Below are 53,279 nucleotides of genomic sequence, written 5' to 3'. Positions count from 1 at the left end.
CCACTCCCCTCTTTTCCCAGCCCCCGAAACCACTCTAAATCTCCATAACTATAACTGTATGATTGATTTTGGGGTTGCGAAAAAGACATTTGGGATGGTTTTGAGGGAAATGTATTTATGGTGGTTTTGGGTCATAATTAATCCTAATGATTAGGGGTGGCAATATCATCCAAACCCGATGGATAACCATCCACCCGATCCAAATATATGGATGAAAACCCGAACTTAAGCGGATGACGGATGGATGATGGATGGGTTGGGTGACGGATCGGGTCGGATACGGATGATGATACATCCAACCCATCACCCGATCCATCACCTGACCCATCCATCCACCCGTTAAATTTATATATAAAAGAATAAAAATAAATATTTTTTTTAATAAATTAATGTCTATTGTAGTGTTAGGAATTGACATTTGTTTTTAATTTAGTAAAAAGGAACGAGTATTAGAAGGATGTATAAAAGTTTTAATTAATTGATCATTTTTTTTCAAATCTCAATTTAATTATTAATGTGCAAAGTTGTATTTATATATATATTTCACCCGAATTATCACCCGATCCACCCGATTCATCCATGGATGACGGATGGATCGGATGTGGATGAAGGAAAATTAGGTAATGGATGGGTCGGGTGATGGATTGATTTTTGGCGGATGGAGGCGGATGAAGCATCACCCGACCCACATCCGATCCATTGCCATCCCTACTAATGATTGACGAAGTTAGCAATCATTAGTTATTGAGATTATATGGTGAATTTTTGTAAAAATTCAAGGGTATATAATAAATTAAATTTTTTTTAAAGGTATATAGTGAATAAACAAAAAAAACTCAGCGAAAAACCCATTATATTACAATTAGTTATTTGTTAAAAAAGATGGAAAAAATTGTTACCATCACATTATCATGCCGCCAAACTCAACTGTACCCTGAAACTCTTCTTCCCAGTAATCTAGATTCTAGACCACCCCTCAATCTCTCTCCATTTCCCTCATCCTCTTCGCTGCACAATCATCTTCTAAACCTGGAAAACAAAGAGAAAATCCAATTAAGAACATAGGATGATATTATCTCATCTCCCCAAACTTCAAACCCAATTTCTCCTCCCTCTAAAACCCAAAACCCCTAAACCCCATTTCAATCACTACCTCCTCCAATTTCGTCAATCCCCAATTTACTCTCTTTTCTCTTCATTATCCCCAGTTCTCCCTACCCAAAACCCTAAATCCCCAAATTTACTCCCACAACAATCAATTATTGATGATATTGATGATGATGAACAACCCCAGATTGAGATTTCTGTAGATAAGCTGTTTGTGCCCCCAGAAACTGACATTTCTTCATTGATATCAAAGGTTTCGGGTTCGGTTTCGGCTTCGAGTGCTCGAATTTTAAAGGGGTCTAACATTGTGCTTAGCAAGTATGCTAATAATGCTCAGGTGATAAATGCTGAGTTTGTGAAGAGTAGTTCGAAAAATGAGGAGTGCCCTTCTGATGGGTTGCCTGAATTTGCCCTTGTTGGAAGGTCTAATGTGGGTAAATCTTCGCTTCTTAATTCCCTTGTTAGGAGAAAGAAGCTTGCCCTTACTTCTAAGAAGCCTGGTTAGTTGAATTTCTTAGCCTTTTCTAAATTCATTGTTTCCTTAATTTCTGTAATTTATTGCACATTGATATACAGTATTATTTCGTGTGGATGTCAGCTAGCATAGTTGGTTAAAGTCTCGGGGTAATACCCAAGACCTCGAATTGAATCCCTGCTTTGAAAGTTAAGAATTTGTTTAAATTTGTATTGCATTGTTACTCTTATATGGTGAGAAGTAATATGATTGGAAGGGACTCAAAGGAGTACATAGTTGATGTTGTTGTTGCCTTTTATAAATTCAACTACGGACTAATTCGATTGTTTGCTTCGTCTATGATTTATTGCAGAAATGATGAATAAATTGTTGTTGCATTGAGAACTTAGCAGGGATGTGTTGTTTTGGGTTTACTTTACTTGAATAATAGAATCTAATTTAGTCATTGAGTTCTTACCTTATCAGTTCACTTGCTGGGTGATAAAGTCTTGCTTTAGCATTGTTAAGAGTTAAGACCCAGTATTGGTGTGCCTAATACCTATTATATGTAACTTTCAATTATCTTGGGTATATTTGGTGGGCAGCTTAATAAAAGTCTATGGTCGGACCGTCTGAATATTAGGCGATGGTGGTGATTTAATGGAAGATTGTTGCCCAGAGATAGCAGTGTATGTAGCTTTGTTGGTGGCAACTTAAATTCCATCAAGTGCACATCTTTATTGACTATGCTACTTTTTCAATGCAATTTAAAAAGTAGTAATCTGTACCGGAAGTGTTTTTATTGCTTCCTTATGTGTGTAAATCTTTTTTTTTTTTTTTTTTTTTTCGGTGGATAAAACATTCATGTGATTAATGAGCTCAGAGCCTCAAATGTCTAGTACTCAGACCAGCAGCATGATCCCGAGCTTGTTATTTTTATTTCGAGTGTCCATCTGTAAGACTTCTTGTTTGGAGTAATTTTTCCATATAATAGTTATCCTATTAACTCTCTTTTCTTCAAAAAGAGCAAATTTTTTACCCTAGCTAAAACAATTAGATTGATATGTGCAGATTTACTTGAATTATGCTTGCGCTTTAGTTTGTTCTACTTAAGTAAAAGTTAGATTTTGAATGTTTTCACCATTTGTTTTCTTGGACTTTGAAAGTTCATGTGATTCTAATGTTTTTGATCATCATTGTCTACAGGTAAGACTCAATTGATTAACCATTTTCGGATCAATGATAGCTGGTATCTGGTGGATTTGCCTGGATATGGGTATGTGTTGTGTAGATCACTTTCTGGTGATTGTATCACATCAATCTTTTGATCATGGTGTGATATGTGGATATTACATGTATGGCTATTTGTCTATCAATCAAGTTAAAAAATACAATCTGGGAGAATATATTTAAACATTATGGGGCTAGAATGGAGCCAAGAGGGGGTGGGGGGACCTAGCTTTATTTGGTCATGAAATAAAAAAAATGTCCTACTCATGTCTACTTTGTTTTTGGACATTAACTGCCTGCATGATTAACCAATTGATATGTATAATCAATTTTGAAGTTTTTAGTTTATTAGAAGTTGCAAAATTCAATTAAACTTTTGGGAATATCTTCCCAGCTCCACCTCAGTACTCTTGACAGTTTCTATTGTGGAATGCTATCATTTATCTTTTCACTATCATTCCCGGCATAAGCTATCAGTTTGTGCCCTTCCTCCATGGCCACTTTCTCTTTCTAGGAATTCGAATTTTATACTCGGATTTCTAATACTACTAGTGTGTTCATTCTGTTGACGTTTACATGTCTTCAAATTGGTGCTCTGTGTTCTGCTGCCACCAATTGTGCTGGTCAGGGAATTGCCATGCAGTGCTTTCTATGTGTTTAGGATTTTTATGCTTCTTCATATGCCGATGATCATATGCCTGGTGTTTCTCTAGCTAGTCTGATGATTAATCTCACAAAGTTTTACTAAGATGAAGATTCCAAAACCAATGAAAAGTTATGAACATAATCACATATTCCAAATTGATGGTCATTTATTTTGTCCTCCATTACCTGTCATCCTGTTTATATGAAATAATGACAGTTTAAATTGTGCATACTGGTTATCTATTTATAATTTGTGTATTTTGAACAGATTTGCAGCTGCACCCGGGGAAGTCCGAATAGAGTGGGACAAGTTCACTAAGAATTATTTTCTTCAGAGATCAACCTTGGTTTCAGTATTCCTTCTCATTGATGCAAGCATCCCTGCCAAAAAGATTGATCTTGAATATGCGAGTTGGTTGGGTCAAAATAAGGTTGGTCTTCCTAACTTATACTTTAAAATAGAAAAGTAAAGATATTATTTTTATTCTCTCGTAGTGGAAGATACTCCCACAGTTGGTGTTCTATCTTTTCCTGGAATTCTCAAGAAGGATATATTGTCATTATTAGCTTTTCAAGAATGATCTTCTCATGTTCAATGTTCAGCTTGAGGCTCTATGATGAATTCCCTCTGTTTCTATGGTGCTTTACTGTGTTTAGTTTCTTCAAATGTCATTTTAATTTCTTTGATATAAAAAGTAAGGAACATTGCATGTTATTGTTATCAACTTATCATATAAAGACAACTAAGTGTACAGGGCTGAGGCATCTGGATAGTATGGCTTCAACAAGCATCGAATCTCCTGCCACAGTGATTTAAATTATTGAGATGATTAAACTCAAGATAACTTACAGTGTCTTCTTCTATTTCCAGATTCCAATGACAATAGTGTTCACCAAATGTGACAAGAGGAAGAAGAAGAAAAATGGGGGTAAAAGGCCAGAAGAAAATGTACAAGATTTTCAGGAATTGATACGCGAGTTCTTTGAAGCAGCACCTCCTTGGATAATGACCAGCAGTGTCACCAATCAAGGCCGAGATGAAATTTTGTTGCACATGGCACAATTACGGAACTATTGGCTGAAGCACTAAAAATTGAAGATGCATTGTCATTTCATCAATAATTTTTAATGGGCATAGTGCTGAGGCATTGAGCCAGGATCTATGATGGTTAAAACTTGATGATTGTTTAAGCAGCATGGCTTACATGGCTTGGATACACAAGACCAAGTACTTGCCAAAAACTTGTTACCTTCAAGATTATCACTCTGCGGTCACTTATTTTCCACCCAAAGCATGGTCCGATTAATTGAATATGCTGTAACACACCTGCCTTCTCATTCTTGTATTGCATAAGCAACCATCTTTCATCAATTATATAGTTACATAGAAGTAGCTCTGATACCATAGTATTTGCTAATCCTTTAGAAATGTAATTTCTCATTACACTTTTTTTTTTTTTCTCATTCATGATATAGAAATATGAATATCTTATGAAGTTTTTATAGGTTAGTAGGCTACAAATTTTGTACTCTTGCCTTCATTGGGTAACTTTTAGAGGGCCATTTTTGTTGTGAATTGCAATGAGTTTGTGCATGCAAGTATTGCTATGATTCTATGAACAATGTGAAGTACCAAGTACATTGTGTGTAAGGCCTTATGAGTTTAAACCTCTTAATAGGTTTTTTTATTTTTTATTTATTTTTTATTTTTTATGTCAGATTTACTTCAGAATACATAACTAATCAATTGTGATCTTACTCCCTTTTGTTTCACCATTTACTCCCTCCGTCCCCTTTTGATAGTCCCTTATGGACATTTTTTACGGGAATTAATAAACACAAATAAGAATAGTAAAAGTACATTGAAAAAAGAAATTGACATTGGGTATGCAAAAAAGTAGAGAGAGAAAGTAATAAAAGTAAAAGTTAAATTTGCACAAATATTGTTGCAAATTAGAGGGTATTTTGGTTAAATTTTAATATTAATGGTTGTTGAAAAAAGCAAATGGGGTGAACATTTTGGGACTAAAATTTGCCCATAAGGGACTATCAAAAAGGGACGGAGGGAGTATTAATTCTAAGTAGATGAAAAAAATTAAGTGAAAAGTGCAAAGCAAATTTACTTATTTTTGTGCAAATAAATAGATATGATAAATGGTTGTATATTACATACATTCGACATACATTCGACATTTTCATGTGGTATCCAAGGTGAATTAGTTATGGAATTTTGTGAGGTAATTAGTATTAAAAAATTCATTTTTTTTTTAAAATAAATATACTTATATATATCTTGGACACGTTTATCAACGCCCATTTTTTTTTTATTGTAGATTTACATTTATATATAACTTTGATATTTCTAAAGTACTAGTTTGTTTCAAAATAAAAAAAAATAAAAAAAAGTAATAATTGACCACAAGTCAAGAAATGTTTTTTTTTATTATTATTATTTTTTTTCCTTTTATACTCCCTCTGTCCTATTATAGTGCATGTTTTTCTTAATGGATGTCCCAAAATTAAGTGTTCATTTCTATATTTGTTTCATATATAATTACCTACATATTCCCACTCTATACCTCTTAACTCACTAAACTTCCTAAATACCTTAATAACTGGCTTCACAATTACTTTATCATTATTTCCATCTTCACAGTTTTTTATTTTCTTCATTTGTATTAAAAACCTGTAAAATATGAGTATATATATAAAAAAAAAAATCGAATGATGAAGTAAACCATAGCATTATATTACATTAATACATATTAAATCAACCATAGCATTATATTACATAAATAATACATATTCTTGATAAATTAAATTCTTGTGTAACAAGACTAATCATTATACTACGTATTAATAATTAGGTTTAGGGTTAATCATATTTATAAAGGTACTCCAATGTTTTATCAAATCTTTGGAACACCGGACTAATTTAACTTAAGCAATCACATTTATTAAATATAAAAAACTTTATGTATTATTAAAAAAAATGTAAATTAATATCAATCACATTATTTATTTGGATAACCTTTCAAGATTTAAAATGAATATCATTTAACCCATGTTTTACCAAATCATATGTTAGTATTTTTATAGATATTTTGATGTATGTCAAAAAATTTACATATAAAGAGGTTTTTTTATTTTTACTTTTTTTATTTTTTTTTTGAAAGAAGTCCCAAAGGACACTAAATTTCATTAATATAAGCCATACGGCATCTACAATTGACGATGAACGATAATGAAAACGAATTTAACAAAATTAAACAAGAATTAATCGGGGAAGGGCTAAGAATCCAAATACATAAATATAACAATTCGGCATATTCTCGATTCGTTGTCTCATACAACTTTTTGAGTGGATCCGTCGTCGCTTCACAATTTTGTAAGATAGTTAATTCTTGTGCTGATTCCGTAACCCGAATCTGAGCCCTAATCAATAGTAGCTCCGCACAACCGGAGACCAAATTAAGCACAAATAAAACCTTGTCTTTCGAAGGAGTACGAAAAACCTTGTCTTTCGAAGGAGATCGAAAAAACCTTGTCTTTCGAAGGAGATAAACCCTTTCTTTCGAGGGAGACATTATTGTAACGCAAAACAAAAGGCTTAAAAAGAAATAAAGATTGGGGCTTTCCACCGGTGAAATCCGATGGAAGCCCCTTGAAAATTGACAATGGAGACTAGGTTTAGGAGAGAGAAGAGAGAAAAGGAGGCTAGGGTTTTTTTTTTACTTTTTTATTTTTTGTATTCATTTGTACTCTTACAAATTATTGATTAAATTTTTAATTTGGTAGAAGGATACTTGTCCTGTAATTTTATTTATTCTATTATCATCATAAAACTTGTAACTATGCCTTTTCAATTTTTGCTAATTCTGTACTAATCTGGTTTCATATATTCTTGCAAAATTAGAGTAAACATTACAATTGTAGAATTAGAGAGCTTACTGTATATATATGTAATATAATAAATCTAGATTTTTTTTGAGAGAAATAATAAATGTAGATTGCCACCCATGAATTAAACCATGTCTCTCCAACTTAATATCAAGTAACATAATTTCGATTGTTAGTTTAGCAAAAAAATAAGAAAAGTTGATTATAGTAAGTTTAGATATAGTAAAAATTTGTACCTATGGCTATAAGTACACATGTATTAGCATATAAAAAAGTTTTTAAAAACTTTTTTTTTTTTGAAAAAACTATAAAAAAAAATAAAAAAAGTTTATATAAGTTGAGTTAAGAAAAAAAAAAAGTTGAGCAAAAAAAAATAACAAAGTCCAATTTTAAGTTTTACTCGTATAATAAATTTGGATTGCCACACATGTCAACCCATGAATTGCACCATGTCTCTCCAACTTAAAATCAAGTAAAATTATTTCAATGGTTTGTTTTGCTTGTAAGTTCGTTTCTTTTGTCGAAATTAGTCATCAATTTTCATCCAAATCTAGTATGTTATTTGGTGTCTCAATTCAACCTCTGTTTTGCAATGTTATCTCAACTTTGCACCTTTTGTGTTGCATTGCAGATAATTGGAGTATGAAGGCAATCAGGAGAAAGACAACAGTAACCGGTAGGATGAGGACCATGAGGTACCTTCGTAAGGTCACCAGGAGGTTCAAGACTGGTTTCAGAGAAGGTATTGCTTTCATCGTAGCCTCAAAAATTTTCCTACTAAGATCATTTTGTTACATATTTCCTCCCAATGGCTTACTAGCCAAACCAGGTACACTAGCAGCTCCAAGGAAGCAAGTTGCTGCTAGCTCGTAATTTTGGTGTGTTTGAGATTTTGTTGGGTCGACATTTAACTATGGTGTTGTTTATAGATTTTAGTAAAATCGTAGGATGGCCATTTCTGCATTTTTGACACGAGAGTGAGAATGAGGGGTGTTAAAAATTTGTGTATGAACAATTACTGATTAATAAATGCCATTTTTGAATTTGATCATCTTCCCCTTCATTTGGAGAAGGACCATTAAGTATATTACAACTAGTAAAGATGCAGAAATTTCTGCAGGACAGATCTTCGTCAATTTAGGAGTATATTACAGTGACTATTAAACCTAGAGCAAGAAAATCGTAACTTTTCTTGAAGAAAAGATGAATGACTTGAGCACAAAGGCGAGCTCATGGTTCTTGTATGGCAGAGGAGCATGTAAGTACAGCATCTGCTACTGATGTGAAGATATAGTCCTCTCCAATTAACTTGATCAACCCAGATGAATGGAGTTTGTCAACTACGAATTGCACTGGACTGCCTATTACAAGCTGTTGCAAACACGAAAACACGTAGTTCATTAAGATAAGTTCAAACTAGAGCTTTGTGCATGGATCATTAATTTGAAGACATCAAATCAGAACTTTCTGCTGTGTTTGTGTGTATATACCTTCACATTTTTCTTTTCAAGGGTCTTGTATAACTTTTCAAGGGTATGTGTACCACTAGTATCAATATCTGCAACAGCTGCAACCAGTAAAAATACAAAAATCTTCAGAAATACTCCTTAATTGAAAGCCAGGATAAAAGAAGTTCTGGAACAAGATATTCTGAAGTTCTGTCAGATGTTTACATGACATATCAATAATAAGATGTTTGATTTCGGGGAGGTTTTTGTCTGCAAGCTGTTCCTCCTCCTCATTCAGCCATTTCATTATCCTGCATCAGTGGATTAGCTAGTTAATTGGCCCTAAGAAAGTGTTTAAAATGATGACGGAATGTGTAGTTGTGTACCTGTCTCTGATATAGTTAGAGTTGGCGAAGTAAATTGCTGAGTCAATTTTGACAATTAGAACCCCTGGAACCTTTCTTGCCTCAGAAAACTGATGAATGTTCTTATACTCAGAAGAGCCAGGAAGCTTTCCGATTACTGTAGTTTGTGGACGCGTCATCCTGAACATAATCTTGAAGATTGATAGGCAGACCTGATTACAAATTTCTCTTACAGCTGAATAAATTTTCATTTGAGTGAAAATAAAAAATTCTTGATGTATGAATGTATCATTCTTACTGCTATCAGCAGGCCGATCTCCACTGAGTGAAAAATCACACCGAAGAAGGCACCCATACAAGCAACAAAGTCAAACTTGTCAACTTTGCATATTCGTATGATCTCTTTGATGTCAATCAGACCAAGAACAGCAGATATGATGATAGAAGAGAGTATGGCATTTGGGATATACTTGAACAAAGGCGTTATCACCATGAGAGTCAACAGTACTATGAAGCACATCACAATGTTGGAGGCTGCTGTCTGACAACCAGCCATAAAATTCACTGCAGATCGGGCAAACCCTCCTGTACGCGAGCAGATTTAGCTAGGCACTCAATAAAAGAAGGGATAAATTGCTATAAGAGACAATGAACATGATATACTGTAGGTACTAATGCAATACAGAATTTTTACCTGTTTATAGAACTTATTTTGAACTAAAAATTACAATTTTTTTTGGAGGAAATTCTAACCTGTGACTACATAGCTAGATGTCATGGAGCCGACTACATTTGTGGCTCCTAGTGCTACCATTTCTTGATTTCCATCAAGCTCATAGCCTCTTATATCTGCAAATGTTCTCCCGATTGCTAGTGCTTCCTACAGGAACAAAGACCGAAAGACATGCTGACTGTGCAGTAAACTGATTTTGTAATTTGTATATGGAACCTGTTCTACATTTATAGGACCTAAGATAGTATATATGTCGTATATGTATAGGCTGATTAGAGATGCTTACAGCTAGCGCGATTACACCAACAATAGCACCAATTTTGAAGCCTTTAGCAAGATTGGTTCCAGAAAAATATATCTTGTCAACTGATGAAGGGTTAACACCCTTAGGTATATGTCCTACCTGAAAAACAATGAATCAAAAGGGTTGTGTTTCATTTAAATGTACAGAGATGAATGATTCGGGTGTTTAATAAAATTAATTGGTTGATCACTTACAATTTTAACACCATGTTTGTCAGCGCGGCTGATGTATACAATTAATGTGGAGAGGATCAGAGAGACTAGTGGAGCAACTGCTGAAACCCAAAACAATTTTTTGTTCCTCTTTCCCTGAGTAAATACCAATTACTTGTAAAATTGATTGAAAAAGTATGTTAAAAAAGGATGAATTGAACAACTTTAAAAGCCAATAAAATCTTACAATGTATTTGGCAGCAAGAAGGAATGCCACAAATGATACTCCTAGAAGAATTGTTCGCCAATCCCACTGTCAAAATGACCAAGAAGTAGAGAAAATTAGCTCTGTGAATGCAGTAATAAATGATAGCAAGAATTATAAAGAAGTTAGTCTTATTAATTAGACGTACTCCATGTTCAACTACACTCCAAACTGAGTGCATAACAGAGACAATATCTGTCTTTTTAGTAAATTTCTTTATTCCTAGTAAGCCTTTAAGCTGCTGAAGGGCTATAACTATGGCAGCTCCAGCCATGAAACCAACAGTTGCAGCATGAGATAGATAATCCACTAAGAAGCCCAACCTGAAACCGTAAGAAGAACAGGTCAATAATATAGTACTCCTTCCAGCCCTAAAAGATATATGAATTACTCGCATCTGATCTCCTTAATAGTCGTGACCTATATTACAGGGATGCAGGGAGTATGTTGAATTTATCCGAAAACTGTAAGCTGCTGCATCAACAAATACAGCATTTATATAATTAAACAAAGATTATGCATCATGAGAACAAATGCATACCTTAAGAATCCTAGAGCAGCTTGAATGATGCCTGCAAAGAATGTAGCTGTGAAGGCAAGACGTCGATAGTCATCAGCTTCTTTGACAGGATCAAACTCCTTCTGCAGCATAGTCCCCATAATCAGAGACACCACTGCCACAGGTCCAATAGCCAGCTCTCTTGAGCTTCCCATCACAGCATATATCAGAGGAGGAACAAAGCTGCTGTCTGCAGTACAGTATGCAGGATAGCGCGATTATAACTTTTCTTTCCTGATAAATTTTTTCTACAGTATGATTAGCAACAGAAGGCAAGTAGATAACTCACATAAACCATACTGAGGAGCCAAATTTGCGAGCTTTGCGTATGCAATGTCCTGTTTATTAGTCATCAAACAAGAAAAGCTGTCAAAATTTATAGTACAAAACAAGAGTATCTTACAAAGTTATGGAGTACAAGTCATTTTCTAGTGGATAATTGATTCTACCTGAGGAACTTGCATGCTAGCAATAGTGATTCCTGAAAGAAGGTCCCCTCGAAATTTCGAAAAGTTGTATGATTTTGCCCATCCAAGGATAGGGAAAATAGCTTGTAAGATTAGAATGAACCTCTTTAAATGTGACTGATCACCCTTTAAAGAATGATTTCGATTACTCGAAAAGAAGGTTTCTTCAAAGCCATCCTTAAGCTCCTTGAAGAAGTTTTGTTTAGATTGTAATCCCTCCTGTTTCATGTTAGAATGTTTCTCCATTTGAGGATTTTCATGTGATGAAGACACACTTTTAGAGTCTTTAATGTCAAACTCACACATTATTTTTTTCAGAATACACAAAAAAAATTGTTAGATTACATCAATACTTGAAGAAATCTAGGATTTTTATAAGAGGATGGAATAAATTTGTAATAATAATACTTAACTAGCCAATACAAAGTACACTTGTTTATTTATAATGAAATAATCCTATTAGAGTCATCTCATGATTGGAGGCCCTCAACTAGAGGTAGAGACTAATTTTTTAGTGCAGAATTTTAAATTACCAAAATATAGACGTCATGAATTTTAAAAGTTACGCAATTAATAAGAACATTCACATTCGATCATGAAGTTTTATTTTTATTCATGTCATGAAAAATCCACAAATGAGAAAATCTCTTGGATTCCAATCATCCCTACCCATGAATTAATGTTTCTTGTTATCATGTCATGTATAAGCCAAACAATACATGTATGCAAAAAAAACATTTCTTTAGTTATTAATGAGTGTTTTAAAAAAATTTAAAAAATTATATAACAATTTTCCCATTTCAAAAAAAAAAAAAAAAAAAAAAAACTTGCAATACTTAGGGCATGTTTTCTTTAGCTTAATTTCAATTCAATTCCTAATTTCTTTAGTTCAGCTCGGTTCAGTAAATTAGAACAGACCCTTAGACTAAAAATGTGTGAGAGCTTATTGAACAAAACAATTTTGATGAAACAGTGGATTTACTTTCTTACTCTTCTATCCCATCTTTAATTTCAAGTTACGAATTTTGACACCAAACTTCACTTTCAAAATGCTATGAAAGGATTTGTTTTTGGTTATTTATTTAATGGGTGCTATGTAATTCATCTGAAAGTAAGGATGATTAGGTTGAAGTTCTTAAGTAAGATTCTGCTATTTTATTCCCTATTAATTAATAGGGAAAAAAAAAAAATCCTTTTTAGTGAAAGTTTATGATTAAGAGAGAGGTATTAAGGTTGAAAAGCTTAGTAAGCTTGTAAGCCACTTGTGCCTATTTCCTACTTACGCTTCTACCAGAATAACAAACTCCCCAAAAAATGTACACCACATACAAAATATACAATCTTATTATTGTATTTAGATTTATCCTAGTACATTACTCTCTTGGTACCTACATAAATTTATCAATCACTTTGGTTGGCACAACTTTTGTCATTAGTATCTTTAATTTTATATTAATTTAACTTAAAAAAATTTGATATTATGAAAAAATACCGTGTAACTAAATAATCAAACAAAATTAAAGTTTACATAATAATATTTGGTTTTTATATATTTCTAATTAAAATCAAGTTAAAGTTAGTATTTAAAATGTGTAGAAGCTAGAATGATGAACTTATTTTCAAATATAGCGGGGGTATAAAATTTAAAGATTGTATGGAGTAAGTGTTATGGCACAACAAAAATGGGCATGGAAATATGCTTTTGAACACCTACAAGCTATTGGGATAGCACAAATGCACAACTCTTCAACGACCCTTACGTATTTCAACTTTCAAAAATCAATGGTACTGTGCATTTAGACCTATTAGATATCTAACAGTTATCGACATTTTTATTTTTATAATTTGACATGCAAGCAGCTAAAGAAAGCATCTTCTCCTCTTGCCCTTTAAAAAAATAACATTTTTATTACCTTTTCTTCTCGCATTATAATACGAAGACTTTACACAAAGAAATTTTAGTTGTCCTCTATAGGTCTATATACTCAGTCGTTTTCCTGATATATTATGGAACATATATGTTACAAAAGTTCAACTATCAGTATAGTATAATATTAGACACTTGCATTTTAAACAAACAATGCGGCGAAAAAGACCTTTATAGTTATATTGAAATCTATATACTTGCATTATGAATACAAGTCAATTGGCAACCAACCATTTAAAGTCTCCTAGTAGGCTAGTAGACTTTTAAGATTTATAAATGTTTTATTTCCACTTGAAATTAAGTGACCTTATATAATCACGAATTGATAATCAATCCTCTAAGGCTACAACATAAGTGTTAATGTTAACTAGCTTCGTTGATAAAGACTTAAAAATCAGACCTGTGATGCCTTGGAAGGATTTTTGTATGCTTATGACCCAATGACCGCGTTATTGTCCATGGGTATTAAACACCCAAAAATTAATGTTGAATATAGTTATTGGCCGGGTACTTGTCAAACCATCGCGTAGTCGAGCATCAACTTTGTTTCCCTGTAACGTATTAGACCAATACTTGGAATATGTCATACGATGATACGAAGTCTATGACCTACGACTCTACAGTATTATTGTTTAATGCTAGTAAAGAAATACTTCCTATTAATTTGAGATGGCAATAATTGCAAGGAATATTTGCTTAGGAACTTTCCCGGGCAAGATTATGTGAAGATGTTTAAGTACCATTCTATTGGTTGACTTATTCGTAATATATAGCAATAGCAACAAGATTGGATTTAGGTTTTGTTCTTTTCATTGATAATATACTTGTCAATTTATTAAACGTGAATTTAAATTTTCATAATTAAACTGTTAAAAACGAACTTATGAATTTTGTGTGAGAAAATACCTAATAAAACTATGATGGTATGAAAAACTACTTATGGATTTTTGAAGAAATTGATTGGCCAATTGTAAATGGAATTGGGGTGATAGATTGTCGTAATTATAAGTAATACAAGTAATTGACTATTATTTGATTTTCTTGGCAATTATCAAATAAAGATTCAAAACATATTTCCATCAAAACTAAAACTAAGTATATGAAAAAAAATTCTCCTATCTTCAGCTAAGTTCAACTTCAAATACTTTATCATTATTGTTCAAAAAAATAAATAAATAAAATAAAATAAAATAAAAAAATAATCATTAAGATGGCTTATAAGAATAGGCCGTTGCACAAGTTTGCATAAAAATAAAACTACATACATCATTATGCCTTGGAGGATTCTAACACCGTCTCCAATGGTGAGACTGAGTTTCACCATTGGAGAGGGTCTAACGACCTATTGTTAATGGTCGAGGTAGATAGAACACTATAACCTACTCCAACAACTATTGTCAAATAGAGCCTTATAACATTGCATATTCAAGTCTGTCAATTTAAATCCTTTTGATTAACCATGATAAATATTCATTGGCCAAATACAAGCTCATATAAGATAAGAATATGAGTATATGACGATATATAATAAGTTCACCAATTCAAAACTTATGTAGTTACGGGCTACATGTTAGTCACCTACCCGATCCTTTTTGTTAATTTACATGTGACTTTTCATAAGCAAGTCCCCTCTTAGAACATACTTGAAACATGTCAATAATGTCTTAAGAATTGAAAACAATCTATTCAGTGTTTCTCGAATTAAAATGCCACTAGGCCACTATATAACGCAATTTGATCCAATTGTTAATCAATTACTTTACAAAATTTATTCCCCTTACCCGTTCAATTTAACCTGGAATTCTTTTAATTCATTTTTTTCTTTAAAAGAAAGTGATAGAAAGAAAGAAAGAAAGAGTGGAGCTCTTCAACTATGAAAATGCCTGTATGTACTAATTTTATTATGATAGATGGATGAGCACCTAGCATTATTTCCAATAAATTGTTCTGAAGATCTTACCAAATATAATTCTACTCATACATGCATATGTTTATATAATTACATCTAGTGTGTCGCCCGGGCATTGCCCTAGAATGTTACTTTGAGTAATTTCTTCTTCTCTTTTTTTTTTTTTTTTTTAATAAAGTGTAAGTTTTACTAATTTTGAATGTAATGTTGAATATTGAAGAGAATATAAAGAATAATATGTGTCTCTTTGTTTTTGAGTTTTGATGCAATTTTAATTTGTATTCTGCATTTAAATACATTTATGTGGAAAAATAAAACATAAATTATGGATAGTTAAGATGGTAAGGCATGTGGTGCTTATTTCATGAAGTTAAGAGTTCAATTAAACCTCTTTATATGCGTTTTTAATTAACATTGCAATGAATTATTGAGTGGTGACATGGCACGATGCTATGGGATATTGAGTAATGACGTGGCACACGTGGCACATAAACGTTTTTAGAAACGCTTTTTAATATATAATAATATAATAAATATAAAGTATAGGTTGAGTACTTGAGATTCTGCATTTGGTCTTATTTAATGCATTTTTTAGCGTAATGAATAGCTTATTAGTTAGTGATTGTTCCACGGTTAATAAAAATGAACTAGTTTTAGGCCCGGGTAATGCCCCGAATTACCGCATTATTTCCATGATACAAATCTTTATTAATATGTAAATTTATTGAATGACATGTAATATGGTAATAGCTTAGTGGTTATTTAGCACGTTGGAGATTAAACTTGAGATTGAGGGATCAAATTTTGTAAGAGCATTAAATGAGGAGAGCACCACGTGACGAATACGGTATTGTATTATGACATTATTGGCTTATAATATTACACATTTTGAGGTAAAATTAATAAGTAAATAAATAGCCACTAAATCTCTAATTGGCTGTGGATTTAACTTCACTTAATTCCCGTCAAAAAAAAAACTTCACTTAATATATTTTATGTAATAGAAAAATTAGTCTTGACCTTTATTATTAACAATTGATTAGTCAATCCTAGTATCTGTGCTGTCCACTTTTAGCATAACACCGTTATCACGCAATCACCGGTGGAGTAATACGCAAATCTCAATGAATAGCTTAGTTATATTTTTTGAAAAAAAAAAATAAAAAATCTTGAAAATGACTTTATAACTACAGAAATAAAACCTTTAAGATTTCATTTTTATTTTTATTCCATACATTCATTCTTCTAGCATAAAGAATAATGGCTTCATATCACCATGTTTGGCCTGTGAGTGTTACAATCTTACATACCTTCATTGTAATCTTGTTAAGATTATTTTATTTTTATTGCATTGTAAGTTATTCATTATTTTCCAACATTATGTTTTTGGACATGGGTTAAGCAGGAGTTTGAACTAGGATGGAGGGTAGTTGTAGGTTCCATAATCGGATTCGTAGGAGCAGCAATGGGGAGCGCTGGTGGTGTTGGTGGAGGCGGCATCTACGTCCCAATGCTCACTCTAATTCTTGGTTTTGATTCCAAGTCTGCAGCTGCTGTGTCTAAATGTTAGTAACTTTTTAACCCTCTCTTTTGTATGTTAATATGTTACATTGTTACATCATGCATTTGGTGCAATACACCACTTATTATCTTTCCTGTTATACAACAAATGTGCACATTGTGTTATAATGATCCTTACCTTCAAATTTTCTTTTGATGATTGATTGACTTTTGTGTTATTGGTGCACATTGTTTGTTGGTACATATACTCATAATTTGAACGAAAACTGTGTCAAATAATACAGAGTATAACTGAACAAAAATGAGCAATATTTAAGTTCAATTTGGTTATATGTTGAAATCTCTTCGTTTTACCTTTAAATGTGAGATTGTGAGACGCATAATACTTACAGTTGCACCTAACATTACCCACCTTAAAGTCGTATCTTGTTGGGTTACACTTAACAATTAAGGTTGCAGGTATGATAATGGGTGCAGCGGGATCAACGGTATATTACAACTTAAAGCAGAGGCATCCAACATTGGACATGCCCCTCATTGATTATGACCTTGCTCTACTCTTTCAGCCCATGCTTTTGTTAGGAATAAGCATTGGAGTTGCCTTCAATATCGTCTTCGCTGATTGGATGATCACTTTTCTGTTTATCATTTTGTTTATTGGTAATTTACCACATCTTTCTACATACAAGCCTTTAAAGTTTTAAACAAATTATTTACAATTTAACACAGATAAAATAATTTGAACTAGTAATGTGACAAGCTGACAGCTATATGTATTCGAAAGGTACAACTTTTGATTGGCTAGATATAATTGTCAAATGTATACTAGCTCAATTATACGATAAAAAATCAACCAAAGCTAGATTAATTAAGAGGCATTGCTAACCAAAAGTTATTGGAATTTGATGGCAGTTACATCAACGAAAGCTATATTAAGAGGCATAGCTACATGGAAAAAAGAGACATTGATTAAGAAGGTAAAAGATTGAGGGGCCCACAATAATGAAAAAGTGGTTGATTTATTCACGAAAATGCCTCATGAGAAACAAATTTCATTTCTCAATATGACAAACAGGGAATTTTCCAAAGATTAATTAGTTTATTTTCAAGCATTATAGATCTTGCTAGAGCTAGTAACACATATGATGAGAATTGGCAATCTTACAGAGATTAACCAAACATATTTATCGACTTTCAGGAAGCTAACAAGCAGCTGGAATATAAAACCGAACAATCGATAGAGTTATCCGTTCAGATCTCATTGACAGATAGAGATGCAGCAGCTGCTGAAACCACTCAGTTGCTCAAAAGTATGCTTCATTTTTGTAGGACTTTGAACAAAGTTTACATTACCTATTATCTATATAAACTCAGAACATTACTTATTTATCTAATAATGAGAGATATTTGCATAATGTGGTACTTTGTAGATGGTTCTGCTACTGATTCTAAAGGACTCTCTAACGGTGATGCAGCTTCACAACAACAGTGTAAGGTACGTTAATGATTTAAATTACATGTATATCCGATCTGCTGTTGCGACTAGAGAAGGTTAATGGCCTGATGAATGAGCTAGCTATTCCGAACCCATCCGATTAGGAATGGACTACTGGGCTACCTAGCTTGGGGATGGGTTATAGGCCGAAAAGAATAAGACTGTTGATTGTATATACAAGTACTTGGTTAGTAGATTGATTCATAGGGAAATTGATTTTCTCCCAGGTTTCATTGTCATCCAATATACAGTGGGCAGAATTATGTTTGCTTGCCGTTGTTTGGATTGCTTTCTTTGTCCTTCAAATAACAAAGGTGAGTTCCCTTTCTATACAGAAACACGGAGCAATCTAGCTCTATGAAATTGTTATTTACACGGACTGTATGTGTGATATAAAGAACATTAAGAAACGAAGGCAGTGTATTGTTCATATGCGTTGTATTTAACATCAAGATAAAGAATTTTAATCATTTTAAGTTAAAAATGGCAAGTTGCTGAAATCTAAACAATTCGTATGAAGACATATGTCAGGGAATGCTCTATGGAGTACTGGATACTCAACTTGTTGCAGGTACGTAAAACCTCTCAAACTTGTTTCTAGTCATAGTATCAACACATAACATTTTGTAAAGTAGTACGTATATGGTAGCTAGCTACACATGAACTTTTGTAGTCCGTAATCAAATATTAAAATGTTCAGGTGCCAATCGCGTTGTCAGTTACTCTAATTCAAGCAATAGGCTTATACAAAGGAAGGAAAACGATTGCATCCAAGGGAAAAGATATCACAAATTGGAGGGTGTCTCAGTTATTCCAATATTGTTGTTGTGGGATAGCAGCTGGTACGATAGTTGGCACTCTTGGACTAGGTGGAGGATTCATTTTAACACCCTTGTTTCTTGAAATTGGAATCCCTCCTCAGGTATATATTCAATTAACAATTATATATGTAAACTATATATATGCCTTTTTACGTGTAAAAATTGTGTGTAATTATTTCACTAATTTGTAATTGCAGGTGGCTAGTGCAACTTCAACTTTTTCAATGGCTTTTTCATCATCTATGTCAGTTGTACAATACTACCTTCTTAAGCGTTTCCCTGTTCCATATGGTAAGTCGCCCGATCTAAAACTATACTCCGTAACATTTAACACACTGTGTAATTAGTTCTATCGATAAAGTAGTGGAAGGTGATACCAAAATTAAAAACCTCGACATAGACTTGACCTTATTGAGAAATTAGTCTTGACTCGATTCATCTTTTTACATGAACTTATTAAACCTCAATGTAATATTATGTGATACAAAAACAAGTCGAATAGCTCATAAGTATTATATGTGTTCATCTGAATTCATTCAAACGTTCAAGTATAATTATTTGCTATGTCTAGGACTATAAGGTACTCCTCTCTTTATGTACATACTATATAAGTACATGGGTGTTTGAAGCATTACGTACCATCTTTTCTTGTACGCTTTCGCAGCTGCTTATCTAGCTTTGGTCGCCATTGCTGCTGCGCTCACAGGACAGCATGTGGTCAGCAAGCTGATAACATTAATGGGGAGAGCATCAATAATCATCTTTATTTTGGCTGCAACTATTTTACTAAGTGCATTCTGCTTAGGTATGTATAACTTTGATTTCTTCTGCTTTGATCATGAGGCTTCTGTTTTTTTGGGTACACTAATCATGAGGTTTGTAATTTGTATGTATTAACTCATACCGTACCATGTGTTCAATTAAGTCCAATGAAGTTTAACTAAAAAATTGGAAGCTTTTATCAAATAATACAAAAATTACTAAAGTTTAATTACTAGAATTTATTTACTAAAAGTACTAGTTAGATTGATACTCGAACACACAACATTAGTAAGGATTTGGAATAAGAAACTTAATTCGATTTTATTTTTGTTGCAAAAATTATAATTTGTTGTACTATCAATATAACACTACTCGTACCTATTAATTTTACATACAATTCTTGAAGATTTTGAGCTTATACGCAAATATTATTATTCCCTCAAAAAAAAAAAAAAAAAAAAAAAAAAAAAAAAAAAAAAAAATTATTAAATCCGCCATTCTACATGGTGGAATAATTTATTATGTAAAATATGTATATCATGTACAAATTAAATGTACAATAAGTTTGTGAACCAAAAAAAATGTACAAGTACAATAAGTTTATTTTCCCTCGAGTAACAGAAAAGCATGACAAAAAAAGTACAGAGTGCTATTATTATGAAGCTTTTTTTGTATTATTGATTTAATGAAGGGCTTATTTTTCTCCCATCTAATCTTGTAGGAGGAATTGGGATTACTCATATGATTGAAAAGTTGGAGAATCATGAGTACATGGGTTTTGAGAACTTTTGTCCCATAACAAATGGAGTATAGTTGAAAGTTAGAACATTCTTTTTGTATCTTACTATCTCAAATGCTTTAGTTAATTTCTTTATGGATGAAAATTTGCTACACTTATAATATAATTTTAGACCAAAATTTTGTAATTGTCTTAATACTTGTTTGTTTCTATATCCCCCTTGGCTTCCTCTTTGGTATTGATTAAGTACTAAATGTTGCAAGATATTGTGTTAGTTAATATATTAGGAAGTACTCGTCTAATGCAAAATTGATTTTGATAATATATTAGGAAGTACTCGTGTAATGCAAAATTGATTTTGCCCATGTAGTTAAAGCTTTCCTTCCGGTTCCAAGTAATCTTGAAAAATATATTTCTTTTTTAAATAATATTTTTCCAATCACTGAAATTTAGAAGTACAAAAAATAGGAACAAGAAAAAGAAAAACATGTTGTAATAATAAGCAATTTTGATGATACATTTCTTTTATTAAATGACATACATATACCAACTCCGTTAAATGCTATGTGCAACTTCAGAATATATTTTATCTCACAAATAATACCCTAAATTTGTATAAACGAGTAACATTTAACGGAGGTAGTAAACAAAGACAATACTTTAATTATTATACTCGTGCGAAACATTTGTTTTATTGTTTAATGCTACTATGCTAGTAGAGTAATACGCAATACTTCCTACGAACTCGTAAAAAATGTGAGATGGCAATAATTGGAAGGAATATTTTTTGTTTAGGAAGCTACTAGCCAGGTTGAATTTGCGAATAACATAATAATTGAAGCTCTTGAATTTGAAATGCGAGCACGTAATTACGTCATTGTACGAAATAAAATATGGGGTATTGTCGTCATTTAATACTGCAGTGTGGGTAATTTCATTGTGGAAAATAGCAATTTACATTATATATCAAGGGAAAATACAAGACTCTTGTTATAATACCCCCTCCATTCCTTAATTAGATACTTACTTTTCTTTATTATGTGAGCTAGTATTAAGTAATAAATGAAGAAAATAAGCATCTAATTAAGAGACGGAGGGTGTAATAATTTATCAATTATTATAATTTAATGCTAATTTGTGCAATTGTGCTGTCCACTTCTAGCACAACAATCCCTGATACCTGTGGTCGTGATGGGGAGTTATAAGCAAATCCCAATGATTAATTAGTATTTTTTTTTCTTTTTATCTTTTTTTAAAAAAAAAAAAAATGACTTAAATTATCATGAACTAAATTTTTAAAAATTTCATATTTTTTCCTCCGTATCTTATTAGTTGAAGCTCTTGAAGGCCTCTACCTTTCAGATTTGTAGCATTAAGGATAATGGCTTCATATCACCATATTTGGCCTGTGAGTGTTACTACCTTGAGTCCTTGACACCTTTCCTATAATTTTTACTGTATTATTGTATGTTATTCACTACTAATTTACTACTATATTACATGTTTCAATAATGTTTGGACATGGGTTGAGCAGGAGTTTGACTTAGGATGGAGAGTTGTAATAGGTTCCGCTATTGGATTCATTGGAGCAGCAATGGGGAGCGCTGGTGGTGTTGGTGGCGGCGGCATTTACGTTCCAATGCTCACTCTAATTCTTGGTTTTGATCCCAAGTCTGCAGCAGCCATGTCTAAATGTCAGTACTGTATTTTTGTGTTTGTTTCCAATCTTCTTTTATATTAGTATGTTACATTGAAAAAAATGCAATTCTTAGCCTCTTATAACAATATGAGCCATTAATGACTCTAATAACACTTTTCGTTGTTAATTTGTGCTTAGATGGTGTTACTTTCATTAAAGAATCTAATGATACCAACAAAGTTTAAATTCTTATAATATTGTGTTTGTTTCTACTAATTATTATAGAGATAACATTTAAGCAAAATTAATTTTAGAGTCATATACTATATATATACATGTATACATTGTTACATCATCAATCTAGAATCCAAACCTTTTAACTTTTTTTTCGATTGCTGATTGATTTTTGTGTTATTGTGTACTATAACGTGTAAATGTGTAATGCACATAATTCGCAATTTGAAACGAAAAACCTACATTAGTACTTCCTCGTGTCAAGACTGTCAACAAATTTATATACTCCTGATCTGAGGTTGCAGGTATGATAATGGGTGCAGCAGGATCAACAGTGTATTACAACTTAAAGCAGAGGCATCCAACATTGGACATGCCCCTTATTGATTATGACCTTGCTCTGCTCTTTCAGCCCATGCTTTTGTTAGGAATCAGCATTGGAGTTGCTCTCAATATCATCTTCGCTGATTGGATGATCACTTTTCTCTTAATCATTTCGTTTTTGGGTAATTACCATGCACTTTTACAGCACTCTCTTAGAGTCTTAAGACACTTCTACTCCTTTGACTGTATTTCTCATGCGCGTATGACAAATAGCACGTACAATGTACATACAATAACCGCTCTTACAATTTACATGTAGGCATTATAATTTGAAGTAGGGTCTGTTCTCTTCAGTTCAGCTCAATTCAGTTCTTAATTTCCTTCTCTCATAAAATATTCAGTTCAGTTTAGCTCAGCTCAATTCAGTCAATCATAACAGGTCCGTAGTAATTTATATGACAATCATACTCAAAAGGGTATCAGTAATATTGTAATAATACATTAATACTACTTCCATATCCGATTTAGTTGATAAATAAGTGCTAGTTATATATATATTTACAATCATACTTGACAGTTAATTTCAAAACAGTTGAAAATGCTATTCCTAACCAAAAATTGGAACCTGGTGCCAGTTACATCAACCAAAGCTATGTTAAGAGGCAAAGAAACATGGAAGAAAGAGACACTGATCAAGATGGTAATAACATTAAGTTTATATTCAAGCATTTTACTTTTTCGCTAGAACTAATAACACATACTTATATATATACAATGAGGGTTTGTGATCCTAAAGGTTAACCAAACATATTTTTTGATAATCAGGAAGCGGACAAGCTACTGGAATACAAAACCGAGCAACCGATACAATTGTCATCAGTGCAGATCTCATCATTGACAGATAAAGATGCAACAGCTGGTAAAACGACTGGGGTAGAAACAAGTCAGGACACTGATAGAGAAACCACTCAGTTGCTCAAAAGTATGCTTCATTTTCTTCTTTTGCCTCAAGAACAATGATCTTTTACATAATTAACTCTATAATAAACATTCCTAATGTGCACTTTATAGATGCTTCCGAGAGTGATTCTAAAGGACTCTATGATGGTGCTAGTGCTGTGGCTTCTCAACATTATGGGGTATGTTAATGACCTGAGTTAGTTAGTTATGATAGAGTATAAAACATATTCCTGGGCCTCAACCATCAGCTTGTTAGTTGGCTATCTTGAACCCACCTGATTAATGATGGTCTTCTTTGGGATGAATAACTCTTTACTTTTTGAGCGATTCAAAAACAAACAACTACCCAAGACCGGCCCAATTGAAGTGAATACTTCACTAGATTATATTGAAGTGAATACATCGTACTCATAGATTCACAGGGATATTGAATATTGATCTCTTCTCAGGTTTCATTGTCATCCAATGTACAGTGGGCAGAATTATATGTGCTTGCCATTGTTTGGATTGCTTTCTTTATCCTTCAGATAACAAAGGTAACTTTATTATCTCTTCTAAACAGAAATACTGACCACTCTTTGTGAACATTCTCCAAACTACTATGACTCTATGAGTAGTGCTACTTCCGTTTCTTAATGTTCTTTACTGTTGTTACTTACAAGAACATTATTGCATCTTTAACTATTAAAACATCCTATTTCATCCGATTATTAACAGTGAAATTTCATGGTCAAAATTTTCGATTTTAGACAAAAATCTCAAAGTTTGTAGAGCAATAAAAAAACAAAGGTAGTTGCTGATTGCTGAAATCTAACCAATTCAACTTCTATGCAGACATATGTCAGAAAATGCTCTGTGGAGTATTGGATACTGAACTTCTTACAGGTAAAAAATTCCTCAAACTATATATAATGGCTTTTTTATATGGTAGTTATTAAAAACTCATTAGCACATTTTATACCATATGAATTACAAAGTAATTACTCGATTGTTACCAAACTGTTTAGGTGCCAATCGCATTGGCGGCTACTCTGTTTCAAGCAATAGGTTTATACAGGGGAAATAAAGTAATTGCATCCAAGGGTAAAGATATCACAAATTGGAGGGTGTCTAAGTTAGTCCAATTTTGTTGTTGTGGTATAGCAGCTGGCGCGATAGGTGGCACACTAGGACTAGGTGGAGGATTTATCCTAACACCCTTATTTCTTGAAATTGGAATTCCTCCTCAGGTAGTTTTCATAATTATAGGTACACATTACATAATGTACTACTATGTATCTGCCATTTTAGGTGTAATTTCATTAATTTGGTCATTTGTATTGTAGGTTGCTACTGCAACTTCAGCTTTTTCAATGGCTTTCTCATCATCTATGTCAGTTGTACAATACTACCTTCTTAAGCGTTTTCCTGTTCCATATGGTAAGTCTAAAAGTACTATTTATGAGGCAGGAGCATCCAAGATTTCCTTTCGTAACACATTGTGTAACTAGGTCGTCAACTGGTTAAGTATTAGAAGGTGATACCTACTTACCTAGATTAAAAATTAAAATATCTCAGCATGGACTGACTGAAGTGAATATTTATTCTAGTTGATACGAATGCAAGTTGATTAATCATCATTAATTATGATCTTAACCGAATTTATCCTGCCATAGCATAATTTCGAATTGTTGTTGAAGTAAAATTACGTACCATATTTTCTTGTGCTCTTTCGCAGCTGCTTATCTTGCAATGGTCGCCGTCGTTGCTGCGTTCACAGGACAGCATGTGGTCAGCAAGCTAATAACATTAATGGGGAGAGCATCAATCATCATCTTTATCTTGGCTGCAACTATTTTACTTAGCGCATTCTGCCTAGGTAAACCTTTAGTTCCTTCTAGTTTGATCAGGCATGAAATGTGTTTTTACTCTTGTCCTACCAAGATTTAAATGCAGTGGCGAGTCTATTATAAGCTCAATTGAACCAGTAAAATTTTACTCGTAATTTTTGGTACATAAACAAGTTTTTAAAATAAAAACAAAAATTTAAATGAAAATATCCAAGAGTGGTGATTTGCTCACTTGATTTTATTTTCCATCTAATCTTGCAGGTGGTATTGGGATTAATCATATGATTGAAAAGGTTGAGAATCATGAGTATATGGGTTTTGAGAACTTTTGTCACTTATGAAATGGACTATAGTCTTATGGAGAACTTTCTTTTTGTAACCTATTATTATCTCGGCTTTAGTAAATTTAATTTCTATATGGATAAAAAGTTGAAAACTTATACATTAATTTTAGACCAAAACAAAATTGTCTAGAAACTTGTTTGTTTCCACACCCCCTATTGTTAGATAGAGTTAGAGTTGGGTACAATCTTGTTAGCTTGCCTCGTGCTCATCAAGAGGTCGTGCTTGTAACAACTAACAACCCATGAAAAATGCGTCTTATTGAACTTGTGTCAATCTTTAAATCACGGACCTGATGTAAGGCCCGGCTCTCATGCGTTATGTCGTGCTAGGTCATGCAAACAAGCCCCTTGAAAATTTTTACTTTGTATATATTCGTCAAAAAGAGATGGCAAACGCTGGCCTATCATGCTCATGCCGGACTCATGCCGAAAAATGAAAATGATGTTCAGCCTCTCATGACATTCTGGATCTGCGGTGGGCTCGTACTGGATTGGGCCCAATGTCCTACTTTAGAGAGAATGTGACTGTTAATGAATTGGGCTAACAAGTGAGACATGCCTATATAGTGTTAGAATTGTGAATAATGAGAATGATTGATGTAGTGTAAACTTTTGTAAGATGTTGGATGTTACAGTACAACTGTACAAGACATTAAAAGCTAAGTTGACTAGGCAACTGATCCAGTTCGCCATTGGGCTGCATAAAATCAAACATATCAACCACATCAACGAAATTAGGCCTGCATTACTTTTAATCTCAACATTGTTCTAAAGTGACACTTCAAAATTCTTCATAGTTCCTTTTTAATTTTCACAAGAAAGACGACATGTTATCATACTTTTATGATATTGATATAGATAAATTGACAAGGTCCAAATTCTGTAAAATCATCTATGTCGACTACGAGTATGTGATATTTAGAGGTACTCTGTAGTTGGCATAGTGTTATTCTTCTTTCACTCGTTTAGGTAATATACTACCATCGTTCCTGACATGTTGAAGACTTAAAGGTTATCTTTTTTTTTTTTTTGAAGGAAACTTGAATGTAATCTATTTATAAATCATTATCATAACAAAAGATAAAGTTCAATACTCGTATTACCTTTAAATTTTATCGTATTAAATTAAACAATATATCTGACTATATTTTATACCGTAAAATATCACAAGACTGAACGAATTGTAACTTATAATGGGCCAAAGAGCATCTTATTTTGGCAAGTAGTAATATCTTTAATTTTAGAGAATTAAAGGGTCTATGTGAGTATATGGTTAGTCCATGTGGACAACTTAAAGCCCACACTTTTTACATGTTCTTTTACTACCAATTTGTTTTTTTTGAGGGACTTTTACTACCAATTTTTTTTTGTGAAAACCATAAAAATAGGGAATTATTTTGCCCTACAACTGTACCAAAGCTCCACCAAAGCAACTATACCAAGAAAAGAAAAAGGCCTAACCTTCTTTGGATCATTTGTCACTCTCAATAACAGCCCACATAATAACAAGCGAAGATAATCTTGTAGACAATGACTCATATGATCAAAATTTATTTGGAAAGAAGCATCAAAAAGAGGCTTTACTAAATTTTTTGCATATTATTCAATCAACCTTTAAAATCATTATCTTGCTTATATAAATTATTGAAGTCATCAATTGTTTCCAGTGTTTGTATCTATGTTAGTGGTTGAAGCCCATGTGTAATCATTATACTTACTTTTTCGTAACAGAATTACTTCCGTCTGAAATTAATAGTCGTGAAAACACCAAGAAAATGTTTTAGAATTTCGCCTTAAAATTCAAAACGTGTTAATATCATATGCTTATAATGAAGTACACATGTACAACTTTTGAATATACATAAAAAAAAAAGACAATCATGGCTTGTGATTTACTTTCTTAATGTGCCTCAAGGTAATGGCCTAGGGAAGGTTTATTAATTGATCACCATTATTACTGAAAAGAGTTTTTTTTTTCCTATGTAAAACTGTCTCAAATTTGTAATTGTTGAAGGTTGAGACAATATGACAAGCAGTCTAGATGACGAAAATATTTGATTGAAAGGATATACATCATGGCAATAAGAGAAAAAAGAACCAATAAGAGAGGGAAGGTGTGGTGAAAGGGTATCTTTGACTGTGTAATTACATGCATAAGCTTTACTTTGTGGTAGGTTATTTATGATTGAAGAAAAGGGACTAGCAATGGCGGTCCCAAAAGAGTAGAATGAGTTGATTAAGCAAATATGAACAATGATGATTATTGAATTGTCATTTTCATGCATATGCGTAAGCAATAAAGCATTTTGCCCCAATTCGAGGAGTCTAGACCCTTGAGCTCTGGAAAAAGTTTAAACTAGGTGTGGAATTAAAACTTCTTTCTACCCTTATTCCATGAGGTAGGTTAAAAGATTTTGCTAGGGTTGGTTGACTTTGCGAGAGTACAACTTTTGATACGTACTGCATATATACTGTCATGCGCAATTTGATTATAAGGTGTTGAGACAATGTGATTATTATTTTTTTGACAATAAAAGTATGGAATAATCATTTCAGAACATAGCTAGAGTATATTTGGGAAGTGGGAGTGGGAAAAGGATCAACAAGACAAGAAATGTTAGTAAATGCAATAAATTTCTAAGTTTGCATGAAAGATATTTAGGAGATGATTTAAGTTTGGTGTATGTCCTTACAATTGAGAGCTATCCCCCAAGTGTTGTTTGAGGCCATAAAGCAAAGTAGAGAGGTGACGTAGAAGTTTAGAAAAAGTTATTTGTACTTTAATTTGTGTTGCATATGTTTGCTATCTTAGTGGTGAAACTTAAGACAACACAACGTTTTAATATGTAACTAGTGTCTTACCCGGGCGTTGCCCCGGATGTTACTTTGAGTAATTATTTTTTTTTAAATAAAGTATTTGAAGTATTACTAATTTAGAATATAATGTTGAATATTGAGGAGAAAATAAAAATAATATGTATATTTTTGTTTTGAGTTTGGATGCAATTTTGTATTTTGCATTTAAATACATTTATGTGGAAGCATTCAACATATGTTATTGGTAGTTAAGATGGTAAGGCATGTGGTGTTCATTCCATGAGGTTAGGAGATCAAACCTCTTTATATGCGTTTTTAATTAACATTGCCATGAATTATTAAGCGATGATGTGGCGCGATGCCATTGGATATTGAGTAGTGACGTGGCACAAGTGGCACATAAACGTTTTTAGGAACGCTTTTTAATATATAAGTACTAGGTTAGATCCTGTGCCATGCACGGTGATCTTTAGTTATATATATAGTTATATAGTATTGATTGAGAAGTATTACTGTACTCAGTATAATCATAAATTAGTCGAGAAATAATAAATGTATGAAATATGTTAATTTGGTATTTGCAAATTTAATTGTAGCTTGCAATACACAACTAAAACAAAAGTAGGCAAAAAATCTGAGCAATATTTTTTCTTATTGTAAGATTATTTTAAAATTTTGATTTTTGGTATATAATTTATTATTTTTTTTAGATAGATTTGTGAATAAATCTTTTATTTTAAATATAATAATTACTACATGTTAATATGGAATATGTTAAAAAAAATAATATGATTTTTGTAAGTGATTTGTTTCCTTAATTGAAATATTTTTTTTTAGTAAAAAGAAAAAAAAATAACTAAGGACACACCAGGAGATGACACGTGTCATTGCTGGTGTGTCTTTTAGTATATAATTAATATGGAATATGTTAAAAAAAAATAAAATAAATAATATGATTTTCGTAAGTGATTTGTTTCCTTAATTGAATTTTTTTTTTTTTTAGTAAAAAGAAAAAAAATAACTAAGGACACACCAGGAGATGACACGTGTCATTGCTGGTGTGTCTTTTAGTATATAGTATTGATAGATTTAATTTGGTATATATCTGTAATGATGATATTTTAGGCTTGATTATGAGTAATGGAGGCCAAATCCAAAACACATGAATAGTAATTTGATCATTTCACATACAGTTGAAATTAAACTTGAGCAAATAATAGTCAGACCAAACAATTCTATATACATAAATTTTAATATGTAGTATATTGAAAGTTAAATTTTATGTATATATATAAATGTTTCAAAAGGAGTACGTATTCTATAGAAATTATTTCAAGACTCCTCACCATGACCAAACCTAAGAGAGAGAGAATAGAAAAAAAAAAAAAACAAAGAATTAGGCCTAGAATTGAAATATCTTAAGAACCCTACTTGTGGACTTAGTGATTTTCCCCCTTTTTTTAGTCTTATTTATATATTTTTATAAACTTTAGTAATTAAAAAAAGATAATTATTGTTTTCCAACAAAAATTAAAATGAATAAAAAGGGTGAATTTTGTTTTCTTGTTGGGATTAAAGATAGAATTAATCAAAAATTCACAACACTAAGAGTCAAAATGCCCCTAATTTTCTAATTTCATAATGTATTGAAATTACAAATAAACCCAAAAATCTGTATTTTAGCTAATAGTAGAAACAAATAATAAAAGGTAATAGTTTCTTTGTTGTTGGTTTGTAAGTTCTTTTGTCAAAAAAAAATAAATAAATAAATAAAAAATAATAATGATAAAAGGTATATATACCTGCTCATGTAGTCATGTTTGTTTGATCATTGTATAGGTTGCTTGCTTATCCTAGTTAAAGATAATAGCTAAGTTCTGGAACTTTCTTGTCCTCTGTGGAGGCAGTGGAGCATTGGTCAGCATTTTGGAACAAACATTCCTAGAGGACCTCCTCCGTTTTCTTTTAAATACAATACATCTTTTTGACATGTAATTTGAGAAAAAAATTAAGCAATGTAAATAGAAAAGTTAATCAAAATTATTTATATATGCAATACCTAAACTTTCTCGATCTAATCTTAGCGTTCAAATTATTTTGATACAGTCGTTCGTTTACCTACTTTAATCAACTCCTAAACAAGCATGTGAAAAAGATGTGTTACATTCAAAAGAAAATAAATGAAAGAAGTACATAATATAATACAATAATAACAACAATGCAATATGGATCAATCATTAATTTGGACATTGTTGATTAGGTAATTATTTCTTTGGACAAAATAATCATCTCAATTTGATGTTGACTTCTACCAGTCAACTTTTGAGTTTGAAGAGATGCATTTTATAATTATTCCACTAGTTTTTAAGCCCGGGCGATGCCCCGGTTTATTACACAGGGTTGATCATTAATATACATTGTAATTTATAACTCAATTTTTTTGTAATTAAATTTATTGTTCATATTGAATTGTCATTTGCTACATATTAACATTTTGTATATATTCAAAAGAATACATAAAAAATAACTTAGTTTGGTGGTAAAAACACTTAGTTTTAGATTAAGAGGTTGCGTGTTCAAATCTTGTGGAGAGCATTTTTTTATTATAAGTGCATGACGTAGCGTAATGATTAGTTTACGTGACACGTTGACGTTCTTAGGAACACCGGACGTTCTTATAAACGCCTTTTAATAGATTAGTATAGATTTTCTATCAAAATTACTAGTCATTTAATTAATTAACTTTATAGAAAATAAATGATTATATTTTATTTCTAAAATTTGTGTAAACATACAGCATATATAATGAAAATATTGATTGAAAATAATTATTCAATTATAATCTATACTTAATTATTTATTTTTTTTTACCAACATTTCATTATTTGAATTGGACTTCCTAAAATGAAAAAATAAAATAAATATTTTGAAACATATGGGATGATAATATTTTATGGAACTATCAATGTTTTTCATAGAACAGAACTAAGGGCATGTTCACATTTACTTAACTTCAGTTCAGTTCAGCTCCAATCAGTTCAGTTTAGTTCAATTCAGTTCAGCTCCTAATTTTTTCCTCTCATAAAATATTCATTTCAGCTCAGCTCCAATCAGTTCAGTTCAGTTCAGCTTCGTTCAGTGAATGTGAACAGGCCCTAAGTGAGAATAACAAATTAAAGATGTTGAACGAAATGCTGGGGAAATGATCATAATTTGTATTCCTTTTTTATTTTTTTATCATAATTTGTGTTCCTAATTTAATTTATTATCATAATTTTTTTTATTTTTAGGGTAGGAAGATAAATGGTCCCATTATATATGGATGAATTAAACCGTTAAGGATAATCAATAACCAAAGGGACCACATTTTTTTTTATGGAAATTAAAAAAATGAAAAATAATATATGGCAAATCAAATTGAAATGGTCCTAAATTAAATTGTATTGTATGTGGGCATATGCACCAAGTGTACCTACATTAGAGGGAGAAGGGTGGATTTGGGAATGCCTATCATTAGCTTGTGGATCATACCCCTTCTTTCTTAGGACCACCCTTCAATTCGCCTACTTGGTTTTTCTTGATTCAATTTTCATATAAATTTAAGTCATCTCAACTTGTATAATTTTTTTCCTTTTCAAAAAATAAATAATAGAAATAATTGAATAGCTATTAACATATATACTTGTAATTATTATGTAAAGTTATTTTGCATTGGCTTCAAACATCCTTCCAATTACGGAATTCAATTGTTTGATGCGACATTGGAGAGGATCATTCATTTTATTTTGAGCTATATTCGACCATTGAGAACTTTATGTGAAAGGAAATTTTGTAATTTTTTATACTTTTGAAATAGATTATGTGAAGATGGTTATTTTTTTTACATAGTTGTGTTTCTTAGTTTATTTACGCCTCTAATTTAGTGAAGAGGATACTCGAATAATTTATATGTCCTTGACTTCATTTGAAGAAAGGGGTTCATAGAGAAACACGATATCAGAATAACTTTTTAATTGTTGATGCGACATGATAACTTAGAGAATTAAATGACATTGAGAGAACTATGTCGAATGAACTTGGCAAAATGACCTCGTAACTTCGAGATAAGGGGTGTTATAACACTACGAGAGTCTTCTACGTGTTAGAATATGTGGTAGATTGATCATTTCTTATCAAACTCAACCTCATTCTTGGTTAGGAGTTATCGAAGTTGCCGTTTCCTACGCGTTGTCGATCTATGAGTAATAGAAATCCTTTATTTCATTTCGACCTCAACATCTCCCCTTTCTCCTTATATCATCAAAACAAAAGTTAGTTCTTCACTACTCATAAATACACTATAAATAGGTATATATTAGGTCATATTTAGGTCGAGTTAAAAATGGTGATTTCAAACTATTTTAAAGACTAATTAAAAACTACCTTGTTACTTGTGCATATATACAGTTTGACCACCAACAATTACCATCATAGACGCAATATGCACCACCACCAACTACAATCCTTATTATTAGTCTCATAAAGTTATAAAAGATTATAGACATATATTACGGAGTGTAAATAAACAATGTGACAATTAAATTTGAATAGAGACACATAATCCGTAATGGTTATTAGTGTTTCTATCTATATATGGTGAATGGATATGTAATACTACCTCTCATATTTTTAGCTCCCAAAAGCACTAGATACGAATGAAGGACAAGAAAAAAGGCAAAGACATGAGAGTCCCTTAAGTGGGGTTCAACTTTAAAGGTAGCTTCATATGATTATGGGCCTAAGGGAGCCTAGTCCTATTTACCATACTATTCCATGTGACTTAAAAAGTTCAGGTACATGATACAATAATGATAGAATATGTGAGATTCATGATTTTACAAATTATTCGTCAAATCATTATTACAAGTATTAGATTAGTAATTCGTTATTATTGCTACTCATGTGCTTAATGTAATCTAATTACCTAATTAATGGGAAGCCTTTACTAGACAAAATCAATTATTAGGGTGATTAGATTGTGGTGGTGCCAACTTCCACTCATATGACATCAAGTATTGATTTTGACATCTTTTGCACACAATCAAATTTGTCTTGAAACATAATATATCATTCGTGTTTAAGGACAATGTTCATTTAATTTGTAATGTAATGGTGTGGAGTATAAGCTCCAATATCTCCATCATGCATTATTTGAAACATGCATAGGACAAGAAGTACAAATATTCAAGGTCACATACATAATACAAACTTTATCTATCGGGTACCTGGTACATACATTTCAAAGTATGAGAGACGTTAGAATCTTGTTGCAGTGATTGGGTATGAGAAATAAAACTCTCTTAGATCACTATTTTGTCGTCAACAATATAAATAAAGATACAAATATTTCATGTCAAAAAGATGTACTCGTAAAGTGATTCTGTAAACTACAAAGTATATGTATTGTCTAACATGTTTATTTATTTATTTTTAAAATTATTTTCATATAATTACACTGATAATTTTTTAAAACACTTGATCATTGAAATACATATGCTTCTACCAACTGAACTCCTACACTATACAGATTGAAAATTATTATATAAATGTTAAACTAGTTATTATGTTGGTCAAAAGGGACCCTACCTTTAGATTACATGAACTCCCCTTTATTTCCAAAATCCCCATCATTGTATTACAAGTAGTAATATCTAATATGACACTAACAAATTTTGGCAAAACTCTAATTGAAGGATTTACTTTCAAATAAATTCATTTGTCATGACTCATGTGATATTCTTTACCTCAAAATCTATGATGAAAAATACAAGTGGGAAAAAAATATAAGAAAGTTAATTGGTCCAACTAAAATAAGAAATGGCCAACCACGATATGATGGACCCACCTAATAATATATTGTACTACTCTTGCAGCCTTGCCTTAAATGGGATCTCTCAGAACTCAGAAGGCCAAGAAGGAGCCTTTAATGTTAACCCCTCCCACATTGATTTTCTCTTTCCCTTGACTTTTTATTGAGTTAAGTCAAGGCTTTTTTTAAGTTTAGATTCTAAGGGAATATATGTTCTTTGTGTTGTTCTATTCACACATACTTATGGTCGGAATTATCCCCACCTTTCATTCACATATCTTAAATATCCCAAACCAAACCTTACTTTCATACTCTTCCTAGCTAGCTAGCGTATTGTGTCATACTCTTTCTTGGTTGTCATTGAATAAGCTACAATTGTCAATATTTTGTTAGTTATTAGGACTTGTCAATCTCGAACTGGTTATTTAACCGTTCTATAAGAGAAAACATCCTTGCACTTAGCTCGTCGTAGTAGTGATTATTTAGTGGAAGGGGTTGATCCATGGTTATGGTTTGGCCCATGCATGATTAGCTTAGGCTAGATGACGCGATTTAATTGGATTTGTCATTGGCTATGCCTTTGGAGTTAGGCCCTACATGCATAAATGAAAATTTAAGAGCTAACATGATCAATTTGATTGTGATTTTTAATAAATTAAATTATTATAGACAAAATATAGGACACACTTGCGAATATATAATCAGAATCCAATTTGTTATGTATGAAACTCGACTGAGCATATTATTTAATCGGTATGAATGATTTCCATCTTAAAAGTTGGTCCACCCATGAAATGACCCACTTGGTCCAGCATGGCGGCCACCTTAGCTCAATCTCTCTTCAATATTACTGCATGTCATGACACAATTGGCATAGGATCGAGTTACTTGCATTGAAATAAATTAGGGAGTTGAATTCCCTAAAATTCTCTTCACAATCCGTTTGTTAGCCTATCTTAATAACGATTATACTAATGAATTTAGAGTAGTTCAACAACCAAGTAACATCCTAATGTACATAGTAATGCAATCTCGCCCTTCCAAACTTTTGTATTTCTATATAAATGTTCGTTGCCATCCAATATATACCACTGCACCCCAAATGGTTGATAATGGATTGTATATAAAATTTGTGGAGAAATAGTGACAATTTGGTGTGACCTAACATTACCATGAGAGTAAGCAGTCTCTCTCTCTCTTTCTTTTTCCCCATATTTATGTTATAAATTTTTTTGCCACTATTAGCACTTAGGGTCTGTTCTCTTCAGCTTAATTTCAGTTCAATTCAACTCCTAATTTTCTTCTCTTATAAACAATTCAATTCAACTCAATTTAATTCAGTTCAGCAAAATTCAGTTCCGTTCAGTTCAGTAAATGAGAACAAGCCCTTATTACTATCAACCAAATGAGTCGTTAGAATATTTTAAAGGTTGTCATTATGACACATAAGCGAGCGAAAAGAATATATAGTGTTCTACTTGTACGGCCAGCAAGTTGCAAATCAAACTATAATGCTGATTCACATTTTCAACTTTCAAAAAAAAAAACAAAAGGTAGTAACTACCAAAGATATTTGAGCTTCTGGAATTTGAACATTTTGAATGTATATAATAAATTAATACATGTTTGATTCTCTATTCTACTTGCTTTGCATTCGCTTAAGCTAAGGGTTCGTTTGGCATCATTGTGCTTTTCTGTTTTTTGGTTTTTTAAAATCATATGATATATGTCACATAATGAATCAAAAATTAGACAAACTTATTAAAACCATGATAATTATGAAAACTGACAACTGAAAAGTGGAAACACCTTTTTCTAGTTTCCTATTTTTGGTTTTTTGTTTTCAAAAAAACTGGAAACTGAAAACAAAAAACAATGCCAAACAAGCACTAAATAATTGGTGTTCTTTTCAGAAATTTATCCAAAAAATTTATTTTCATCAGTTTATATGAAAAGTTATTAAATACTTAAAACTATTTCGTAGAAGATCTGTGTTTCTCATCATATAATACTCAATTATTTTTTTTTTGGATTGATTTTCACTAATTATTATGTAATCTAACCTATGACCATTTTTTGATGAGCAAAATGGTCAAATAGCCCTAATTTCATTAATACTCCGTTGCTAAACAATGATAATCAACGGCAATTACATCCTCAGTAGTAGTAGGCAACCCCGCCCACTATCTATTCGAATAACCTATAACAATTTGTCATCTATTTAAATGATTTGGCTTACAAAATCAAGGCTAACATACATATAGCAATGTTCACAGTTTCACCTAATTAACTAGGAATATGATGGAACTATTTCCCTCCTATTCCTTGTATATATAAACCGCATTCAATTTCTTTGAAATATTAGACACCGTACGTGGTGGACCATGAAATTTGATGTAGGAGATGATCATTATTTTTTATAGATTTTGCAAACAAACTATGTGGACTGAAACTGCCATGACTTATTCCTATCAAATTAGATATAGTACTATAGTTATTATTTGTCACATAGTAGAAATTTTTTATGTATAATATTTGGAGATTGTTAAAACAATTCTACTTTCTACTTAGGTTGTAGCTGACTGATCGAGTGCATGAAGTTCTATTTTTCATGAAAAGGTTCTATTTTTTTTCTAAAAAAAAAACATTAAACATCGTCGCAAAAGGAAACAGGTACGATCATTACAAAGTAGTTTTTATTTTTATTTTTTATTGTTATTTTTATTTATTTATTTTTTAAAGTTATTGTTGCATTTTATTGTTGCACATTAGACTTATTTAGTCCTGATTTTTACCTCATATTTACATGTGATTGAACATAATTAGCTCTAATTAGCAAAGAAACATAAATTAAAATTTTTTTAAGGTAAATAACATACATGGTTAGGTTTTTTTTTTTTTTGGGGTAATTTTTGAATCTTATATTAATTTAATGGGCTCTCTGCGGTCACCTCGAAAATCATATCTCAGGTTCGACCCTACACCCTAGTGTAAGTAAAATTTTGTGTAAATTTCCCACTTCATGCCCATTAAATCTCATCAACAAATCACATAAATTTATAGTGGATTAACCTTTAATTCGAAAATGCTCTCGTTGGATGTCCCCTAGTATTGTGACATAACCCTAAAATTTCATGTGAGAACGTTAAGGGGGACATACGTACACTACTACACTAGATATGGTCATATAATGCATGTATGGAGTATATAAGAAGAATATAAGATCAGATTAGATATGATGACAAACTAGTGTAATTCTGTCTGTTACGATGATAACGGCGATTTTATTTTTGCAGTGGCACACAACTGGCTATTATCCTACCTTGATTGATGCTATCTCTCTATCTATGACTCTAGCTGTACACCAAGTTTAGGGAGGAAACTCAACCAATAGCCCACATATATTGAAGTCAACTTCTATCTGAATTTTGTTCCACCAACTTCTCTATCGAGATACGGAGTATATTATCCGTTTTTTGTCCCGATATAATAGGTCACATCTGATTCATCCTTAGTTTCATTGTATTTGATTTAAAATCTTCCAAGCTTCATTTGAATGAAAAGCATATTATAGAATTTAAGGTTTTGCGATGATCATTTAATTAAGTTCGTAGTAAAAGATATTATACTGTGTATATGTTCAAATTTTATACACAATAAAATACAATGTTCAATCAATTTATTTTAGAGTCCCCTTGATAATTTTGACGTTGATAGAATTGTACATGAGTCAAAGCACTTAGCAAAGTCAACTAAAATTTTACTTTAGTTGACTTACTCTAAATTGTTTTGTTTGAAAAAGTTAATAGAACGGCGCACGCGTTAAATAAAGGTTACTATTAAACGTATTGAAAGATAATAGTGTCAACTTTACAAGAGAATAGATCATAAAAAATTAGCAATCTCAAGTAAGCTTTTTCCTTGTATCACCACTAAATAAAAAGGAACAATCAACTTTAGTACAATCATAATGTCAAAATTTTCATCCAAGCCTTTTGGAATCATTATATCATCATAAATCTCAAAGAAATAAGTGAAGAAGAAAAAAAAATCTCATAAAAATTAGCCAAAAAAAAAAAAAAAAAACAATTCGAAACACGCTATAAACCTGTCCTCCTAACAAGTCTTGCCTAAAATCTAAGTACTGAAAAATTGCAAATGTACAAGATGTACAGGTCCCCCCACAAAATTGAACAATCTTGTTAACTCACTTCCTTTTTTTCTTTTTCTTTTCTTTTTTTTTTCTTTATTTACTTGGCCACTCCAAGTAAATTATGCCTTTTTTTTTTTTTGTGTGTGTGTCAATTTTTTTTTTTTTTGAAAAAGATGGGCATGAACTTTTCCTCATGTATCTTTTTCTTCCTTTGGAGGTAGAAACTTCATTAGTACCAATAACTTGGTACTACCAAAAATCCTCTACTTATCATCATCATCATCACTATCATATCGACTAATAATACCTAAGAAAAAACTTTAAAAGAAGTTATAAAGAAAACGATTAATGTGATCGATCAAAGGTTGTAAGATGTCTTGATTCAGAATTCCAACATTGTCCAATATCAGCAGCAATTTTCTTAGCATCCATGGATGCACCTAATAATCCACGTTTGGTAAACCCTACCGCGTATAATCCTGATTCACCTTTCCATCCATTAGGGAATGGCCTTCGCGGAAGTCCATCTTGCTCTGAGAACATCTCCCTTTCCTAGATGAGAAAAAAAAAATGGGAACACCATACTTAACTTTTTCATTCATTTTGAACTTTTATTTTTGGTAAATAAAATACAATATTCTTTAGAGCCAAGAAACTAAAAAAATAAATAAAATGGTAGGGAAATGTAACAAAGATAAGGAAATTTATTAATGAAAGAAATATAAAGAAAAAGATGATACCTTTAGCCAATGTGGCACATTGCTTTTGTATCCAGTTGCTAAGATGATTGCATCAAAATTCTCTACACTTCCATCGACAAATTCAACTGCATGGTGCATTAAACGCCTAATGCCCGGACATACCTACATTTACGGAAACAAATATGCAACAACTTAGTAACTTTATTTTGGCATTCATATGTATAGCTATTACTATAAAGAGGGGTGACAAAATCAATTGAACAAGTCGTCTTTCAAAAAATATACTCACATCATGATTTCAATTGCTATATGGGGTATTAAATTTATTATCCGTAGAGAGATGAAAAAGTAAGATATTAAAAAAAGGATCCAATCATAAGTCTTGAGTGTCACTGTACCATTACGAAAACATTAAGAACTAAGATAGCTAGCAGCCTAGCATTTGTAGATTGTAGTAGTATTATTAGTTTATATCATAACATGTCACGGTCCATTGTGTGTGTAATCAAGTTAGTTTAGGTATAAAGAGCCTAATATAATTGTTTTTTATATCATATGATGATTGATGATAGACATTTATAGGCAGATAAAAATCCTCTCAATCCCTCCTACCACTAAAATAAAATGCTAATAATTAGTGTCAAGTTGATATAGAAATTATTAACAATGTTTAATCTAATTCTCAAAAAGGAGCAAAAAATAAACAAAAGGTGAAATGAGATTGAAAGAGGCCTAAATCACACCAAAGGATTTGCTAATGATTTATTAGCTAGTAATGGAAGTGAGTATCATGTCCCACTAAAATTCTATCAAGTAATAGGAGAAGTTATGCCTTTTATGGGCAAAAATCTTACTAGGATCTCTCAACTTTGGAGCTCATGAGAATCAAGAACGAAAGCAAGAGGGAGAAAAAAAAAACACATGAGGGAAAAAAAGTAAGATGTGAAATGATAGTAATAATTATAGAGACATGAAGTACTACAACTATACCTTGATGTCTCCTCTTTTGATCTTGTCAAACGTCCCAACATCTAACACCGGCGTCTTTCCTGTCAAATTTTTGAGCTCGAGGGGACCCGTTTTGGGACGAGCTAAACCTAGTTTTGAGGTGTCGCCAAATATTAACCATGCGATTATTAACAGGAGCCGGTCCACTAGGGTTATTGGTAACCACTTGAGCAACCACATGGATAACCCGAAAGTTGATCTTCCAAACATTTCTCTTGGTAAGAGATGAACCTTCAAAAAGAAATAACACAACTCAATTATTAATCGAGACTTGTAAATTAAATGAACGGATTGAATTAAGAGATACTCAAAAGGTCTGTCATGACTGTCAGGTTCGATTCTTATCTGACTTTTGTGTCTCCCTCTAAACTAATAATAAATCATTAAAAAAAAACTCGAACGGAACAACCATATGTAAAGGTAGAGTTGACTGTTAAAGGAAGATGGGAAGTAAGGCCAAATTCGTGAGTGTAGTACATCCTAGTGCAAGGTGTTTTACAGGCAACAAATGCTTCTTTACAGATGAAAAACCTTTTTTAGGAAGGGTTAAAAAAGATTGGGCCATATATATATGATTATATATTATAAATAAAATTACTTAGTAGTAATATTCTTTTTATTTAGCTAATATGTTTTGAGCCAATGTTGCGCATGCTTGAGCATCCCAAGAAAGTGAAAAAAATAGGAGAATACTACTAATACATCCTTCCAATTTACAAAATTATGAACAGTGCTTGGAACTTGAACTCACTAACTAATTAGACCAAAACTAATTATAACAACCCCATAAAAAAGATTTTATAACATTTTTTAAAACTTAGCTCAAAGCTTTATTGCATGCCCATGACTACTATATACAAGTGCTTTTTTATTTTATTATAAAGTTTTCATAAAGCTTCACTTTTCACTATACTATGAACAAAAGAGCACACACACGCACACACAAAATTCCACAATTATATCATAATATATTGGGGAGGAGGTGAAGTGCTCAAGTTATGATTAAAAATCCATTACCGAAAGATAATCAAATTAAAAGAAAATTTAAAAAGAAAGTAGGCATCAAAACAAATGATTTCGTAATGTTATTTTGTCATTATTTTAAGAAATTAATTTAGAATTAAATCACTTAAATTTCAATTAGTCCTTTCTTTGTCATGGTGGAGAACTACTAAAAGTTGGGTCTAGCTTTGCTAAAAGGCTAAACCAATATTAGGCTTTTTGATCATTCAATAGGTGATCCTAAATATAGGAGGACACTATAACTAAACTTAAAAATACCACCGCCCCCTTTACTTCTTATCTTTTAAGTTAACTCCCTTTTCATAGATATCATGCCAAACACATAGAAAGAAACAAAACATGTGGCAATATCTTACATAATTAACATATACTTATAAATCGCCATTCAGTTGTGAAACTAACTGTCTTTAAATCGATAAATTAAACCTGGATCTGAACGTGTGGCGATGATTTTTTTCAAGGCTATATTGACGCAGTCAGCAGTCTAATTAACCTATTTCAGCTAAACGCGGTCAAATCTTACTTTTTCTAATCTAAATTAATGTGTAAAGAGTTTTCTTGAAAGAAAAAAAAAGATGAAGAACAAAAGATAAAATAAAATTAAAAGTTGATGAATGTAATTAATAAGAATAATTAAGGATAGTACAATAGTATGGTGGTACTTACTGTATCTCGGACCACAATAGAAGGCATAGCATTATGATGGCAAAGGTCCAAACATACTTCCATCCCTGAATTTCCACTTCCAACAACTAACACCCTTTTACCTCTAAACATTTCACCACTTTTGTACGAACTTGTATGTACTACTTGCTTACCAAACTCCTTTAACCCTTCCAACTCCGGCATCACCACCTCCGCATTCTCCCCGGTCGCCACCACCAACCACCGGCACACGTATTCCGTCGTGAACACATCAACACCGCCTTTTTCGTTTGTCCCTCTACCACTAGTAGAGCAAGTAGTGGACGTTCTTACCCTCCAAAACCCTAGTGTTTGATCAAATTCCGCTTTCTCGACCGTCTGATTAAACGAAGGCTTGATATCGAATTTGGTAGCGTAGTCCTCCAAGTACTCAATAAACTGCCTCTTTGTAGGGTACATAGGGAAGTCTTGTGGGAAGGGCATTAAGGGTAATTCACAAAATTTCTTAGGAAGGTGTAGCCTTAAACGATCATACGTCTTAAGTTGCCATAAAGACGCAATACAATTAGATCTCTCTAGAATCAAACTTGGTACGCCTTTCTCCTTCAAACATGCCGCCACGGCTAACCCTGATGGCCCTGCCCCGACAATCACCGGACCGGAAACTAGTATGCAACGCGTCGTATTACTAGTCGTACTTTTCGTGTTACGTTGTGGATCATTCGCTAGTTTCCCTTCCATCTCTCTCAAATTGTTGTAAAAGTACTCCATATTGTTGGTTGTTATACTACAAACAATTTAACAATGAAAAATATAATTTTATTTTCTTATCTAAGGATTTTGTAGTTGTGTGAGTTTATATGGTTTGTAAGTACTACTAATAATAGTAACAAACAAATAGAACAAGATTAGAGGAGAAACGGTTAATAACAAACATTAAGTAGAAGCACATGTTTGTAACTAACAAATTAAAATGAAGAGTGATTATTAATTAAAGATAATAATAATAATAATAATAATCCTAGATAAATTCTTGAAAAGATGGGAATTTTTCTTGTTAGAAAAAGATAATTAATTAAAATTAATTAAAGAAGAAGATAAAAAAGAGGGTAGAATTGAATATATCTTAGAATGGTGTTGTAGTTGAATGGAGAAGAGAAGAAGAGATGAGAGGAGAGCGGCGAAGGGTACGGGGGTGATAAATCAGCATTGAACACCAAGAAAGAGAGAGAAAGAGAGTATGAAAGAGAGAGTGAGAGGGAGAGATTGTGATTTGTGAATATATATATATTCTTTTGCTTCCTTTTTTTCTTAAAAAAAATAATTTTTTAAATTAAAATCAATTAAATATTTTGTTGTAGAAAACATATGGTGTGTGAGGAAGTGTGGTAAAAAGGTATTGAGCTCTAGTCTAGTTTGAGTGGGACTTTTTCCCCATAACAAAGTAATTAAGTTTCCAAAAAAAAAATAAAAAATAAAAAATAAAAAAAAAAAAAAAATAGTTTCCCAAAAAAAAAAAAAAACTTTTTTTTTTGGAAACTTTTATACAAGTTTTATGAAACGTCACTAAATTATCATTGAATGGTAATACATAATGGAAGCAAAATTCTTATTGAAAAGGGTTTTATAAGAGTTTTGTTAAGATATATATATATATATATATATATAGATGCTTATGAGATTTGATTTAGGATAAGTGATAGAATAAATAATGGTAAAACAAAGTGACAGAAAAGGACGGTTAGTCAAGGTTAAATATCAATCTTTGAGATATATGCATGTATAATCCATGTTGGTTTAATTTAGAGAGATAAATATACTTTAGCTTGTTGGATAGTGTTGGATTCTTGGACTAATGACTAAGACTTATTGGCTACAACAAAATTTTGAGATCTATTAAATTTCTACATTCATTGTACTTACATAGGTACATTATTGATTTTCTCTTGATTCCTTCAATAATTAGAAAAAAAAAAAAAATTATGTATGTTTTTAGATCATTGTTGAATTTTTCCTCAAAAAAAAAAAAAAAAAAAAAAAAAATCATTGTTGAATTTGATCAAAAGCAACATCAAACTACAAAAGAATGCCCCCTCGCGGAGTCATGCAAAGCCGAGATGCAATATTTACAATGAAACAACAATATACGAGTTAATGTGTTGCGTCGCATATCATCTATAACCATAGCAATTTTGTAGGAAAATAATTTGATTTGATCTAACAGGCTAAGGTGGCGGAGTACTGATATTGCTCCCCACCCTAGATCCCCTTGTCTAGGGATGAAATCTTATTAGGCGCAACATTTAAGGGATTTTCCCTATCTCTCCCTTACGTCAATGTTTTTTACTTAAATTTATTTTAATATCATTCAAGTTTGAATTAATAAATTTTATTTATTTTAAAAAGAAATGATAAACATATAGTTTATAAGGATCACATTAAATTATGGAAAACAATGGTAAAAAGAAAAATTAATTAAGTATATATCGGAGGAAAGGGGGGGGGGGGGGGGGGGGGGAGGGAAATGATCTGCGCGTTATGTGGGCAATAACACCGATATATGGAAAAGAAAAAATTATTCTCACCGGAGTGGCGGAGTTCAAGGAATGACCCCTCTTTGCCATAAAAATTTGTTATATTTGGTAATGTATTCAAACTTTCTATATATGATAGTTTCTTAAAAACATTATATTAAGGTTGACAATTTCTCTTAAAATTATTGATTTTTACAAGTTTGGTTGATGAAATGGACAAATATAGATAAGTACTTTTTTTTTTTAAAAAAAAAAAAAGAAAGAAAAAGAAAAAAAAGATAAGTACTTAAATTAATCTTTAGTTTTCCTTGAATCTCAATTTAAAATTGACTTTTTTTTTTACACAAATTTAAAATTGATGAGAATAACTTTTTTGAATTTTCATATATAGCTACCAATATATAATTAACTTATCATATTTGTTCAAAAAAAAAAAAATGAACTTATCATATTTAACTTATTTTTATTATAACAAATCAAACAAGTGAAATCCCCTAAAAAAAAAAAATCAAACAAGTGAAATCATATTCAGTAGATTTTTATACTTTTACTTTTGTGATAATTTCTATAGTTTTACTTGTTATCATAGTTTCAATTAAATTAATTTATTCCACAGAAAGTGTAGGCACTCAATCAATTGGTTCAATTTTAAGTCATGTTATTATGCGTTTGCATCAACTTATGGTCGGGTCATTTTTGGTTTTGGGTCAACCCTTGACCAATCAACCATGTCCCAAAATTTTCAATTGTGGGCCAGATCATTCTCGACAATTATTTTTATTTTTTATATTTCTTAATTTTAATAATAGCGTAATATAATAAAAATGCGTTAACGATATTAGTAATTTAAGTCAAATAATTCGAGTAAACTTTTGTAAAATAAACTCAAAACTTTTGTCAAAAATTTTTTGAAGTCATACCTACTAAATTATTCAAATTAACATCATATCGAATTACAAGTAAACAATTGTAGTAACAATTCAAGAATTAAACGTGGTGTAGAAATACAATACTTTTTTTTAAAGCCCTCTATCTGATATTTTATATATAAAAAATTGATGCATTTTCAAAATCGTTTAATTACATCTTTTTCTCAAGCCACTTGGTCATATTAGGTTGGGTCAAATTTAGGGCCTGTTCACATTTACTTAATTTCAGTTCAGTTCAGCTCTTAATTTCCTTCTCTCATAAAATATTCATTTCAGATCAATTCAGTTCAGTAAATGTTGTTGGGATATCATGATGGTTGGGCTACCTTATGATATAACTATGATAAATGGGCCTGGGTCACACCCGTCACAATTGTCCATTTTACATGACCAAGTAAGGAGATTCCACCTCAAAATCATATGGCAATTAGGTGAGTAGTCCTTTAGTCTTATAAAGTGGACACAATTATCTTCTTTATTCAATGTGTGATACACATCCCAATACAAACTCTCACTTATATACTCAATTAATATGGGACAACACTACTCACATGTGACTTTTCTCACGGGCTCAACAAACTGACCCCATTCTAGATCTTTACTTGTAGCGGATGGAATAATTAAGAAATCTAATATCCCGTTTTAAAAACATTAATCAACTACTTTAACCTAAACTGTATCCATAAAAAGAAAAAAAAAAAAAAAAAAAAAAAAAAACTAGCTAGTTATTCAAGTTGGCTAACGTCTTTTTTTTTTTTGGCCAAGTACTAGTACGAGTGATGAGTTGGCGCAACTATCTTTGGAGGTAACTAACCGGACCCCGATACGACAACCCTCCCAAAATCAAATGCCCTTAGTAAGGTTCGGACCCCTGGCATTGGGGTGGAAAGTAGAGTTGGTTCTAACAAAACTTTTATTGGTACGTACTACACATTTTGGTATGATAAGATATTAAGATGTGAGGATGAGGATTCATACAGCATTAAGCAATCATTAGTATCTAATTACATGATTGTTTAGTCTTAATTACATCTTTGTTTAGTCTTAATTACATCATTACATGCGTATTATCTTTAGATTTTTGCAGCAATTATGACAGTTAAGAATTCGGTTACATACCAGTCCCCCAACCTTCTTTAAAGATGTGTGAATCAATTTTAAAACACTTCTAAGGGAGATATATATCCAACATTAGCCGCAAAAAGGTGCTAATGAGCCGCATAATTATGTTTAATGTTTTGCCTCTTGATTAAGTTTGTTATGTGCCAATTGAGTCCATATATATTCTTCTTGAAGTAACCTCATCCCTCCAATCTTTTGCTTTATATTAATTCAATAATTCAATGGCTAGCATTTTAAACTTCTACATATTAGAGATGTGTATAAGTGTACTGGGTCGGGACGTTGGTTTAACCATAACTCACCTAGGTTGGCCCAATTAATTGATTATTTTGGTCCAACCTGGTTATATGTTGATGCGATCTACCTTTTAAGGTGGGTAAGGTGTTATTGATCGAATAACTTCTAATACGGATTAACTCATTTTCCAAAGTTGCTATTTAAGTTGTGAGATACCAAGCACGCCGTATGGTTGACACACAAACAGGTTAAGCTAGTGTAAACCCCAACCAACTTATGAACATCGTAGCCGAATTTCATGCCCAACTCGACTTAGGACTTGTTATCTTCAACTTATTTCAGATACTTTTATTTATTCCTCAATAAATTCAGATCAGATCAGAAAGATTCAGATCAGACCAGATCATAATTTTTTATTATCATTTACTTATCACTAAATATCGTCAATTGCGTATTAAAAAATTTTATAAAAATTGCATATTTAAAAAGTTCATAATTAGACGAATCTAACAAGATCCATTTTGATGATATTTTTCTTTATAGATTAGTATTAAAATGCGGTCAAAATTTAGTCAAATTGTTAAATCGGATCAGATCAGACCAGATCAGAAAAATTCAAATCAAACCTTAAAAAATTCAGACCAGATCTACTTATTTCAGGTGAAGTAAACAAGTCCTTATTCAAGTGTTAGCCTACACCAATCCAACGTAGCCTATACACTCCTGTGCTTTGTTATTCTCAACGCACATAATTTCAAGCAGAGTTTGATAGTGTAGCTAACAATTGTTATTTCAAATGAAAGAGGTACTCCGTATATGTGATGAAATACTACCTCCGGTCCAAGTTAGTTGCAACTTTGGAATATTTTATATCTCACAAATAATACCCCAAAGTTGCAACTAACTTGGACCAGAGGTAGTATATTGAGTTTTTTATCGATTGAATAATAAAGAATGCGGGGCCATAACTTTTATAAGTAAAATAAATAGTAGGTTTGTGCAAAAAAAAAAAAAAAAAAAAAAAAAAACAAATAAACAAAGTTGATACAAAATATTAAGGATCAACTCAACTAAAAATGCAAGTAGATGGTTGAAGCCAAAGTTTAACTAATATACTTTATCACGCTCTTTCTCACATGAGAGTCCATTTAGTTAGAAATGTGTATGCAGCATGGGCCTCAGTGCCTCACCAGTCACAACACCCAGGGTATAATGTATTCCATTTTGAAAAGCGAGGGTGGATGAGATTTGAATGCAAGTCTTTATGCCTCACGTTTACACTGATACCATGTTAGAAGATTAATTCAATCAAAAGGTTAAGGGTCTGTTCTCTTACGTTGAAATTTAGTTCAGTTCACTTCAGCTCCTAATTTCCTTCTCTTATAAAATATTCATTTAAGTTCAGTTCAGTTCAATTCAGTTCAGTTCAGTTCAGTTCAGCTCGGTTCAGCTCAGTTCAGTTAGTTCAGTTCAGCTGAGTTCAGTCAATGAGAACAGACCCTAAGTTGATGGTTGAAATACAACATTGATTTTATCGTAAACAAAAAAATTTGTTAAACGTGGTCCTGGGCCGCACCCGCAAACTAAGAGCTAGATAGAGTCCACTTCACAAGATCAAAGGAGGTTTTATCTCAAAACCATATATCAATAGGAGGAGTAGCCCCTTAACCTTATAAAGTGTTTAACTCTCTCTTCTTCAACCAATACAATACACTTACATGTGGTGATACACTTCAACAAAATTACTTCGTAAGTAGACAAACTTGTTACATATACATAGTTTTCCAAATTTGTTTATGACAATAAACATTTCTTTTTGTAGTTTAAAAACCATATTGTAATGATGAAAAGAGCATGGCCTTAACGTAACAAAGAAAAAGATCATGGTATTGGCTTGGTACTAGTGTACCTTAGGATACCAATTACCAATTCACCATGGAAATTCTCCAATTTGATAGCCTACCATTTTCGATTACGAGTTTCTCAATTTTCAAAATGAGGAGAAACTCAATTTAAATACTTTTATAATAAAAAAGATGGATATTAAAATACAAAAAAGGAAATCAATGATGGGTTTAAAGAAAAGTTCCAAAGTGTTGGTTAAAACAAAAGCTAGCATGAGGCATGACAAAGCCGAAAACTTCCATCGGACAAGTTTCAATGTAGAGACGCACGTACAAAAAGGTAAGGCTTTACTGCCTTTTATTTACTACTGTACATGGTTAATAAATTATGATCATACACACCAAAAAAAAGGGGATGAAAGTACATTATTGGACATTATAATTAATGTATTAGAAATTGTGAACTATATCTTTTTTAGACTTTAAGATGATTAGATGAGTGTATATGATTGAAATGTTTTTTAATATATCCTTTATATATGTTTATGTACATGATGCCTACGACCTTTCGTTATATGGAAGCACCATACACTGATATAGGGATAAGTTAATTATTTTAAATTTTATTTTTCTTTCGTACTGAAATGAGATGTTACATTTGAAGTTTTGCTCATAATATATAAAGATTAAAGTTACGATTGCAATTTTATTGATTGAACATGCCATAATTGCTTTCGTAATGGAGGGAATGTCATTTCATCGACTAAATGGCTCAATTAGGTTTGGAACCAAGAGAAAAAAGTCATATGTACCATCATTGATAAGAATTGACAAATTCGTCATGTCTGACAGATTCGATCCAACCAAATATTTCCTTACAACTTACTACCAAAACTTTTACAATCTTAACTTTTTCATACACGAAGTAATATAGAATCGAATCCTAACCTTTCAGTTGTATGACAATTATTACACTCCGAACATTATTTCTAAAGTATCTTTTAATCCTTTGTGACACTAGCTAGTTCTTTTCCATAGCTATAATGGAGACTTTTGGACAAAAAAAATTTAGTTTAGTTTTGCTTTTCTAAGTAAGGCCTTATGAATGTAGCTAGTGTAAAAGTTGAAGAAGCATCATTTGACATTTAAAAGATGGCTAACTCCCAATTAAACGCCGATGCTCGCACATTAGCGGTGCGCCGGTACCAAACGTGACATTAGATGATAGCTCCTTTGATTTAGTCATTATTGCTTAATAGTATCTATGCTTTCTTTGAAAAAGTTATAACATTCCCCTTTTTATAGTGTGAAATAACTTTAGAGAACTATGAAAAAGAAGTTATTTGTTTAATTATCTTGGCGCCGGCTACCTATTCTAGTTATCATAATATAATCTATCACCTAGAATCTTAAAATTAGTTCCTAGTACAACTCTAACTACTTTCAATTTTACAATATTCTCTCTTAGTGATCGATTGTAATTCTCTCAAAATATACTCATAATTAACCCTAACAAGAAAGTTGGACGAATGATTAGCTATGGAGATTAAAATATTGAGATGATCAAAGATTCATCATTCGGTTCAATTCATTCCTAGTTTAGTTTCGTAATCTACTTTGAATGACGAATAATCCTGGGTTCTCCCACATTTGAAAGTATAAGCATTCATGTAGGTTCAATAATAGACCGACTAGCGATTATACATATAGCGGAAGAAATCTTTCTAACCAAACATCTTTGAAAATGGAGTGACTGTTGGTTTCTTATTTATTACTTTGTATTTTATTGGGTTTAATTTTAATGATTTCCACCACAAAAATTGAAACAAAAGCAGAATTATCTTTAATAAAGAAGGATGGGATCGACTGTATGAATACAAAAGAAATATATTAGCCAACACAAAAACCATATCAACCAACACAAAAACCATATCAGCCAACAAATAAAACATATCAGTCAATACATGAAATATATCAGTCAAGCCAATTGCATGTAAATTTGCGTGCGGGTAGCTTCTCTTTGTTTTATTGATCAAAACAAATATGGACAAAATATCATAGGCCAAAATAGAGAGTACATATATAGACAAATATGGAAATGGAGGAAACAATACGTTAACTTTGGAGTACATATATTCTCTCATCATGTGTACTTAATACATATAGGGGGATATAAAGATTTAAGAGGATTTAGTTCTTGTCTGTGTCAATGTGTCATAGAGTTTGTTAACTTATGAACGTCCTAGCTAATAACCTAATTTGGCATTTATAGAGAGAAAGGTGCCTTTGAAATTTCATAGGCCACTAGATTTTTGAAAGAGGATTTTTTTTTTTCTTTATTATTATCATTATTAATTTTTTTTTTCATATGTCAAAAAAACATATATTTTTTGTATAAAAGTGGATTATCAAGGTTACATTTTATTTATCCTTCTTCCAATTCGTTTTATTCTTTCCATTTGAGATTTTAGCATGCACAATTCAAAGTTGAGAAATTTTAAAAAATATTTTCAATATACAAAACATAGTATAGCTAGTTATGTAGAGTCTTTTTTTTCGACTTAATGAGTAGTACATTAACTTAGTTATTATACGAACTAATTTATTTTACCTACATGCATCTGTAAATCAATACTTATGATTAAAATTATTTATTGACAAATGTATATAGTCAAAATATATATAAAAAAAATAATAATGAAGGGACATCCTTATAATTCAGCCTAATTATTGGTAAGTAATGCCAGGTGTTGACTTCTAAAATGCTTTAATTTATGATATATCTTTGCCTACATCAGTACTTACATGTTGTAAGCTGTCCGTACGTACAATTGCATCGTCAATTTCATTGGCTATACTTACAAATGATCCAATGTTTGCTACAGTTAGTGCCCTTATTAGTGGTTACATACATCATTACATCATTTCTTTTGCTCCAATAGAATTCTAAAACATCATTATCATTTTTCTTTCCTCAAATTGTTTGATACTGAGTATAATTAATGAAAAAAAATTTAAAAAAAATTAAATAAAATGTTTAAATATTTGAAATCGGACGGACTACTATACACATACTTCCTTCATTTTTGTTTAATTGCAATAGCATGGTCGTATGGACCATGTTCAAGGAAAAGTTATAGGGTTGCTTGGTATAGATAGGGATGAAAGTGGGGATTTGATATATAACTTGTAGTTTGTGAGAATAACTTTATTAGTTCACAAAGTATTTGGTGATCGAGTTTGTTTAGTACTGTGTGTCCATCCACACAAAAACGGATACATATATGTCTTATAATTTGTATGAAAATTTCAAAACTTAATCATGTGAAATGTCTAAAAACTTATATCTAAAAACTCGTGATATTAAATAACAAGGGACCTGTGTATCAAAAACATCTACTCTCCATAGGCCTCGTCCCATGCCCCAATAAATCTTCTTAAGGTTTCTACAACCCTCTTGAGCTATTGCTTTTTTGCAACATTTTATATCCGTCTCACCATGAGTTCAAAGTTATACAATATTTTTAAATATTTGTTGATTGAGAAAAAATAAGAAATAAAGTACGGAGTAACACTTGGGATATAACATGTACGAGTTCTGTCAAAAAAAAAACATGTACGAGTAACACTTAAAGTAAGTAGACCGTAAATCTGAGATGAAAAGGCAAATACGAAATCTAGTAATGTTATGGAAATTAAAAATGCGTTCCTTTAATTTGGGAACTACCTATCTTTTGTCACCCTATAAGCCTATGTGGCTAAACTCCTATGTAGCCTTTGAAAAGCCTACATTTGCTTTAGTAGGTCATTACAATTTCAAGTTAATTTATTTATTTTACAGCGACTTCTCTGTTTAGCCAGCTAAATCCACCGCCTTTTCCTTACGCGTCTATTACACCTTCGGCCTTCCACCTTTTTCATTTCCTTTCCTTTTAAGCGTTAACTAGTGAGTGACCCTAGGCGTTGCCCCGAGTTGCTACTATTGTAGACGTACAATCAATAAATTTTTTAGAAGTCTTTTCAAAACTGCAATTGTCATTGTCAAACCAAAATTGAGTTATTCTTTAAATATAGTTTTTTTATTTTTTAATTGTACTTTGTGGTTTGCACTTATATAAATTTTTTTCTATACAAATAACATAGTTGATATTGGCTTAGATGGTTAAATAGTAATATGTGTAATAAGAGGTTTAGGGACGCTTTTTAATATGCGGAATACGAAATAGGGAATAAAGAGTGAAGTAGGAAATAAATATGTGTTTTTTTTATAATAATTAAACCATAT

General features: G+C 31.7%; 5 protein-coding genes across 5 annotated transcripts; 3 read left to right on the top strand and 2 right to left on the bottom strand.

Moving 5' to 3' along the window:
- The first annotated feature begins 906 nt into the window (after positions 1-906).
- LOC145594753 (GTP-binding protein At2g22870-like) lies at positions 907-4,939 on the top strand. Its single transcript, XM_081651088.1, has 4 exons — positions 907-1,607; positions 2,768-2,837; positions 3,705-3,867; positions 4,308-4,939. Exons 1-4 carry the CDS (start codon positions 1,067-1,069, stop codon positions 4,524-4,526), a joined length of 993 nt encoding a protein of 330 aa, XP_081507214.1. The 5' UTR covers positions 907-1,066; the 3' UTR covers positions 4,527-4,939.
- A 3,627-nt stretch (positions 4,940-8,566) lies between these two features.
- Positions 8,567-11,935, bottom strand: LOC145593918 (sulfate transporter 1.2-like). Its single transcript, XM_081650277.1, has 13 exons — positions 11,612-11,935; positions 11,452-11,500; positions 11,145-11,352; positions 10,752-10,926; positions 10,586-10,651; positions 10,381-10,494; positions 10,169-10,285; positions 9,903-10,029; positions 9,448-9,734; positions 9,171-9,361; positions 9,010-9,095; positions 8,827-8,903; positions 8,567-8,707 (listed from the first exon to the last, which is right to left on the bottom strand). Exons 1-13 carry the CDS (start codon positions 11,933-11,935, stop codon positions 8,567-8,569), a joined length of 1,962 nt encoding a protein of 653 aa, XP_081506403.1.
- Positions 11,936-16,725: 4,790 nt separating this feature from the next.
- Positions 16,726-20,877, top strand: LOC145593917 (sulfite exporter TauE/SafE family protein 3-like). Its single transcript, XM_081650276.1, has 12 exons — positions 16,726-16,752; positions 16,871-17,030; positions 17,446-17,646; positions 17,899-17,963; positions 18,185-18,296; positions 18,417-18,481; positions 18,709-18,795; positions 19,002-19,052; positions 19,182-19,403; positions 19,500-19,593; positions 19,967-20,107; positions 20,786-20,877. Exons 1-12 carry the CDS (start codon positions 16,726-16,728, stop codon positions 20,875-20,877), a joined length of 1,317 nt encoding a protein of 438 aa, XP_081506402.1.
- A 1,307-nt stretch (positions 20,878-22,184) lies between these two features.
- On the top strand, positions 22,185-26,130 carry LOC145593915 (sulfite exporter TauE/SafE family protein 3-like). The gene is made up of 12 exons (XM_081650275.1): positions 22,185-22,211; positions 22,338-22,497; positions 22,982-23,182; positions 23,636-23,700; positions 23,826-23,982; positions 24,072-24,139; positions 24,410-24,496; positions 24,795-24,845; positions 24,968-25,189; positions 25,286-25,379; positions 25,678-25,818; positions 26,051-26,130. The coding sequence occupies exons 1-12, from the start codon at positions 22,185-22,187 to the stop codon at positions 26,128-26,130; spliced, it is 1,353 nt and encodes a 450-aa protein (XP_081506401.1).
- Positions 26,131-38,473: 12,343 nt separating this feature from the next.
- On the bottom strand, positions 38,474-43,532 carry LOC145594502 (indole-3-pyruvate monooxygenase YUCCA6-like). The gene is made up of 4 exons (XM_081650810.1): positions 42,350-43,532; positions 40,643-40,891; positions 39,692-39,814; positions 38,474-39,503 (listed from the first exon to the last, which is right to left on the bottom strand). Exons 1-4 carry the CDS (start codon positions 43,097-43,099, stop codon positions 39,297-39,299), a joined length of 1,329 nt encoding a protein of 442 aa, XP_081506936.1. The 5' UTR covers positions 43,100-43,532; the 3' UTR covers positions 38,474-39,296.
- Positions 43,533-53,279: the final 9,747 nt, after the last annotated feature.

This window comes from Chenopodium album, chromosome 19 (assembly GCF_948465745.1).
Source record: "Chenopodium album chromosome 19, dcCheAlbu1.1, whole genome shotgun sequence".
Taxonomy (NCBI): Eukaryota; Viridiplantae; Streptophyta; class Magnoliopsida; order Caryophyllales; family Amaranthaceae; genus Chenopodium; species Chenopodium album.
Note: the sequence above shows the minus strand (reverse complement) of the source record. Positions and strands in the feature narration are given on the sequence as shown.

Coding starts and splice junctions, on each gene's coding strand:
- LOC145594753 (XM_081651088.1), top strand. CDS start 1,067: ATGATATTATCTCATCTCCCCAAACTTCAAACCCAATTTCTCCTCCCT. Junction 1,608..2,767: donor CCTTACTTCTAAGAAGCCTG/GTTAGTTGAATT, acceptor CATTGTCTACAG/GTAAGACTCAATTGATTAAC. Junction 2,838..3,704: donor GTGGATTTGCCTGGATATGG/GTATGTGTTGTG, acceptor TATTTTGAACAG/ATTTGCAGCTGCACCCGGGG.
- LOC145594502 (XM_081650810.1), bottom strand. CDS start 43,099: ATGGAGTACTTTTACAACAATTTGAGAGAGATGGAAGGGAAACTAGCG. Junction 40,892..42,349: donor CTATTGTGGTCCGAGATACA/GTAAGTACCACC, acceptor TTCTTTTTGAAG/GTTCATCTCTTACCAAGAGA. Junction 39,815..40,642: donor TCAAAAGAGGAGACATCAAG/GTATAGTTGTAG, acceptor CCGTAAATGTAG/GTATGTCCGGGCATTAGGCG.
- LOC145593915 (XM_081650275.1), top strand. CDS start 22,185: ATGGCTTCATATCACCATATTTGGCCT. Junction 24,497..24,794: donor TTATCCTTCAGATAACAAAG/GTAACTTTATTA, acceptor ACTTCTATGCAG/ACATATGTCAGAAAATGCTC. Junction 25,380..25,677: donor GCGTTTTCCTGTTCCATATG/GTAAGTCTAAAA, acceptor GCTCTTTCGCAG/CTGCTTATCTTGCAATGGTC.
- LOC145593918 (XM_081650277.1), bottom strand. CDS start 11,935: ATGTGTGAGTTTGACATTAAAGACTCTAAAAGTGTGTCTTCATCACAT. Junction 11,353..11,451: donor GGCTCCTCAGTATGGTTTAT/GTGAGTTATCTA, acceptor ACTGTACTGCAG/ACAGCAGCTTTGTTCCTCCT. Junction 10,927..11,144: donor GCTGCTCTAGGATTCTTAAG/GTATGCATTTGT, acceptor TTACGGTTTCAG/GTTGGGCTTCTTAGTGGATT.
- LOC145593917 (XM_081650276.1), top strand. CDS start 16,726: ATGGCTTCATATCACCATGTTTGGCCT. Junction 18,796..19,001: donor TTGTCCTTCAAATAACAAAG/GTGAGTTCCCTT, acceptor ATTCGTATGAAG/ACATATGTCAGGGAATGCTC. Junction 19,594..19,966: donor GCGTTTCCCTGTTCCATATG/GTAAGTCGCCCG, acceptor ACGCTTTCGCAG/CTGCTTATCTAGCTTTGGTC.